Below are 72,089 nucleotides of genomic sequence, written 5' to 3' on the forward strand. Positions count from 1 at the left end.
ACCAAAGTGTGGACACTGTGCCCCTTATTAGAATTAGGAACAAAACACCCATGGAAGGAGTTACAGAGACAAAGTTTGGAGCTGTGACAAAAGAATGGACCATCTAGAGATTGCCATATCTGGGGATCCATCCCATAATCAGCTTCCAAACACTGACAACATTGCATACACTCGCAAGATTTTGCTGAAAGTTCCCAGATACAGCTATCTCTTGTGAGACTATGCCAGGGCCTAGCAAACACAGAAGTGGATGCTCACAGTCAGCTATTGGATGGATCACAGGGTTCCCAATGGAGGAGTTAGAGAAAGTATCCAAGGAGCTAAAGGGATCTGCAACACTATAGGTGGAACAACATTCTGAACTGACCAGTACTCCAGAGCTCTTGACTATAGCTTCATATGTATCAAAAGATGGCCTAGTCAGCCATCACTGGAAAGAGAGGCCCATTGGACACACAAACTTTATATGCCCCAGTACAGGGGAACACCAGGGCCAAAAATGGGAATGGGTGGGTAGGGAAGTGGGAGGGGTATGGGGGACATTTTGGAGAGCATTGGAAATGTAATTGAGGAAAATAAGTAATAAAAAAATATGAGGAATTACAAAAAAAAAAGACATATACTATGCATTCTCTCTCACTAACTGGACTGTAATGTCATTGAGTGTATCAAATTCAGAATAAGTATGTGCAAAGGCCAAGACAGCAGATAGAGGCATTGAGAAGCCAACCTGGTTTTTGAATATAATAAGCCAGAGGCCATTCTGATCTTATGTATCCTAACTTCCATATGCTTCTCTCCAGTACAAGAACCTTTATTTTATGTCAAAGTACTTTTGTCTGCAACATCAAATCTTTAACTTTGTCTACTTCTAGTGTTAGAGATTTTTTTTAAAAGCCCATGGCTGATAACCCCAGGCCAGCCCATGTCTTAGAAGAGCAGGTCTCTTTAAGCCATCCACAATTACTCCTTGCTCAGAAAGTGGATATGCTAACAATTCTCTCTGAAATATCTAATTTAAAATTGTTTATTTCATTCCATCCACAGTTTGGTGAGTGTCACAGAGCACCCAGAGGACAACATGATCATAGAAGAAGACAAGCTTCTTCAACTCACCATCATCATGATCATCTTCATCCTCAGCCCAATCCCAATCATGTACAACTTGGTGAACCAATCTGTTTAACCACTAGTTCAGGAACTCTGGAGCCAAGTTCTTATAACATTATTCTTCCTGGCATTCAAATAATAATACAACTTCCAGCTTCTGATATTCTACTTCCTTTATCTCTTCCAAAAGAATCTTCAGATCCTAGCCCTCAAAGAAATCCTCCCACCCAAACTCCTCCCACAGAAAAAGCAAATACAATACGAGGGCCAATAACTGCATAACTACCACTAAAGCTCCAAATTCCACTGATACTTTTTGATGATACTGGAAAATAATGAATTCCTTTTGGCAGTCAAGACAGCATAAACAAAAGCACTATGGAATTTTGAGTGATATGCTTCAAAGGTTTAAGAAACACCCTTTAGTAAGCATTATACAAAATGAAAATAAAAAGATGAGCAGCATCCTAAAGCATCTACTGTTTTCCTCATTGTGACTACCTTATTTATTAATGTCCTATTTGCATAAATTTTATCTTTCCAGAAACCTAACCTTATTCCACAAGACATAGAGTTCTTTAGTGGAAATATGACTGCAACTTACTATCATGAAAACAGATGAAAAGACAATAATAGTACAACCTCCAAGTTCTATAATTAAAATGTCCCCTTGAGTGTCATCCATCAAATAATTATGAATTACAAAACATGGTGTTATATATTAAAAGTATGCCTCCACACAACATGTTCCTAAAATTATTGTGTAGGAGTCATCATTATAACACAACAAGTATTCTACATGCATGGATTCGACAAAATTTGCTGAAAAAGACTTAAAAATATGTTGCATGTGTACAGAGCATATTCTATGTTACCATAATACCTTCAATAATTCACATCAGCTATATTACACAGCATTCAAATTAGTGTGAGAATTATCCACAAGCCAAAGACTGTTTAATGTGTTGAAGAATCTATAAAAGGTAAAAGAAAATTATACATCATTTTGGATAGAGCACTTGAATACAGACATTTATTGGCATGCACCTCTGTTCTAGTAACACACGTTCCCAGTTACCAAGGCACTATAGTGCTTATACCCAAACTTCCATATGAACCTTCAATTATAAGAAGAAACATATTCCAAGAAAATCAAAATGAGATGGGACACATCTTGCAATAGAATTGACTTTTGTTTTGTTCTGTTTCTATTCTCTCTCTAAAGATTATTCTCACTTCTGAAGAGAACATTAAACTATCTAAATCAACACCTCATGAAGATCTAGAAGCTATGGGGAAGCAAGTGACATGAAAGGGTCTGGGAACTCAGAACACTAACTACTACCTGCTTCCTGTTCTCTTGGAAACACAAAACATTGTCCTTCACTTTGAGGCTCATTTCGTAGAAACCCAACAGTTCTCCTTTTCTCTTTTGAATCCTCTTCTTCTAAGCACCCAAGGAAGCAGCACTGCAAGCCACCCACTCCCAATGTTGAATCCACTTTAGCTACAACAACTATGTTTGCCATCACAACTGCTTCTGCTGTTTCTGTTAGCAAATGTAGAGATACCAATGCCATCACTCCTCCTAGCAGCATCCAGCCTGATACTTCCACAAATGGGTTGGTCAGATCAGACTATCTCAACTACCAAAGATGACACTGCTCCAACTGAGGCAGGAGGCAATACCGAATATGCTTCAGATAACATCACTCCAACTTCTACAGACAATACTCCAAATGGTAGAAGTAACATTACTCCAACTGCTAAAAAAATTACCTTCCACAATGGAACCAGGAGAGATTTCATCCCACTTTCTGTGGGTGGCAACACTATAGGGTAGGTTTCTTTATAATCTCGGATGGTCAGTATGTCAATGTTCAAGAAGACAGAGCAAATTTTAGTTTAAAAAAACTTATACATCTATATTTGTCAGTATTTGGCAGAGCCTCTCAGACACAGTTGTATTAGGCTCTTGTCAGCAAGCACATCTTGGTTACAAATATATTGTCTGGCATTATGTCTGTACATGGGATGGATACCCAGGTGGGGCAACCTCTGGATGGCCTGTCCTTCAGTCTCTGCTCAACCCTTTGTTCCTTTATTTCCTTTACACAGGAGCAATATTTTGTTAAAAATTTGGAGATGAGTGGGTCACATCTTCCCTCAAACAGGCATGTTGCATAACTTCTCAATATGGTTTCTACAGGTTCTCTCTGCCCTTTGTTGGGCATTTCAGTTAATTTCATCCTTTTTGGGTCCTAAGAGCCACTTTCTTTCTTGGTATTGGAGACTATCTGGTTGCTACCTCCAGTTCCCCATTCCCCATTGCTACACAACTCTGCTCAAACTCCTGGTCTTATGTACATCTCCCCCATCTCCTCCCAAACTAGATTTTTCCCCTCTTTTCCCCCTCTCTCTCCTTTCTTCCTCCCAAGTCCCTCCTACACTGTACCTCCTGTCAGTATTTTGTTCCATTTGTCTAAGAATGACTGCAGCATCCACTCTTTGGTCTTCCTTATTCTTGAGCATCATATGTTTTGTGATGAATATCATGAGTATTCTAAGCTTTCTGGCTAATATCCACTTATCGGTGTATACATACCAAATACACATGTGGATGCTTGTAGACAAACATTGGACTGAGCACAGGGACCCCCCAATGAAGTAGTTAGGGAAAGGACTGAAGGAGCTGAAGGTATTTGCAACCCCATAAGAAGAAATACAATATCAACCAACCAGATACCCCAGATTTCCCAGGGACTAAACCACAAACTAAAGAGTACCCATAGAGAGACCCATGACTACAGCTGCATATGTAGAAGAGGATATTCTTATCTGGCATCAATGGGAGGAGAGGCTCTTTTTCTGTGAAGGCTGCATTCCCCAGTGTAGGTGAATACTAGGTGGTGATGTGGGAGTGGGTGGGTGGATGGTAGAGTACCCTCATGGAAGAAGAGGGAAAGGGGATGGAATAGGGGCTTTTGGAGGGGAAACCAGGGCAGAGGATAATATTTGAAATATATCTAAAATATCCAATAAAAAATTCCAAAATATTTTCTAACTAGATTTGTGCATCCATATACAGGGTATGATTGAGGTACGTGCGTTCATATGTGCTTTTGTGACAACAGATGCCTTGGCAATATTAATGAGAAGAAAATGACAGTTTTTGGCACATTACCTAAGTGAGGAGCATTTCTTAGCTTTTCTATTTGAAAATTTCCAGACTTTAAAATTCATAGCCACAATTTTATTAACCTTTTCTGTAAAGAATTATATGTGCACACAAAATTAAGGCTTTTCTAAACATATAAAGTATTCCTATTTATTTTTATATTTATAACATTTACAATATATAATATATATAATAATCATATATAATATATCATACAATAAAATATATTATATAATATATGGTTTATGATTTGTGATTTATTATTTATGATTGATATATTATATGTGATATTATATATTATATATAATATATATTAAATATATAATATATCATAAACATACATCATATGTTATATGTTGTATTATAATATATTATATATTATTATATTTATATTATATTACATTTATAGATGTCTATGTCTAATATATTATATAAAACATATATTATGTAAAACATATATATATATATATATATATATATATATATACATACATAATACAGCTATATAAGATACCTACAGATTTCACACTAACACAAAAGAATATACAATTTTTGCAGTACCTCAGAGAATTTTTTCAAAATTAAACAATATACTCAGTCACAAAGCAAGTCTCAACATATACAAAAAATGTTGTCATATTCTAAACTCACAGAAAATGAACAATTCTCTATTGAAAGACTACTTGGTCAAGGAATAAATAAGAAAGAAGATAAGGTTTCCTAAAATACAATGAAAATTAATATTAAGTATACCCAAAATATTGGAAGACAAAGAAAGCAGTGCTAAGAAATTTTACCCAATTCATTTCATAAGGTCACAATCATCACAATACCCAAACTACACAAAGACTCAACAACAAAAAAATGAAAGAAAATTCAAACCCATTTCTTTTGTGAGCATTGATACAAAAATCCCCCAAAATATTCACCGACTGAATATTTTATTTTGGCATAAAAACACAAGAAAAAGCATCCATCATCATAAGTAGGATGTATTCATACATGCAGGGATGCTTCAACCTATGAAGCTTGGGAAAACCTAAACTTCTTAAGGCAGACAATGGACCAGCCTATACTTCTCAAAAATATCAACAGTTCTGTCATCAGATGAATGTGACTCATATGACTGGTCTTCCATATAATCCTCAAGGACAAGGCATTGTAGAACGTGCCCATCGCACTCTCAAGTCCTATTTAATAAAACAAAAGGGGGGAGTCGAGGAGGCTCTACCCTCAGTACCAAGAGTAGCTGTTTCTATGGCACTCTTCACTCTTAATTTTTTAAATCTTGATGCTCAAGGCCATACTACTGCTGAACGTCACTGTTCAGAACCTGATAGGCCCAAGGAAATGGTAAAGTGGAAAGATGTCTTGACAGGAAAATGGAGAGGCCCGGATCCTATTCTAATAAGATCCAGGTGAGCTATATGTGTTTTTCCAAGGAGGAAGATAATCCCTTTTGGATTCCGGAGCGCCTCACTAGAAGAATCCAGCTCTCGAACGATGAGTCACAAGAACAAGATCTCAAGACATCGATGGATCATACTCCTCATGCTGGAGATTTTGGTTCCTAGTATATATGGTGAGTTTAGATGGGGAATTATGTCAACTTTCCCTCTTCCTATGCCAGTAATGCATAATGCACAAATATTACCATGCTTTTTTACTACAGATAAAGAACTAGGACTTGCCTATTTGCCTTTAGATGAACAGATTCAGGCCTTGCAAGAAAATAGAACTTTCTTCATACAGGGAAGCCTGTGCTTTGTACTAATTTCTTCATTGCAAGATAAGAGTCAATGCATATCCTTGTATAATCAATCAGCAGCCTGGTTAAAAAGAGCCTCTTTTGGCAGAGCAGCTTTTGACATGAAGGCTGATGCCATAGTTATAAGAGGATGGTGGCCCAGCCGAAAAGGTGGAAGTTCTGGAAATAAGCCACCTTCACAACCTAGAATGGCACCCTTTGGCAAGGAAGGGTCCATGGAAGATGTAACGCTACCTTGGACAGGCTGCCAAGCTAAAAAATATACTTGGGCAGTAGAGAAATATTTTTCCTTTTCCCCATATATTAGTAGAGAATATAATGATACTTTTGCTGGATGTTTTAGTCAGGGTTTCTATTCCTGCACAAACATTATGACCAAGAAGCAAGTTGGGGAGGAAAGGGTTTATTCGGCTTACACTTCCATGCTGCTGTTCATCACCAAAGGAAGTCAGGACTGGAACTCAAACAGGTCAGGGAGCAGGAGCTGATGCAGAGGCCATGGAGGGATGTTCTTTACTGGCTTGCCTCCCCTGGCTTGCTCAGCCTACTCTCTTATAGAACTCAAGACTACCAGCCCAGGGATGGTCCCACCCACAAGGGGCCTTTCCCCCTTGATCACTAATTGAGAAAATGCCTTACAGTTGGATCTCATGGAGGCATTTTCTCAAATGAAGCTCCTTTCTCTGTGATAACTCCAGCTGTGTCAAGTTGACACAAAAATAACCAGTACACTGGATATGATTTTAGTAATATGGACCCCCTCCGAACTAATACTAACCCTTTTGATCAGTGGTTGCTTTGTGGGGTTAATGGAAGCTGTACTGATCTCGCCCCCATGGCAATGATTGGAGGAGGTTCTAGTGAAAAAGGAGAAATGACCTTTGATTAGAGAAGTACCCCGTGCCAGAATGAAAAACAGGGTTCAAATTTTAAATGGACTACATCCAATGTTAAATATAAAAAACAAAATGAGGTAAATTTTACTGCCACCCCGGTATGTGTATGGCCCCCGTTTTTATGGGTGGTAAGTAAAACAAGCTTGAATCAGAATCAGGTAGAGATAGATTGCTCACAAGAAAAATGTTTTTATGCCCTATGCTGGGATGCCAATAAATATCCTTTTGCTTTGGTTACCCACATGCCTAGATTTGTCCCTGTTCCTGTAGATGCCCCTAATAGTTGAGTTTGGTTTGAGAGAAAAGAGATTTTGGTATTTCTGCTATTATAGTTGGATTGGTGGCCACAGTGGCGGTTGCAGCCTCTGTCATGGCCTTGGCACTCACTCTATCTACTAGTATTCAAATAACACAAACTATTAATGAGCTTTCTATGACGGTCACAACGGCTTTAGATAAACAAGCCACACCCAACTCACAAATACAAGGAGGGTTGATGCTGATAAATCAGTGCATCGACTTAGTCCAAGAGCAGGTAGATATTCTTTGGCAGTTGGCTCAATTGGGTTTTGAATACACTATGCCTGGTCTTTGTGTTACTTCTGTTCAGTTTGAAAATCTTACAAGAGCAGCAAATTTATCAAAAACTTTGTCTCGCTATATGTTACAGAATTGGACCATGGAATTTGAACAAATGCTTCGAGAATTGAGAGTTGCTATTCTACAAGTGAATTCTATGTGTCTTGACCTTTCGCTGACAAAGGGTTTCTCCACCTGGATTTCCTCTGCATTTTCCTACTTTGAGGAGTGGTTGGGTGTAGGCTTGTTTGTGGTGATCCTATGAGGTGGAGCGTTGCTTTTGCTCTGGATGGTCTGTAAACTTAAAGTCCAAACAAAAAGGGACAAGATGGCAATAACCCAAGCACTTGCAGCACTAGAACACGGTGCCTCCCCTGGTATATGGTTATCTATGCTTAAGCAGTAGGTCACTGGCCGCTCAGCTCTTGCACCCCACGAGGCTAGTCTCATTGCACGGGATAGAGTGAGTGTGCTTCAGCAGCCCAGGAAAGTTGCACGGCTAAGCACTGCAGTAGAAAGGCTCTGCAGCATAAAATGAGCCTAATCTAGGGAGTCATGTCATCTCATATGAAGGTTGAGTGTCCAAGTGTCCTTCCCCCAGGAAAAACGACATGGGAGCGGAACAAGACCCCTCTGGGTGATGAGCCTGGGAGGAGGTTTTGTGTAAAGCCCCTATTTTTGCACACTGGGAATTTGACCTCTATCTCCACTCTCATTATATGGGTGGCCTATTGCTCTTAAATAATAGAAAAGAAGGAGATGTGAGGAGGATCCGGTTGTCTGCTTGTGTTTTGCTGGCGAAACGTTGAAAGGACAGGACTTCATGACCAAGGACAACAACCTGCTTGGAAAGTTGAGGCACACAGACATACCTTCAGCACCCTGAGGGGTTCCTCAGTTGGAAGTTACTTTTGACATCGATGCTAATGGCATCCTCAATGTTTGTGTTGGAAATAAAAGCACAGGAAAGGAGATCAAGATCACAATCACTAAAGACAAGAGCCTCTTGAGCAAGGAGGATATTGAGTGCATAGACCAAGAAGCTGAGAAGTACAAATCTGAGGATGAGAAGCAGAGAGATGAGGTTTCCTCCAAGAATTCACTAGAGTCTTATGCATTCAACTGTTGAAGATGAGAAACTTCAAGGAAAGGTCAATGATGAGGACACACAGAAGATTCTTGGCAAGTGTAATGAAATCATCAGCTGGCTAGATAAGAACCAGACTGCAGAAAAGGAAGAATTTGAGCATCAGCAGAAAGAACTGGAGAAAGCCTACAATCTTATCATTATCAAGCTGTACCAGAGTGCTCATGGTATGCTTGGGGGAATACCTGGTGGCTTCTCAGGTGAAGGCATTCCTCTATCTGGTTGTGCTTCATAAGGACCAACCATTGAAGAAGTGGATTAAGTCAATCCAAATACTAGGGTACAACATTATTCCATAGGATAATGTTACATGACAGTTGTAATAGGGAATATATAGTAAAACTATTTAAATTATTACAAAGAAATCACTGAGTAGGAGTTGTGTGTGTGTGTTTATAACTAGAAAAAAATCATAAAATGATATACTGTTATACCAATATATATGTACCTCACTCAGTCCTCATTAAAACGACTTCCTCTTACAGTAGATTTGAACTAGAATATAGACCTACAACAGGAAAATGTAAAAATAATGAAAGACTTTGGAGCACTTAGTCCTAAGTGGCATATCTTCATCGAAGCCCCCCCAACCCCCCATTATACCCATGCAGAAAGATTGAAAAATCCAGAAGAGATTGATGATTCCAAGAAACAGGGTCTCTGTATGCATCAAGGCTGACACACACATGAACTCAAGACAACACCTGCAGTGTCTACACAGGTTCAAGTCCAGTTGGCTCCTACTGGGAGACAGGCAGAGTGCATGGGTTTCCATCACTACTAGGAAGGTATTTCAATTAATACATAATTGGTATTCCCTCCAAAAAAGTCTCACTGTGTGTATTAGCCACACTTCAGTGGAGGCTCCATCCCCAGAAGTAGTTTGACAACACAAAACTAGCTCAATGGCATTTTTAAAGTTTTTGGTTCAGTTTTGTTTTGTTTGGTTTGGTTTGGTATCCTTTGCTTAGGTTTTGGTTTTGTCAGCAATGTCTTTTGCATGTTGATTCTCCCAGTATTTAAGTAAAAATAATAAAACAGACACCTGGTTTTTTGTTTGTGTGTGTGTGGGTGTGTGTGTTGTGTGTATTTTGTAGGTGTATGTTTGTGTATGTGTATGTTTGTGTGTGTTTGGATTCTTTGAAATAATTAGCAAGGCATGGTTCAATGGCACAAAGCTACAGTCTTGTCCACTCAGAAGACATTGTTAATTCCAAGACCACCTAGACCAGTGATTGTCAACCTGTAGGTAATGATCCCTGGGGTCATGTATCAGATATCCCACATATTAGATATTTACATTATGATTTCAAACACCTATGAAGTATTAAAAGAAAAGAAACTTGTGTTTTGGGGTCACCAAAACATGAGGAAGTATAAGAAATGATCACAGCATTAGGAAAATTGAGAATCACTGACCCAGATTATAGAAGCTCACCCTGCACAATTAAAAACACAGTGCCCCAAATTTCAAAAAGAAAAGGAGATCACTAATAATCGAAAACATTAAGTCCACTGTAAATGCAATGCTCTGGGTTTACTCTCAGAACTAACACAAATGACGTTGCTAATCAACTTTGATATATGTGAGAATAATGCATGAGACCAGATGTGTAGAAACTTATAAGTTCAAACTTAAAAGACAGTTTCATTATTACAGTTTAAAACTTAAAAATGAAACCAAGATAATATAAGCAGTAGAGTCATTTATTTCAGAAATTAGAAATGTTATTAGCTTGGTACCCTGAGAGACAGAGAAAGAGAGAGAGACAGAGAGAGAGAGACAGAGACAGAGACAGAGACAGAGACAGAGGCAGAGAGAGACAGAGACAGAAAGATAGAGTGAAAGAGAAAGACAAGGACACAGAGAGAGAAGGAGAGAGAAAAAGAGAGAAATAGAAAGGGAGAGAAAGAGAGACAGAGACTGAGACAGAGTGACAGATATTATGTGACTAGCAATAGAGAAACAAGTACTCAATAGTGAGCTTAATGCTCTTTCTCATTATTCTTACTAAGTACTCTGTTATAATCACAAGAAAATTCAGCTTTTAAAATGTTGGAACTTCCCACATACCACTTCATTTTAAGATAACATGTCAAATAACATGAGATTAACACATAAATTGTCCTATAAGAACAATCAGAGCAGGGCGTGGTGGCGCATGCCTTTAATCCCAGCACTCGGGAGGCAGAGGCAGGCGGATTTCTGAGTTCGAGGCCAGCCTGGTCTACAAAGTGAGTTCCAGGACAGCCAAGGCTATACAGATAAACCCTGTCTCAAACAACAACAACAACAACAAAAAAAAAAAACAAAAAAAAAAGAACAATCAGAATAAACAACTCATCTCCTTTTTCTTTTTTTTATATTTATTTATTTATTTATTTATTTATTTATTTATTTATTTATTTAATACTTTGTTGCTTCCAGCTCAACCAGCAAGGAAAACGCAACCACCAGTTCTTCTTAAAGCAGTTTACTCAGGCAGCTTCTCTCTTCAAATTCCCCATGCCTCGGGGTACAAGCATATCCCCTCAAGATACAACCACGCCTCAAACAATCACCACAGGTCACATCACCTCACCAGGCAGGCTTGCTCAGCCAATCAGGGATTAAGGGCGAGGCATCCACCAAATATGGGCTTGTTTACTGCCTGGCATAGATTTCTGTCTGGCTGGCCAGGGAGTCCAGAATGGCTTCCCACAATTCCCCCTTTTATATTATTTTGAAGCAAGCTCCCTGGGTGAAGATAGTGGTCTGATCCCCAGTGTGCAGAAATAGGGGCCATGTACAGGATTGACTCTTAGGCTCACAGGTTTTTACCCAGAGCAACCCTGACCTGCTCCTGTGCAGTTTTTCCTGGGGGAAGGACACTAGGACACTCAACCCTCATGCAATCAGACATACCTCCCAAAGATTGTCAAACAGCTTCCAGACTAACCTCTGTGCAGTGCTTAGCCTTACAACCCTACGGAGTGATGGCTTCATTGTTCATTCTTCATGGCAGCAAGTCAAATCTGAGGTGACTGCCCTGCTTCCACTGTGGCAAAAGCTTTCACCACCATGGCTGCAGTGCAGACCTGGGCATTCCGCAACCAACACATACACCATACACACAACATGCATGCCAAAACAAGGGCCACAGTGAGAGCACCTATCCCAGTCCATTCTTTCCCAATGCCAATCCAGGATCCACTCGGGTAGAATTCACAGTGACAATCGCCAAGCGAAGCTCATTCATCTTGACATCAAAATTTGCAGTCCAATTTAAACACCTACAGTATCCCCCATCTGGGTTCTGCACCCATCAGGGGCAGACCCATGCTCATCACCAACAAGATCAGCTTCTTCATTTTGACAGCATCGTACTAGCTGCTCCGGAACCCACACTGGCTCTGCGCGATTCTGTGGAAACATGCAAACAGACCCTCTTGCCCAGGCCAACATGGGATCCGGATCATTCCATGATCCTATAAGCACATCCTTCCATTTAGCATACCCCAGTCTACTGGTGCTGGTATTAGCATGTTGTTCAGCAGCAGAACTACCTTCCTTATCCAATTGTAAAAAATTTAAGGTAAAAAGAGCTAAGGAGAGTCTTATCTTTGGGGTATGGCCATAGCCTATTCCCCCTTTTTGTTTTATTAATAATTATTTTAAGGTTCTATGTGCTCGTTCAATGATTCCTTGGCCTTGAGGATTATATGGCAGGCCGTGTTTAACTTGTACTTCCATCTGTTGACAAAAAGACACCAGGGTTTTGGCAGTATATGCAGGGCCATTATCTGTTTTAAGTTGTTGGGGTTTACCCCAAGCTGCCCAGGCCTCCAAACAATTCTGTATAACATGGGAGGCCTTTTCCCCTGCCATGGGAGATGCATAAACTATCCCTGTACATGTGTCAATGGATACATGAATGTATTTCAATTTGCCAAATTCTGAAAAATGTGTCACATCCATCTGCAACACCTGTAGAGGGAGCAATCCTCTAGGATTTACTGCATAAGAAGGTGGGTGTTGAAACTCAAGGCAACATCCACAGGTAGTGACTATATCCTGAGCTTGTGCTCTAGAGATTCCAAATTTTCTCTGCAGAGTTATAGCATTAACAAGAAATTTAGAATGAAATTGTGAGGCTAACTCCATAGGGGATGCTAAAAATATGAACTCCATACGAGTACAATTATCCACAATATCATTTCCCCTACTTAAGGGTCCTAGAAGCCCACTATAGGCACGGACATGTCCAATATATAATGGTTGGCGTCTTTCCCACAGCAACTTCTGTAATTGTAAGGCAAAGGCTTGGATGGTACTACGAGCTTTTATTTGACCAGCCACTTCTAGGATAAAACTAAATTAACTACATATTGTGAATCTGAAATTAGATAAAAGGAAAATCACAATCCTTAATGACCTCAATAACTATTTGTAATTCCACCATCTGTGGAGTACATTGATAATACTGCCTGACCACAGGATCTTTCCCCTCTACCATATATATTCCACATCCAGTTTTTGATCCATCAGTAAACACGTTAACTGCATCCTTAATGGGTGTTTTTCTCACCACTTGAGGGAAAATGACTGGATGTTCCTTAAAAAAGGTCATTAAGAGATGATTGGGATAATGATTATGAAATGTGCCCTCATTAATACAGGCTAAAATAGCCCACTCATCAATATTTGCTGTTAGGACCTTTTGCTGATACCCATCATAAGGGATTACAATAGAGCTGGGTTTTATACCAAAAAATTGTAAACAATGCTGAATTCCCAACAAGGCTAAAGAAGCCACTGTTGTAGGGTAATGGTATAATGTCCTCCCAGCAGATATTTTGGAATGGATCCATAACAATGGGCCTTCTTGCCACAATAATCCTGTGGGTTGCATCTCAGTAGGTAATATTATCAAAATGACGGGTAACCCTTTTCTACAACGCTGAAGCTGGACTTTAATCAATTCTTCTTCCACTAGGGTAAGGGCCTTTCTGACCTCAGGTGTTAATTCCCTTTTGGAAATTAACTCTGAGTCTCCTTCTAAAATGTGAAACAGAGGTTTTAATTTAACATTTGGGATCTTCAAATAGGGCCGAATCTAATTGATATTGCCTAACAATTTCTGAAAATCATTTAAAGTATGCAAGGAATCAACCCACAACTGTATCTTTTGAGGCCAAATGGCCGTAGGGGCGATCCTTGCTCCTAAATAGGACACTATTTTATCTTGTTGCAGTTTCTCTGGGGCAATATACAAACACCATTGCCTCAAACTCTCCACCATCTTTCCATAGGCTTCCTGCAAATACTTTTCATCCTTTGCTGCAAGCAGGATGTCATCCATGTAATGAACACAGCGAACTTTGGGATATTCTTTCCTAATTGGTTCCAATGCTTTTCCTACATAAAGCTGGCACATGGTAGGACTATTAGCCATTCTTTGAGGCAGCACCACCCACTCAAATCTTTGATCAGGCTCTTCATGATTACAGGAGGCAAAGTAAAAGCAAATCTAACACTATCTTTCAAATCCAAGGGAATGGAAAAGAAACAATCTTTAATATCAATTACTATTAGAGGCCACTTTTCTGGCAGGGCAGATAAGAATGGAGCCCATCACCTGCATCTGTGCATTAATAGCTCGCAGATCATGTAATAACCTCCATTTGCCAGATTTCTTTCTGATAACAAAAATTGGGTTATTCCATGGAGATACAGAAGGTTGAATATGACCCAAAAGATAATGTTCTTCAACTAGTTCCTTAGCAGCTTGTAATTTTTCTGAGGATAATGGCCACTGAGGCACCCACACTGTCCCCTCAGTTTTCCAAGTTATGGGAATGCATTCCCCAGCGGCCCCTAGGAAAAACCCATTCCTTCCCGAGGCTTTCTTTTAATTGAGAGAATAGGGGACTTCCTTCCTTGCAACCCTTTCCCAATCCGAAGGATGGGTGCCATCCCATGTCTTTCATCATCTTCTGGGAGGCATCAGAATACTCATTAGTAAGTCTTAATTGTAGATTCTTCAATAAATCCCTACCCCATAAGGTAATGAGCAGCTCAAGCACATATGGTTGAAACATCCCATCATGCCCTTCCTTATCTTTCCAAGGGAGCATCCTGGCACTTATGTCTGGGCTCTTTGCATAGCCCAGGCCTTGTAATATTTGTTCTGACTCCTGAATTGGCCATCTTTTTGGCCAGTCCTTAAACCAAAAGGCAGTAAGAAAAATTACCCAAATGGCTAGAAAAAGAAAGTAATTTATAGACTGTCACTATTACCCTCTTACAATCACTACCCTCTTACTTTTACTTTCTCGTCTCCAGAGCTAGAGAGCCTTATTGTCTCTTTACTGAGAGTTAAAGAGAGTTACTTAAGGTATTATCCTGCAGAAAGTTCTGAACCTCTTCGGTGGGGGAGTCGGTTCCCGGGTTTATTCGGCATCACTTGTTGTGTCCAACTCGACCAGCAAGGAAAACACAACCTCCAGTTCTTCTTAAAGCAGTTTACTCAGGCAGCTTCTCTCTTCAAATTCCCAGTGCCTCTGTGTAGAAGCGATTCCCCTCAAGCCACAACCATGCCTCAAACAATCACCACAGGTCACATCACCTCACCAGGCAGGCTTGCTCAGCCAATCAGGGATCAAGGGTGAGCCATCCACCAAATATGGGCTTGTTTACTGCCTGGCATAGATTTCTGTCGGGCTGGCCAGAGAGTCCAGAATGGCTTCCCACAATACTCTAGATTTTATTCTACTCCTAGGACACCCTCTGACTGTTCCACATCCCATACATACTCCACCCAACCGTCTCTCCAGAAGGATGTCACTACAACCCACCCCACCAGTCCGCTAAACTCCCTGGGTCCTCTAGTCTCATAAGGTTAGGTGCATCATCTCTGAATGAACACAGACTAGGCAGTCCTCTGCTGTATATGTGTTAGGGGCCTCATATCAGCTGGTGTATGCTGCATGGATGGTGGTCCATTGTTTGAGAGATCTCGGGTGTCTAGGTTAATTGAGACTGCTGATACTCCTATAGGGTCGCCCTACTCCTCAGCTTCTTCCAGTTTTTCCCTAATTCAACTATAAGGGTCACCAGCTTCTGTCCATTGGTTAGGTGCAAATATCTGCATCTGACTCTTTCAGCTGCTTGTTGGGGCTTTTGGAGGGCAGTCATGATAGGTCCTTTTCCTGAGCACTCCTTAGGCTGAGTAACATTGTCAGGCCTTGGGGCCTCCACTCAAGGTGAATCACCCATTGGGCTTGTCCCTGAAACTTCTTTTCCTCAGGCTCCTCTCCATTTTCATTGCTGCAGTTTTTTCAGACAGGAACAATGATAGGGCAGAGTTTTGACTGTGGGATGGCAACTCACTTGATGTCCTGTATTTCTGCTGGAAGTGGGCTCTACAAGTTCCTCTCCGAACTGTAAAGCATTTCATCTAAGATCCCTCCCTTTGAGTCACGAGAGTCTCCCAACTCCCAAGTCTCTGGTATGCTCTGGAGCGTCCCCCCAATCTCATAACTCCTAAGGTTGCCTGTTTTCATTCTTTCTGATAACCCTCAGAGCTTTAGTTCTCCCCCACCCCCATACAAGATTATATTGTCCTCTTTCCCCACACCTTGTCCACTTTCCCTCACAGATCCCTCCCTCCCTCCCACCTTGTGATTGCTTTCTACTCTCTCGCAAGTGGAACTGAAGCATCCTCACATGTGTCCTTCATCTTGTTTATCTTTTTCAGTTCTGTGGGCTCTATCTGTTATTCTGTATTTGTTTTGTTTGTTTGTTTGTTTTGTTTGTTTGTTTGTTTTGGTTTTTTTTGTTTTGTTTTGTTTTTTTTGCTAATATCCACTTACTAGTGATTATATACCATACATGTGTTTTGGGTCTGAGTTACTGCTCTCAGGATGATATTTTCTTTTTCTGTCCATTTGCCTAGAAAATTCAGGTTTTCCTCCATCTTAATGTCTGAGTAGTATTCCACTACGTAAATGAATCACATTTTCTGTATCCATTCTTCTGTTGTGGGACAACTGGTTATTTCCAACTTCTGTCTATCACAAACAAGGCTTCTATAAACATAGAGGATTATGTGCCCCTGTGGTATTATGGGGCATATTTGGGTATCTACCTAACAGTGTTATAGCTGTGTCCTAAGGTAGATCTATTTCTACTTTTCTGAAGAAGCTCCAGACTGATTTCCACAGTAGTTTTTACTAAGATTGCTTCAAGTATCTCTCTATTTAATTTTATATTGGCTATTGATTTGCAGCAAATTGCTTTTATTATTTTATGTATGGGCCTTGAATTCCTGATCTCTCCAATATTATTAATATGAAGAAGTATGGTGTTTTATCAAAGTTTTTTCTGCATCTAAGGAGTTGACCTGGAGATTCTTTTTCTTTGAGTTTGTTTATATAGTAGATTACATTGTTGGATTTTCTTATATTGAACCAACCTTGCATCCCTGGGCTGAGCTGACTTGATTGTGGTGAATGATGGTTTTGATGTGTACTTGGATTTAGTTTGCAAGAATATTATTGAGTATTTTTGCATGGATATGGCAATAATTTTATTGAGTGTTTTTCAGGGAGATTTGTCTGAAGTTCTTTTTTTGGGGGGGGGTGGGGTGACTCCTTGTGTGGTTACGTATCAGAGTGATTGTAGCTACATAGAATGAAGTAGAGTTAATTTTGTATCTGGAAACTTTGCTGAATTTTTTATCAGCTTCTATTTCCTTCTGTTTCTATTTTATGGAATAGTTTGAGAAATATGGTTATCAGGTCTTCATTGAATTATTACTGTCTTATAAAATTATGCACCAAATCTCTCAGGCTTTGGTTTTTATTGGTTGGAAGATTTTTAATATCTGCTTGTATTTCCTTAAAGGATATGGCTATATTTCGATAGTTTCCCTGATCTGAATGTAACTTTGGTATGTGTTATCTGACTAGAAAAACATCCATTTCATCTAGATTTTTCCAGTTTTTTTTGTGTAAAGGCTTTTGTAGTAGGAGCTGAGGATTTTTTTTTTTAATTTCCTCATTTCTGTTATTATGTCTCACTTTTCATTTCTGATTTTGTTAATTCATATAATATTCTTGGGCCCTTTAGTTATTTTCACTAGGGGAATATGTATATTCTTGATTCTTTCAAAGAACCAGCTTTTGGATTTTTTGATTCTTTATATTGTTCTCTTTGTTTCTATTAAGTTGATTTCAGCCCTGAGTTTGACTCTTTCCTGAGATCTACTCCTTTTGGGTGAGTTTGCTTCTTTTTGTTGTAGAGCTTTCAGGTGTGCTGCTAAGATGATAATGTAAGATCTCTCCAGTTTGTTTACCAGGGTATGCACCACAGGTCCCCATGTATTTATCTGAAACAAAAATCACATTTTGATTCAATATACAGCTTCCTAAGGAAGGCCAACACCTTAGTGACAGAGTATATTTGGAAATGAAAACAAAGCATAAACATACTGTGATGTTGGCAAGGGTTCTTCCTGTCTGTAAATCATCATCAGCTGAAGTTGCTTTATCTCCTGACTTTTGTTTCTTTATTGCCAATAAAATTATATTACAACAAATGTAAGTGCTGAGAGTTCTGGTCCTCCATACTCCACCGCTCAAAATTAAGTCACCAGAGTGTTTCTGACCAACACATTCACAGGCTAAGAAGTTTCTGCAAGCTAGGTACCTGGGAATAGGAAGCCCTTTAACTTCATGTTAAGTGTTGCCCATCCCTCAGATGTACTATTTTAATGGGCAGTCTAGAAGATATTCTTGTTTCATTACTGTGAGAATAATTACTGACACAAAAACAATGACTCATAAACTGTATTATATTTTGAAAACTTATGTAAATACCAGAAAAGTATTCATGTTGATCACCTAGAATAGTAAATGATTCCAACAAAGTAAGCCATTCCCTATTTTACCACCTGTAACTTATGGTTCTTTAAAATTCTTAATGCTGAAAGGACCCTGATATAGTTGTCTCTTGTGAGGCTATGCTGGTGCCTGGCAAACACAAAAGTGGATGCTCACAGTCAGCTATTGATGGAACATAGGGCCCCCAAATGTGGAGCTAGAGAAAGTACCCAAGGAGCTAAAGGGGTCTGCAACCCTCTAGGTGGAACAACAATATGAACTAACCAGTACACCCAGAGCTGGTGTCTCTAGCTGCATATGTAGCAGAAGATGACCTAGTTGGCCAACACTGGTAAGAGAGGCCCCTTGGTCTTGCAAAGTGTATATGCCTCAGTACAGGGGAACACAGGGCCAAGAAGTGGGAGTGGGCAGTAGGGGAGTGGAGGGGGAGTGTATGGGGGACTTTCGGGATAACTTTTGAAATGTAAATGAAGAAAAACCTAATTTAAAAAAAAAGGCTGGTAGAGTGAGAAGGAAAATGCAGTACTTGCGAGCAGAATTCAATAAAGAGAAACATTGAGGGGGACTCAAACTAAAATGAACATGAACCTGAAATCTCAATAATCTAATGGAAGAATTCAAAGGACAGCCTTACAAATAGAATGTGTCAAAGAGAAGGAAAACACTATCAGAAGGCAAAGATAAAACAGATGAACTTGTCCAAATATACAATATAAAAAATATTAATACACACACACACACGGAACATACAGGATATCTTGTATATTATGAAAATACTTAAGGTCATGCATAGGTTTAAGAGGTAGTTTATCATTGTTTATATATACAATCCTATCAAATACACATTGATTTCTAGAATATTTTGAAGTAAAATGATCTGCAGTAAAAAAGAGTACAAAATTTTACTTAAGTAATGCATGAAAATATTAAATTAGATGAAGAAATTGTATTTGTAACAGTCATAAGAATTTATGTAGATCTGTATGAAGTTCCCATTTTTTTCATTATTATAAGAACATATACCTTTTTTATATTATGATATCTTTGGTCAAGTATAATTTTTTTTTATTTCTGCATTGTAACCATTATCTTTATAATTTTTGATACAATCTAAACTTCTGCATGTGCAGAGTCTGTTTTCATGGGTTCTAAAGTTGTCAGTATTACAATATTCTGGGTATTTTAAGGATTTACACAAAGACTTTCTCCTTGTCAGTGCCCTCTGCATAACAGCATAGCTATTCTCACAGTACTTATTCTGTGTTAGGTTTTTAAAATGATGTGACCCAGGAACTTCCCCCCTTGTGACAAGCTTTCATAATATCACAGTAGCATGCAAGTTTCCAAGGGAGGAGAGCAACCAACATGCTTACCCAGCTATGATGCCTATGAACCACAATAGTGATTACCATGGCATTGTAAATCTATGGGTGCAATAATGCTACATGTACCTTGGTAACCAAAGGCTTAGTTGGATTTAAGGCCCACTCAACAAGAGAGCAATCGTTCCTGGGACTGGTTCTCTGTCACCAAGTAAGGAGGATTGTTTGGGGGTCCAGGGCATAGAGGAACTATTATATAAAGGTAAAGAAAATCAAAGGGAGAAATAGGAGGTAGTTGATGTAATCATGCACCAAAGGGTGGAGTGGGTAGTTGAACAAATTCTAGAACACAGGGAGGAAGACAAATAGGAGGAGGAAGAGCAAGAAGAAGAGGAAGAATTGAAGCAACTAGTGGTCATTGAGGATCATGTTGTCCTCTGGGGCCTCTGTGACAATCACCAGACAGTGGGAGAAAGAAAATAAACAATGCTAAATAAGATATTTTTTTTCTCAGAGAATTGTTAGCATGTATACTTTCTTAGCAAGGCATTATTTTAGATGGCTTCTTAAAGTTCAACTCTCTCAATACTTGTGTTGGCCTGAGTTTTTCAGTTAAGTTTTATTCTATAACAATGGAAGGAGAAGAATTTAGAGATTTCATGTTGGAGAAAAAATCTTTTGACTTATAGTAAGGGTTCTTTGTACTGGAGAGAAGCATGTAACAATTAGACTCTATGATATCAGAGTGTCCTCTGACTCATGACCTGAAAAAAGATGGTATGATTCACATGGCCTCTTTCTACTGTCTTTGTCTTTACCTATATTTGCACTGACCTTAATACACTGATTTTTATTACAGTATAGGAAATGAGAAGTATTACATTTTATTTGTCTTCTGAGCATGGGTTACTATGCTTATTGCATTTTCTAGCTCCATCTGTGTTTCAGAAATTATAATATTTTATTTCTTTTAAAATTTAAAGTGAACTTTAAAGGAAACTGGTGGGGATTCAATAGAAATAAAAAGGAATGATGCTGAGTAAACATAGTCCAGTATAGGCAATGGCATCATGGATCTTGTTTGTGGGAGACTATGGTGGGGTCAAGGAAAATCCACCCAACTGGAATATGAAAATCCTTCACAGAAGCTTGTGACCTCATGTTCATTAAATATTAATAAACCAAAATGGGGTGCCTCAGTGCTATGAGACAGGATATAATTTTATGAAGTGTGAAACTATGGACTTTTGATGAGGATGGAACTGCCTTCTAGTTTTCTCTTGTGCCTTTTGAGTTACTTGAGAAAAGAACATGTCTATGCCAACTGTAGACTGTAGGCAGCCGCACGCCTAAAAGATGGCGCCAACCTCCAGTACACTGGCGTTGTAAACAATGCCATTGTGCAGGTGCCAGCCCGAATCTGGTGCCAGCCCCTCCCGAGCGGGTGTTACATATCAAAGTGCCAACAATCTGATGAATCCCAGAAGGACACGTAGCTCTCCCCAGTGCTGGGGTAGATATAGGCAGTCCGCCTGGGGTTTCCAGAATTCCCCCGTAGCATGGAGGTGTTCCTGAAATAAAGAAAGGCTGTTGAGAAGAATCTCACTGTGTTGTGTTTTTTTCTTGCTTGACAAGGTGAGCACAACAAAGTGCTGACCCATGCGGGGAATGGAGGATTTCATGGATTCAGAACTGTTCAGCTGAGGAACTGCAGTACTGGTCAGTCTCCCAAAATTGATCCCTGGTTAAAAGGAGGGATATGTTGCTCTTGCCCATAGACCCAGTGTGGGTAGCTCTTAGTGTTTTTGTTTTGTTTTTTGTAATTTCTGGCCTCTGCTTTTGGGTGATAGGAACAGTTAAGGCAGGTCAAAAAATTTTTATGGAACAAGAAAATATGTCAGAGGAAGATAGGAAACATATAAATAAAAGAAAGAAAAGGGGCAAAAAAGTGAGAGAAAAGGAAAAGGGAGGAAAGGGAAATTCAAAAGGAAAAGGAAATAATGAAAAAGGAAAGGAAATAGCAAAAGATTATCCCTCATTAAAAGACTTAACAATAAGTTCAGCAAGTTCTGACTCCAGTGACTCAGAGCTTGATAAAGATGAGGAAGCTGACCTAAAAGAAGAGGCAGCTCGGTATGAGAGGGATAGGTACGAAAAAAAGGGGGTCAGGTGACAAAGGACTAAAGTGCTGACCGCTCCACCTCTTAACCCTGAGTATATAGGAAAAAAGGAATCGACAAAAGCTGGTAAACAAGGTACCTCATTGTGCCCAGAGGTTTGGAAAGAAACTAAACTTACTTTCCCTGTATTCTTAGATGGTCAGGGACAACGGTATCATGAGCCAATAGATTTTAAAACTATTAAGCAAATGGCTGTTCCGTCCGTACCTATGGGGTGAGTGCTGCTTTTGTAGTTACACAGGTCGAGGTGCTTGCTAGATATTGCCTCACCCCGGGGGAATAGAATAATATTGCTTGGGCTTTTTTGTCAGCTGGACAGTGTTTAGATTAGAAGTCCTTGTCCTATAAATGTACAAACAGTCAGACAGCAGCAAATTTAGCCACAGGACAAGATCCTCAGAGACATTGGGATGCAGACATGCTTCTAGGTTTAGGACGTTTTACTCTAGATCAAACAAATTATCCTGAAGCAGTCTATGCCCAAATAAATGAGGTAGCTACCAAAGCATGGAAGGCATTGCCGAACAAAGGCCCAGTCTCAGGCAATCTTATGAAAATCTTGCAGGGTCCCACAGAATCATTTTCAGACTTTGCAGCATGCCTCATTGAAGCAGCCACTAAAATTTTTGGAGACCCTGATATAGCTATGCCTTTGGTAAAACAGCTAGTGTATGAGCAATGCAATAAGGAGTGTAGAGCAGCTATTACACCCTATAAACATAAAGGTTTAAAAGTTTGAATAAAGTTTTGCAGAGAACTAGGGGGCCCATTAACCAATACAGGCCTGGTGGCAGCTCTAGTACATTTGGGTAGATCTAATAATGATACTTGTTATAAATGTGGCCAGAGAGGACATTTTAAAAGACAATGCCCCGAAAATGAGAAAAGGACTCCATTAGATAAACCTAGACAGCCAGAAATATGCCATAAATGTAGAAAAGGAAAACATTGGGCTAATGAGTGCAGATCAACAAAAGACATAGAAGGCTGACCATTACAAACAGGATATAATGGCACTAGGCCAAAAAAACGGACAGCAGGGCCCACGTTCCCAGGGCCCTCAAATATATGGGGCTCTTCAGAAAGACCAGACGAGACCTTGGCCTTCTCTCCATCATCTGAGAGACCACGGAGAGCCACTACTGGCTCCACAGAATTGGACATCCACTCCACCACCAGACTCGTATTAATCCCACAGATGGGGGTAGAGCCCATAGATACAGATTTTAAAGGGCCCCTTCCCAAAGATACTGTAGGACTATTGCTTGGCCGTTCATCTTCTGCTTTAAAAGGATTACAAATTACCCCTGGAGTGATTGATCCGGATTATACGGGGGTTTTAAAAATCTTAGTGGCCACCCCCAGTCGTATTTCAGCTATCTGCCAGGAGATAGAATTGCTCAATTATTACTATTGCCAAGTTTGCATAAACATTTTCCAACAAATAATAAAATAAGAGGAGAGAGTAGACTAGGTTCTACAGGTTCTCGGTTCACTTTCTTATCAATGGAATTAGGAGATCGCCCCATGTTAACTTTAGAAGTTAAAGGACAATCCTTTCTGGGGTTGCTAGACACAGGTGCAGATTGCAGGATTATCTCCGCTCATGATTGGCCGCCAAAATGGCCTTCACAAACATCATCTCAAAGCCTCCGCGGTCTAGGTTATAAGACTGCTCCCCTTATAAGTGCTAAGGAATTGACTTAAAACCATGAGGAAGGTAAGTCAGGAAAAATTTTTCCTTATATTGTGAATATTCCTGTAACCCTATGGGATAGGGATGTCTTAACCCAAATGGATCTTATACTAACTAATGAGTATTCCCCACAGGCCCGAGAAATTATGGCTAATATGGGCTACACCCCAAGAAAAGAGTTAAGAAAGTCATTACAAGACATGACTAGGTCAGTGCCTACAAAGTTTAAACAAGATAAAAAGGGATTGGGTTTTTCCTAGGGGCCGTTGAGGGTGGTATACCCATTACTTGGAAAACAGAGGAGCCTGTATGGGTTCCTCAATGGCCTCTTTCCTCTGAAAAATTAGTAGCTGCCAAAGAATTCATAGAAAAACAATTAAAATTAGGACATATTCAACCTTCCCAGTCACCTTGGAATACACCCATATTCGTGATTAAGAAAAAATCAGGCAAATGGAGGCTCCTGCATGATCTTCGAGCCATTAACAATCAAATACAGATTATGGGCCCCATACAGAGGGGTCTGCCCCTACTTTCTAATTTGCCCAAAGAGTGGCCTATTATAATCATTGATATTAAAGATTGTTTTTTCTCTATTCCCCTTGCATTGTGTGATAGTGAGCGCTTTGCCTTTACTCTTCCTTCTGTAAATAATGAAGAGCCTGATAAATGGTATCAATGGATAATTTTACCTCAAGGGATGACAAACCGTCCTACTATGTGTCAACTTTTTGTAGGAGAAGCCCTACAACCTGTCCGTGATACATTCTCAAAGTTAAGGATAGTACATTATGTAGATGATGTCCTTCTTGCCTCAAATAATAAAAAAAGTTTAGATAAAACCTATATTAAGCTAGTAAACGAATTAAAAATAAAACAATTATTTATAGCTCCTGATAAAGTTCAAATGGGAAATTTAGGAGAGTTCTTGGGTGCACAAATTACTCCACATTTTATTACACCTCAAAAGATAGAATTACATAAAGATCATTTAAAAACATTAAAAGATTTCCAAAAATTGCTAGGTGATAAAAATCGAATTCGTCCATATATGAGGCTATCAAATTTTGAATTAATCCCTCTTTTTGATATATTGAAGGGTGATCCACAGCTTTTGTCACCTCGTGCTCTCACCCCTAAGGCCCGAGTAGCATTAGAAAAGGTAGAAAGGTGTTTAGAAAAGGCCAAACTCTATAGATGGAAAGAGGGAGAGGACATCCTCTTATGCATTTTAAAGACATTCCGTCAACCAACAGGAGTGTTGTGACAGTCAGGTCCTCTATTGTGGATTTATCCTCATGTATATCCCAATAAAACCCTGAAATATTATCCCATTGCTGTAGCTCAATTAGCGATTTTGGGCATTAATTCATGTATTCAACATTTTGGAGCACCCCCTCAAAACTCATTACACCTTATAATGCTAATCAAATACAGATTCTCAGTTCTTTCATAGATGATTGGGCTCTATTGCGCTGTAGTTTTGATGAGGAATTAGGTAATCATTATCCAAAAGATCCTTTGCTACAATTTTTTAGTGAACATCCAGTGATTTTCCCCAGAGTCACAGCATCTAAACCCATATCGGGTGCATTGGATATTTATACAGATAGTTCTAACACAGGTGTTGTTGCCTATATAGTTAATTCTCAAAAGCCCGTTCTTTTTTAATACAATCCTGGCACCCCACAACTTACTGAATGTAAAATTGTGTTAGTAGTATTCAAAGCTTTTAAGGAATCTTTTAATCTAGTCTCTGATTCGACTTATGTAGTAAATGCAGTATATGCATTAAAAATTACAGGACCCATTAGACCTACCAGCCCTGTGTGCACCATCTTATTAGAGTTACAGAAATTGATTTGGAAAAAAACACAGAAATTCTTTATTCAACATATACGAGCTCACTCTACCTTACCAGGCCCTATGGCAAAAAGAAACGCCTTAGTGAATGCTATCACTCGCATGGAATTTATTTTTCATGCCACCCCACTGGAGCTTACAAAAGATTTTCATCGATTGTATCATGTTCCTGCTACTACACTTCAACAAAAATTTGATATCTCTTGAGCCTCAGCATGAGATGTGGTGTTACAATGCCCACAGTGTGTACAATTTCACCACCCATCTCATGTTGGTATTAACCCTTGCGGATTGCTTCCTCAAAAACTGTGGCAAATGGATGTTACTCATGTCTCAGCATTTAAAAGATTAAAATATGTTCATGTTTCAATTGACACCTGTTCAGGTGTCATTTTTGCCTCCCCCATGTCCGGTGAGAAATCCCCCAATGTGGTTAGCCACTGCCTAAAAGCCTGGGCAGCTTGGAGAAGGTCAGATAGTTTAAAAACTGATAATGGCCCCACATATACATCAAAATCATTCCAAACCTTTTACAAAATAATGCAGGTTAGTCACTCTACTGGCCTTCCCTACAATCCACAGGGCCAAGACATTGTAGAAAGAGCACACCGAACCTTAAAAGAACTCTTACAAAAACAAAAGGGGGAATTGCCGATGGCCAGCCACCCAAAGAACAATTATCTTTAGCCTTCTTTACTTTAAATTTTTTAATTCTGGACAAACATGGTCGTTCGACTGCAGATAGGCATGCCATGACCTCGCCTATCCTTAAACAGGATGTCAAATGGAAAGATGTCCTAACTGGAAAATGGTATGACCCAGATCCCATTATTTTGAGATCCAGGGCAGCTGTTTGTGTTTTTCTACAAAGTCAAGAACACCCGATTTGGGTACCAGAGAGGCTGACACAAAAATTGCTCCCCCCGAAAAAGATATAGATTGTAATAGTTCCGGAAGGACATGTTTTTTAGCAGAATGTTGGCAGGGTATACTGCTGTGGTTGTGAAATTTCTCACCTTTGTGCCTATAGTAGATGTTGAAATGTTTGTCACCTATGCCCATTAGGTGCCCCTTGTATAAAGTTGTATAAACTAATTTCTCTCAGTCTCTTAAACAGATTCACCTCTTATCTGAGTAGAAATTTGTTCGGCTAGAGCGGAGCAGTTGTCCAGAAAGCTGCTCCCCCAGATTGCCAAACTCAACAGCACTCGACTAGACCCCATCACCTTGGGGGGACTTCACCTCCTGGATCACCAATGCCTTCTCATATTTTAAGGAGTGGGCGGGAATATTGGCCTGGGGAGCAGTGGTCCTCCTGGGTTGTGTCTTTTGTGTCTGGCTGTTGTGTCGATTCAAACGAGAGCACGCTCAATATAAGGCAGTGGTGTACCAAGCATTGATGGCGATTAAAGAGGGTGTCTCCCCTGAAGTTTAGTTCCTCTTTTGTAGAGTTCGCCCTAGGTCATTTAGCAGTTACTGTCACACAACACTGCAGTATCCAGAGACAGGCAACTTTCCTTATGCACAGACCAACCTAACACACGGGACCCAGTGGCTATAGGGTAACCCTAGAACGGGTAAGGCTGTGATATGAAAAGATCGACCTAAGATAGGAGCCGTAGCTGATGGACAGACTTGCCCAGACCTAGTCCAGCATCATATTATTAAACAAAAAAGGGGGAGATGTAGGCAGCCAAATGCCTAAAAGATGGCACCAACCTCTGGTACACTGGAGCCTTAAACAACGCCATTGCACAGGTGTCAGCCCGAATCTGGTGCCAGCCCCTCCCGAGCGGGTGTTACATATCAAAGTGCCAACAGACTGATGAATCCCAGGAGGACATGTAGCTCTCCCCAGTGCTGGGATAGATATAGGCAGTCCGCCTGGGGTTTCCAGAGTTCCCCCATAGCATGGAGGTGTTCCTGAAATAAAGGCTGTTGAGAAGAATCCCACCGAGTTGCGTTTTTTTCTTGCTGGACAAGGTGAGCACAACAGTAGACTATCTTATGACAAACAAATTCCCTACAATCCTATTTTGTGGTAATTTATTTTGCAGTATCAGAAACCTGTTACATGTTTTTAAGTAAATGACATCAAAAACATTCTGATAAAATATTTGTTCTCAGAGAAAGCTTAGATGGCATTGAATGGAAAGAAAATGTTATGAACAAACAATTAGGCTGCCACTTAGTAGGTGTGCTCACTAAAATCCATCACAGATAATTGATTGCCATATATACTGGAAAATATCTGTGTTACTCAAGATCATAGGATTGCTCTATTTTTAAATTCCAATAAGTTTCAGAGTACTGTCCAGAGTATGTACTAAGAACTATGTTTAGCCTGGTATCTGGGAGGTCCAGATGCATTTCATGTTCCTAAAAAGACTGAGTAGTTACACCACAAGATGTTTCAATATAGGCCAAAGAGAGGCAGAATTGTTGTGTCTGTTGTTTAAATGCTGTTGTATCATGTACCACCTGTGTTACTAAAGAAAAATCTGGTTTTATATTTTTGCCTTAGGAAAATCACAGTAGTACAAGTTTCTACACCCTGGAATCATAAAATTAGTAGTGAGATATCCAGACATGCTATGCACACTCCCGTGAAGTTTGCTTGGCAGGCCAAGATGCCTGGGAGCACTTATGGGGCAAAGAGTTTCATGGAAATTCACCTCCTGGAGTGTTGGAGTTCTCATTAACCCGTATACTCATACCCTATCCCCACTTTAGTCTGGTGTATGGATCCACGTGCTCTCTTTTAGTATTATCTTATTATAAGTGTCTTTTAAGATTGAATTCTGACATATATAAGTGTCCACCAGTGTTTCAAAGTTTCAGGGCCAAGGAGCTTGGAATCTGATAGGAATGCAGACAGGAAGTTACCTATTCAGTAACGAATTAAGCTTTACAAAAGATGGAGCCAAAGCAGGTCAAGGCTAGTCTGCAGAGTGTTTACCATGAAAGAGCCAGGGAAAACCACTGAGATAGAAATCTTCAGTACAGGCTACATTGCATATTAGAAGCAAGTTCGTGTATTCTTCTGACAAATGGAGATTCTCCACAGATACTTAAAAGTTTCTAGAAATTATCAGGGCCCAGGAAATAGGAGGGTTGTGGTATTGCAGTATTCTTGAGAAGGTCGGCTAAAGTAGAACCCCTAGTGAAGGGCTTAACAATAGACTAGCTTTACACCTGGCTCCCTTCTTAGTGGCAGCAGCCTGGTCCCTGCCTTCTTTTGATGTATACATTCCTTTTGTATTGCATCACTGTAACTTGGTGGATTGTATCTCATCTGGTTTCTTACTATTCTGCAGTATAAAAAGTTTGATGCTCGACCTGATAAAATACATTCAGATTCTACACTATCTCGCCTGTTGGTCTGTCTGTCATTCCCGCCAACTCCTTGTCCATCTGCACCCAGAGACCTGTTCAATGCAGACAAGGGACCCAAAGGGTCTGTGGCACAGACACATACCCGATTGCTTTTCAAAAGTTCTTCTCCTGTGAGTTATTTAATATTGTCTAGATGTCTAGAAATTGCTTGCATTGATGTAGCACTTGGTGAGCACTCAGAGTCTCACTTGCTAGGCTAACCCCCACTTTAGTGATTTTTATCCCTAAGGTTCAACATTAAAAATAAACTCAGCTGAAAAGTGTTGACGGAAACCCATACATTCAGAAGTTGGAGTGCTTTGGATAGATGAAAGGTGAAAAATTGCTTCAGTTGCAGGGAAGTCTTTGAAATGAGGGAGGAAGTCTATGAATCACAAAGGACCATGTCAAGTAGAGGGACAGTGTGTGCTCTTGTTCCTGTGCTGCTGATCCTAAATCAAATTGGTCTGGAGCTGATGTTTTTGAGATAATACCCATTCATCCACTCATCTGTTGAGTCATTTCCCTAATTTGTCATCTGCCACATTGCTTTTAGCAGTTTTGCCTAGTGGGGAAGAAACAGTCTCTCCAGTTTGTCTTTGGATCAACATGTAGGACTCTCATTTCCTTCTGGATCATGTGTTCCTGTACACTTCCATGCTTCTTGTCATGATGATAGTGGACTGAATCACTGAATCTGGAACCCTGCCCCAATTAAATGTTACCCCTTATAATATTTGCCTTGATCATGGTGTATGTTCACAGCAATAAAACCCTAATTAAGACACTTACACTAAAAATCTTCCCCTCCAGGATATTTACACTGCTGGCTTTCAGTCTTAATTCTTTCTTTCCTTGCAACTCCATAGGAAACATTAGTCATATTTGCTAAATTCACCCCACATGTCCCCTCACAATTCTGTTTGACTCTTGTCCCACCTCACAGCATTCCTCTTTTATTAACATATTAGTGAAATATAATATTTCTAGACACATCTATGGGACTAGTTGTCTCTTCATTCTTAGTACTTCATTGAATCATGGCAGACATTTGCTAAGAGGATTTCCATTTCAGAGGCTGATCACCCAGGGTGCACCTTCAGGATTCCAATTTTAGTTGCCATGGAATAAATTCTCAGTGTGGAGAAGATTTTTGACATTATTTTTATTGTTGCTGCAACTAAGGGATTAGCTGAAAATTCCCATTTCCTAAAGGAGATCCTGATATTAATCTGAATCATATGTATTGATAATCTTTTTGGATACATGTTTATTGTTTGAACACTTTTATTTACTCATAGTAAAACTTGAGATTGTAGTTTTCTTAGTAACTAAAACGCAGTGTCCCTACTTAGAATAATCCAAGACCTATATTTGAACATGATTTATCATGAACCCACTAGTCACTATTATTTTATATCCAAGTTTTTAATTGGATATTTTATTATTTTACAATGCAAATATTATCCCCTTTTACAGTTCCTCCTCTGGAATCTTCCTATCCTATATCCTTGTCTTAGTTAGGGTTTTACTGCTGTGAACAGACACCATGACCAAGGTAAGTCTTATAAAAAACAACATTTAATTGGGGCTGGCTTACAGGTTCAGAGATTCTGTCCATTATCAGCAAGGTGGGAGCATGGCAGTATCCAGGCAGGCATGGCGCAGGAGGAGCCGAGAGTTCTATGTCTTCATCCAAAGGCTGCTAGTGGAAGACTGACTTCCAGGCAACTAGGGTGAGGATCTTATACCCACACCCACAGTGACACACCCATTCCAACCAGGTCACACCTATTCCAACAAGGCCACACCTTCAAATGGTGCCACTCCCTGGTCCAAGGATATACAAACCATCACAATCCTCTTACCCTTCTTTTTCGTAGGTGTTCCCCCTACCCACCCATTCCTGCCTCACTGCCCTAGCATTCCTCTACACTGGGCATTAAGCCTTCATAGGACCAGAGGCCTCCCCTCCCACTGATCCAGACAGGGTCCCTTCAACTCCTTCAGTGCTTCCACAACTTTTCCATTGGGGTCCCTGTGCTAAGTCCCATGTTTAGATAGGAGCATCTGCATCTGTATTGGTCAGGATCTGGCAGAGCCACTCATGAGACAACTCTATCAAGCTCCACCTGTTAGCAAGCACTTCTTGGCATCAGCAATAGTAACTGGCTTAGGTGTCTGCATGTGGAATGGATCCCCATATGGGGCAGTCTCTGGATGTCATATCCTAAAACAAAAGGATATACCTTCTTCTCAGCTCCTCATGGTAACTTCTCCAAAATTGACCACATAATTGGTCACCAAACAGGCCTCAACAGATACAAAAATATTGAAATTGTCCCATGCATCCTACCAGATCACCATGGACTAAGGCTGATCTTCAATAACAAAATAAATAGTAGAAAGCCAACATTCACGTGGAAACTGAACAACACTCTTCTCAATGATACCTTGGTCAAGGAAGGAATAAAGAAAGAAATTAAGGACTTTTTAGAGTTCAATGAAAATGAAGCCACAACATACCCAAACTTATGGGTCGCAATGAAAGCATTTCTAAAAGGAAAACTCATAGCTCTGAGTGCTTCCAAAACGAAACTAGAGAGAGCACACATTAGCTGCTTGACAACACACCTAAAAGCACTAGAACAAAAGGAAGCAAATTCACCCAAGAGGAGTAGGCGAAAGGAAATAATCAAACTCAGGGGCGAAATCAACCAAGTGGAAATAAGAAGAACTATTCAAAGAATCAACAAATCGAGGAGCTGGTTCTTTGAGAAAATCAACAAGATAGATAAACCCTTAGCCAGACTCACTAGAGGGCACAGGGAAAGCATTCTAATTAACAAAATCAGAACTGAAAAAGGAGACATAACAACAGATCCTGAAGAAATCCAAAACACCATCAGATACTTCTACAAAAGGCTATACTCAACAAAACTGGAGAACCTGGATGAAATGGACAAGTTTCTAGACAGATACCAGCTACTACAGTTGAATCAAGATCAGGTTAATGAACTAAACAGCCCTATATCCCCCAAAGAAATAGAAGCACTCATTAATAGTTTCCCAACCAAAAAAAGCCTAGGACCAGATTTGTTTAATGCAGAGTTCTATCAGACCTTCAAAGAAGATCTAATCCCAGTTCTTCGCAAACTATTCTACAAAATAGAAACAGAAGGTACTCTACCCAACTCATTCTATGAAGCCACAATTACTCTGATACCTAAACCACAAAAAGACCCAACAAACAGCTTCGGTGAAGTACCTGGATATAAACAAAGATAGAAAACATCAGACCAATATCCCTTATGAATATTGATGTAAAAATCCTCAATAAAGTTCTTGATAACAGAATCCAAGAACACATCAAAACAATCATCCATCCTGACCAAGTAGGTTTCATCCCAGGGATGCAGGGATGGTTCAATATACGGAAATCCATCAACGTAATCCAGTATATAAACAAACTCAAAGACAAAAACCACATGATCATCTCGTTAAATGGGGAAAAATCATTTGACAAGATCCAACACCCATTCATGATAAAAGTCTTGGAAAGATCAGGAATTCAAGGCCCATACCTAAACATGATAAAAGCAATCTACAGCAAACCAGTAGCCAACATCAAAGTAAATGGTGAGAAGCTGGAAGCAGTCCCTCTAATATCAGGGACTAGACAAGGCTGTCCACTTTCTTCATACCTATTCAACATTGTACTTGAAGTCCTAGCCAGAGCAATTTGACAATAAAAGAAGATGAAAGGGATACAAATTGGAAAAGATGAAGTCAAAATATCACTTTTTGCAGATGACATGTTAGTATATATAAGTGACCCTAAAAATTCCACCAGAGAACTCCTAAAACTGATAAACAGCTTCGGTGAAGTACCTGGATATAAAATTAACTCAAACAAGTCAGTGGCCTTTCTCTACACAAAGAATAAACAGGCTGAGAAAGAAATTAGGGAAACAACACCCTTCTCAATAGTCACAAATAATATAAAAATTCTTGGCGTGACTCTAATTAAGGAAGTGAAAGATCTGTATAATAAAACTTCAAGTCTCTGAATAAAGAAATTATAAGATCTCAGAAGATGGAAAGATCTCCCATGCTCATGGATTGGCAGGATCAACATTGTAAAAATGGCTATCTTGCCAAAAGCTATCTACAGATTCAATGCAATCCCCATCAAAATTCCAACTCAATTCTTCAATGAATTAGAAAGTGCAATCTGCAAATTCATCTGGAATAACAAGAAACCTAGGATAGCAAAAACTCTTATCAAGGATAAAAGAACTTCTGATGGAATCACGATGCCTGACCTAAAGCTTTACTACAGAGCAATTGTGATAAAAACTGCATGGTACAGGTATAGTGACAGACAAATAGACCAATGGAATAGAATTGAAGACCCAGAAATGAACCCACACACCTACGGTCACTTGATCTTCGACAAGGGAGCTAAAAACATCCAGTGGAAGAAAGACAGCATTTTCAACAAATGGTGCTGGCACAACTGGTTGTTAACATGTAGAAGAATGCGAATCGATCCATTCCTATCTCCTTGTACTAAGGTCAAGTCTAAGTGGATCAAGGAACTTCACATAAAACCAGAGACACTGAAACTTATAGAGGAGAAAGTGGGGAAAAGCCTTGAAGATATGGGCACAGGGGAAAAATTCCTGAATAGAACAGTAATGGCTTGTGCTGTAAGATCGAGAATTGACAAGTGGGACCTCATGAAACTACAAAGCTTCTGCAAGGCTAAAGACACCATCAATAAGACAAAAAAACCACCAACAGATTGGGAAAGGATCTTCACCTATCCTAAATCAGACAAGGGACTAATATCCAATATATATAAAGAACTCAAGAAGGTGGACTCCAGAAAGTCAAATAACCCCATTAAAAAATGGGGCTCAGAACTGAACAAAGAATTCTCACCTGAGGAATACCGAATGGCAGAGAAGCACCTGAAAAAATGTTCAACATCCTTAATCATCAGGGAAATGCAAATCAAAACAACCCTGAGATTCCACCTCACACCAGTCAGAATGGCTAAGATCAAAAATTCAGGTGACAGCAGATGCTGGCGAGGATGTGGAGAAAGAGGAACACTCCTCCATTGTTGGTGGGATTGCAAGCTTGTACAACCACTCTGGAAATCAGTCTGGCGGTTCCTCAGAAAATTGGACATAGTACTACCGGAGGATCCAGCAATACCTCTCCTGGGCATATATCCAGAAGATGTCCCAACCGGTAAAAAGGACACATGCTCCACTATGTTCATAGCAGCCCTATTTATAATAGCCAGAAGCTGGAAAGAACCCAGATGTCCCTCAACAGAGGAATGGATACAGAAATTATGGTACATTTACACAATGGAGTACTACTCAGCTATTAAAAAGAATGAATTTATGAAATTCCTAGCCAAATGGATGGACCTGGAGGGCATCATCTTGAGTGAAGTAACACAATCACAAAAGAACTCACACAATATGTATTCATTGATAAGTGGATATTAGCCCAAAACTTAGGATACCCAAGATATAAGATACAATTTGCTAAACGCATGAAACTCAAGAAGAATGAAGACCAAAGTGTGGACACTGTGCACCTTCTTAGAATTGGGAACAAAACACCCAGGGAAGGAGCTACAGAGACAAAGTTCGTAGCTGTGATGAAAGGATGGACCATTTAGAGACTGCTGTATCCAGGGATCCGTCCCATAATCAGCTTCTAAACGCTGACACCATTGCATACACTAGCAAGATCTTGCTGAAAGGACCCAAATATAGCTGTCTCTTGTGAGACGATGCCGGGGCCTAGCAAACACAGGAGTGGATGTTCACAGTCAGCTATTGGATGTATCACAGGGCTCCCAATGGAGAAGCTAGAGAAAGTACCCAAGGAGCTAAAGGGATCTGCAACCCTATTGTTGGAACAACATGATGTACTAACCGGAACCCTGGAGCTCTTGTCTCTAGCTGCATATGTATCGAAAGATGGCCTAGTCGGCCATCACTGGAAATAGAGGCCCATTGGACTTGCAAACTTTATATGCCCCAGTACAGGGGAATGCCAGTTCCAGGGGAATGGGAATGGGTGGGTAGGGAAGTCGGGGGGTATGGGGGACTTTTGGGATAGCATTGTAAATGTATTTTAGGAAAATACGTAATAAAAAAAAAAGAATTTTAAAGAACCATAAGTTACACTTGGGAGAATAGGGAATGGCTTACTTTGTTGGAATCACTTACTATTCTAGGTGATCAACATGAATAATTTTCTGGTGTTTGTGTAAGTTTTCAAAATGTAACACAGTTTATGACTCATTGTTTTTGTGTCAGTACTTATTCTTACAGTAATGAAACAAGAATATCTTCTAGGTAGCCCATTAAAATGGTACATCTGAGGGATGGGCAACACTTAATGTGAAGTTAAAGGACTTTCTATTCCCGGGTACCTACCTTGCAGAAACTTCTTAGCCTGTGAATGTGTTGGTCAGAAACACTCTGGTGAGTTAATTTTGAGTGGTGGAGGATGGAGGACCAAAACTCTCAGTACTTATATTTGTTGTAATATAATTTTATTGGCAATAAAGAAACAAAAATCAGGAGATAACTTCACAAATCAACTTCAGCTGATTATTTACAGACAGAAAGAATCATTGCCAATAATATAGTGTGTTTCTGAGTTCTTTTCATTTCTGAATATAGTCAGTCACTAAGGGGTTGAGCCTTCCTTAGGACGCTGTGTATTGATTGAAATGTGATTTTGTTTCAGATAAATACATGAGGACCTGTTGTGCATACCCTGGTAAACAAAATGGAGAGATCTTTCACTATCAACAGCACACCTGAAAGCTCTAGAACAAAAAGGAGCAAACTCACCCAAAAGGAGTAGATGTCAGGAAAGAGTCAAACTCACGGCTGAAATCACTTAACAGAAACAAAGAGAACAATATAAAGAATCAAAAAATCCAAAAGCTGGTTCTTTGAAAGAATCAAGAAGATACATATTCCCCTAGCAAAACTAACTAAAGGGCCCAAAAATGTTATACGAATTAACAAAATCAGAAATGAAAAGTGAGACATAATAACAGAAACAAGGAAATTAAAAAAAAAAAATCCTAAGCACCTACTACAAAAGCCTTTACACAAAAAATCTGGATAATCTAGATGAAATGGACATTTTTCTAGTCAGATAACACATACCAAAGTTACATTCTGAGCATGGAAACTATTGAAATGTATCCATATCCTATAAGGAAATACAAGCAGTTATTAAAAACCTCCCAACCAATAAAACCCAAGGCCTGATAGATTTGGTGTATTATTCTATAAGACAGTCAATGAAGACCTGATACCCATATTTCTCAAACTATTCCATAAAATAGAAACAGAAAGAAATAGAAGCTGATCAACAATTCAGCAGTTTCCAGATACAAAATTAACTCTACTTCATTCTATGTAGCCACAATCTCTTTGATACCTAAACCACACAAGGAGCCAAGCAAAAAAAAAAAAAAGGACTTCAGACTAATCTCCCTGCAAAAATACTCAATAAAATTATTGCAATATCCATGCAAAAATACTCAATAAAATTCTTGTAAACTAAATCCAAGTACACATCAAAACCATCATTCACCACAATCAAGTAGGCTCCAGCCCAGGGATGCAAGGTTGGTTCCATATAAGAAAATCCAACAATGTAATCTACTATATAAACAAACTCAAAGAAAAAGAATCTCAAGTTCAACTCCTTAGATGCAGAGAAAACATTTGACAAAACACCGTACTTCTTCATATTAATAATACTGGAGAGATCAGGAATTCTAGGCCCATTCATAAAATAATAAAAGCAATTTGCTGCAAACCAATATCCAATATAAAATTAAATGGAGAGATACTTGAAGTAATCTCAGTAAAAACTACTGTGGAAATCAGTCTGGAGCTTCTTCAGAAAAGTAGAAATAGATCTACCTTAAGACCCAGCTATAACATGGTTGGGTAGATACCCAAATATGCCCCATAATACCACAGGGGCACGTAATCCTCTATGTTTATAGAAGCCTTGTTTGTGATAGACAGAAGTGGAAACAACCAGTTGTCCCAAAACAGAAGAATGGATACAGAAAATGTGATTCATTTACACACTGGAATTCTACTCAGCCATTAAGATGGTGGATAACCTGAATTTTGCAGGCAAATGGACAGAAAAAGAAAATATCATCCTGAGTGCAGTAACTCAGACCCAAAACACATGCATGGTATATAATAACTAGTAAGTGGATGTGAGACAAAAAAAAAAAAATACAGAATACCCAAGATATAGTCCACAGAACTGAAAAAGATTAACAAGCTGAAGGACCCATGTGAGGATGCTTCAGTTCCACTTTCAAGGGAGAAGAAAGCAATCACAAGGAGGGAGGGAGAGGGAGGGAGGGAGAGATCAGTGAGGGAGAGTGGACAGGGTTTGGGGAAAGAGGAGAATGTAATATTGTATGGGGGTGGGGAGAACTAAAGCTCTGAGGGTTAGCAGAAAGAATCTAAACAGGCAACCTTAGGAGTTATGAGATTTGGGGGATGCTCCAGAGCATACCAGAGACTCAGGAGTTGAGAGATTCTCATGACTAAAAGGGAGGGACCTTAGATGAAATGCAGGAATGGAAATGGAGAGGAGCCTGAGGAAAAGAAGTTTCAGGGACAAGCCTAATATGGGATTCACCTTGAGTGGAGACCCCAAGGCCTGACAGTATTACTGAGGCTAAGGAGTGCTCATGAAAAGGACCTATCATGACTGCCCTCCAAAAGCCCCAACAAGCAGCTGAAAGTTTCAGATGCACATATTTGCAACCAACCAATGGACAGAAGCTGGTGACCCCTATGGTTGAATTACAGAAAAGCTGGAAGAAGCTGAGGAGGAGGGTGACCCTATAGGAGTATCAGCAGTCTCAATTAACCTAGACACCTGAGATCTCTCAAACACTGGACCACCATACAGGCAGCATACACCAGCTGACATGAGGTCCCTCACACATATACAGCAGAGGACTGCCTAGTCTGTGTTCATTCAGAGATGATGCACCTAACTCTTAAGAGACTGAAGGTCCCAGAGAATTTAGAGGTCTGGTGGGGTGGGTGGTAGTGACATCCTTCTGGAGAGAGGGTTGGGTGGAGGATGTATGGGATGTGGAAAAGTCAGGCGGTGTCTAGGAGTAGAATAAAATCTAGAGTATTAAAGAAAGAAAGAAAGAAAGAAAGAAAGAAAGAAAGAAAGAAAGAAAGAAAGAAAGAAAGAAAGAAAGAAAGAAAGAAGGAAGGAAGGAAGGAAGGAAGGAAGGAAGGAAGGAAGGAAGGAAGAAAGGAAGGAAGAAAGAAAAGAAAAGAAAAGAAAAGAAAAGAAAAGAAAAGAAAAGAAAAGAAAAGAAAAGAAAAGAAAAGAAAAGAAAAGAAAAGAAAAAGGAAATGAGTTATTGAGTTATTTATTCTGATTGTTCTTATAGGACAACTTATGTGTTAATCTCATGTTATTTGATATGTTATGTTAAAATTAAATGGTATTTGGGAAGTACAAATATTTAAAAAGCTGAATTTTCTTGTGATTATAACAGAGTACTTAGTAAGAATAGTGAGAAAGAGCATTAAGCTCACTATTGAGTACTTGTTTCTCTATTGCTAGTCGCATAATATCTGTCTGTCTTTCTGTCTCTCCATCTCTCTGTCTCTGTCTCTCTTTCTCTTTCTTCCCCTCTCTTTCTCTCTTTGCCTCTCTTTGTCTGTCTTTGTGTCCTTTTTTTTCTCTTTCTCTCTGTCTTTCTGTCTCTGTCTCTCTCTGTCTCTGTCTCTCTCTCTTTCTCTGTCTCTCAGGGTACCAAGATAATAACATTTCTAATTTCAGAAATAAATGACTCTACTGCTTATATTATCTCAGTTTCATTTGTAAGTTTTAAACTGTAATAGTGAAACTGTATTTTAAGTTTGAACTTAAAAGTTTCTACCCATCTGGTCTCATGCATTGTTCTCACATATCACAAAGTTGACTTATGAAAGTCATTTGTGTTTAGTTCTGAGAGTAAACCCAGAGCATTGCATTTTCAGTGGACTTAATGTTTTCGATTATTGGTGATCTCTTTTTCTTTTTGAAATTTGGGGCAGTGTGCCTTTAATGTGCAGGGTGAACCTCTATAATCTGGGTCAGTGATTCTCAATTTTCCTAATGCTGTGACCATTTCCTATACTTCCTCATGTTTTGGTGACCCCAAAACACAAGTTTCTTTTTTTAGTACTTCATAAGTGTTTGAAATCATAATGTTAATATTTAATATGTGGGATATCTGATACATGACCCCAGGGATCACTCAGGTTGACAATCACTGGTGTAGGTGGTTTTGGAATTAACAATGTCTTCTGAGTGGCCATGACTGTAGCTTTATGGCATCAAACCATGCCTTGCTAATTATTTTAAAGAATCCAAACACACACAAACATACACATACACAAACATACACATAAAAAATACACACACACACACAAAACCAGGCGTTTGTTTTAAGATTTTCACTTAAATACTAGGAAAATAAACATGCAAAAGACATTGCAGACAAAATCAAAACCTAAGCAAAGGACACCAAACCAAATGAAAACCAAACTGAGCCAAAAACTTTACAAAATGCCATTGAGCTAGTTTTTTGTTGTCAAACTACTTCTGGGGATGGAGCCTCCACTGAAGTGTGGCTAATACACACACTGAGACTCTTTTAGCAGGAATACCAATCATATATTAATTGCAACTATCTTCCCGGTAGTGATGGAAGCCCATGCACACTCCCTGTCTCCCAGTAGGAGCCAACTGGACTAGAACCTGTGTAGACATTGCAGGTGTTGTCTTGAGTTCATGTGTGTGTCAGCCTTGATGCATACAGAGACCCTGCTTCTTGGAATCATCAATCTCTTCTGGATTTTTCAATCTTTCTGCATAGGTATGATAGGAGGGCTTTGATGAAGATATGCCACTTAGGACTAAGTGCTCCAAAGTCTTTCATTCTTTTTACATTTTCCTGTTGTAGGTCTACGTTCTAGTTCAAATCTACTGTAAGAGGAAGCCTTTTTAATAAGGACTGAGTGAGGTACTTATATATTGGTATAGCAGTATGTCATTTTATGAGTTTTTTTCTAGCTATAAACCACACACACATCCTACTCAGTGATTTTCTTGTGCTAATTTAAATAGTTTCATTATACATTCCCTATTACAACTGTCATGTAACATTACCCTATGGAATAATGCTACACCCTGTATTTAGATAGACTTAATCCACTTCTTCAATGGTTGGGCCTTATGTGGCACAACCAGATGGAGGAGATCCTTCATCTGAGAGGCCACCAGGCATTCCTCCAAGCACACCACGAGCACTCTGGTACAGCTAGATAATGATAGGATTGTAGGATTTGAGCTGATGCTCAAATTCTTTCTTCTCTGCAGTCTGATTCTTATCCAGCCAGCTGATGATTTCATTACACTTGCCAAGAACCTTCTGTGTGTCCTCATCATTGAACTTTCCTTGAAGTTTCTCATTTTCTTTTTTTTTTTTGATTTTTAATATTTTTATTACATATTTTCCTCAATTACATTTCCAATGCTATCCCAAAAGTCCCCCATAGCGCCCCCCACTTCTCTACCCACCCATTCCCATTCTTTTGGCCCTGGCATTCCCCTATATTGGGGCATATAAAGTTTGCAAGCCCAATGGGCCTCTCTTTCCAATGATGGCCGACTAGGCCATCTTTCGATACATATGCAGCTAGAGACAAGAGCTCCGGGGTTCTGGTTAGTACATCATGTTGTTCCAACAATAGGGTTGCAGATCCCTTTAGCTCCTTGGGTACTTTCTCTAGCTTCTCCATTGGGAGCCCTGTGATACATCCAATAGCTGACTGTGAACATCCACTCCTGTGTTTGCTAGGCCCCGGAATCGTCTCACAAGAGACAGCTATATTTGGGTCCTTTCAGCAAAATCTTGCTAGTGTATGCAATGGTGTCAGCGTTTAGAAGCTGATTATGGGACGGATCCCTGGATACAGCAGTCTCTAAATGGTCCATCCTTTCATCACAGCTACGAACTTTGTCTCTGTAACTCCTTCCATGGGTGTTTTGTTCCCAATTCTAAGAAGGTGCACAGTGTCCACACTTTGGTCTTCATTCTTCTTGAGTTTCATGCGTTTATCAAATTGTATCTTATATCTTGGGTATCCTAAGTTTTGGGCTAATATCCACTTATCAATGAATACATATTGTGTGAGTTCTTTTGTGATTGTGTTACTTCACTCAAGATGATGCCCTCCAGGTCCATCCATTTGGCTAGGAATTTCATAAATTCATTCTTTTTAATAGCTGAGTAGTACTCCATTGTGTAAATGTACCATAATTTCTGTATCCATTCCTCTGTTGAGGGACATCTGGGTTCTTTCCAGCTTCTGGCTATTATAAATAGGGCTGCTATGAACATAGTGGAGCATGTGTCCTTCTTACCGGTTGAAACATCTTCTGGATATATGCCCAGGAGAGGTATTGCTGGATCCTCCAGTAGTACTATGTCCAATTTTCTGAGGAACCGCCAGACTGATTTCCAGAGTGGTTATACAAGCTTGCAATCCCACCAACAATGGAGGAATGTTCCTCTTTCTCCACATCCTCGCCAGCATCTGCTGTCACCTGAATTTTTGATCTTAGCCATTCTGACTGGTGTGAGGTGGAATCTCAGGGTTGTTTTGATTTGCATTTCCCTGATGATTAAGGATGTTGAACATTTTTTCAGGTGCTTCTCTGCCATTCGGTATTCCTCAGGTGAGAATTCTTTGTTCAGTTCTGAGCCCCGTTTTTTAATGGGATTATTTGACTTTCTGGAGTCCACCTTCTTGAGTTCTTTATATATATTGGATATTAGTCCCTTATCTGATTTAGGATAGGTGAAGATCCTTTCCCAATCTGTTGGTGGTTTTTTTGTCTTATTGATGGTGTCTTTAGCCTTGCAGAAGCTTTGTAGTTTCATGAGGTCCCACTTGTCAATTCTCGATCTTACAGCACAAGCCATTACTATTCTATTCAGGAATTTTTCCCCTGTGCCCATATCTTCAAGGCTTTTCCCCACTTTCTCCTCTATATGTTTCAGTGTCTCTGGTTTTATGTGAAGTTCCTTGATCCACTTAGACTTGACCTTAGTACAAGGAAATAGGAATGGATTGATTCGCATTCTTCTACATGTTAACAACCAGTTGTGCCAGCACCATTTGTTGAAAATGCTGTCTTTCTTCCACTGGATGTTTTTAGCTCCCTTGTCGAAGATCAAGTGACCATAGGTGTGTGGGTTCATTTCTGGGTCTTCAATTCTATTCCATTGGTCTATTTGTCTGTCACTATACCAGTACCATGCAGTTTTTATCACAATTGCTCTGTAGTAAAGCTTTAGGTCTGGCATGGTGATTCCACCAGAGGTTCTTTTATCCTTGAGAAGAGTTTTTGCTATCCTAGGTTTTTTGTTATTCCAGATGAATTTGCAGATTGCATTTTCTAATTCGTTGAAGAATTGATTTGGAATTTTGATGGGGATTGCATTGAATCTGTAGATTGCTTTTGGCAAGATAGCCATTTTTACAATGTTGATCCTGCCAATCCATGAGCATGGGAGATCTTTCCATCTTCTGAGATCTTCTATAATTTCTTTCTTCAGAGACTTGAAGTTTTTATTATACAGATCTTTCACTTCCTTAGTTAGAGTCAAGCCAAGATATTTTATATTATTTGTGACTATTGAGAAGGGTGTTGTTTCCCTAATTTCTTTCTCAGCCTGTTTATTCTTTGTGTAGAGAAAGGCCATTGATTTGTTTGGGTTAATTTTATATCCAGCTACTTCACCGAAGCTGTTTATCAGGCTTAGGAGTTCTCTGGTGGAATTTTTAGGGTCATTTATATATACTATCATATCGTCTGCAAAAAGTGATATTTTGACTTCATCTTTTCCAATTTGTATCCCTTTGAACGCCTTTTGTTGTCAAATTGCTCTGGCTAGGACTTCAAGTACAATGTTGAATAGGTGTGGAGAAAGTGGACAGCCTTGTCTAGTCCCTGATTTTAGAGGGATTGCTTCAAGCTTCTGACCATTTACTTTGATGTTGGCTACTGGTTTGCTGTAGATTGCTTTTATCATGTTTAGGTATGGGCCTTGAATTCCTGATCTTTCCAAGACTTTTATCATGAATGGGTGTTGGATCTTGTCAAATGCTTTTTCCGCATCTAACGAGATGACCATGTGGTTTTTGTCTTTGAGTTTGTTTATATACTGGATTAAGTTGATGGATTTCCGTATATTGAACCATCCCTGCATCACTGGGATGAAACCTACTTGGTCAGGATGGATGACTGTTTTGATGTTTTCTTGGATTCGGTTAGCAAGAACTTTATTGAGGATTTTTGCATCAATATTCATAAGGGATATTGGTCTGAAGTTTTCTATCTTTGTTGGGTCTTTTTGTGGTTTAGGTATCAGAGTAATTGTGGCTTCATAGAATGAGTTGGGTAGAGTCCCTTCTGTTTCTATTTTGTGGAATAGTTTGTGAAGAACTGGGATTAGATCTTCTTTGAAGGTCTGATAGAACTCTGCACTAAACCCATCTGGTCCTGGGCTTTTTTTAGTTGGGAGACTATTAATGACTGCTTCTATTTCTTTGGGGGATATAGGGCTGTTTAGATCATTAACCTGATCTTGATTCAACTTTGTTACCTGGTATCTGTCTAGGAACTTCTCCATTTCATCCAGGTTCTCCAGTTTTGTTGAGTATAGCCTTTGGTAGAAGGATCTGATGGTGTTTTTGATGTCTTCAGGATCTGTTGTTATGTCTCCTTTTTCATTTCTGATTTTGTTAATTAGGATGCTTTCCCTGTGCCCTCTAGTGAGACTGGCTAAGGGTTTATCTATCTTGTTGATTTTCTCAAAGAACCAGCTCCTTGATTGGTTGATTCTTTGAATAGTTTTTCTTGTTTCCACTTGGTTGATTTCACCCCTGAGTTTGATTATTTCCTGCTGTCTACTCCTCTTGGGTGAATTTGCTTCCTCTTGTTCTAGTGCTTTTAGGTGTGTTGTCAAGCTGCTAATGTGTGCTCTCTCTAGTTTCCTTTTGGAGGCACTCAGAGCTATGAGTTTTCCTCTTAGAAATGCTTTCATTGCGTCCCATAAGTTTGGGTATGTTGTGGCTTCATTTTCATTGAACTCTAAAAAGTCCTTAATTTCTTTCTTTATTCCTTCCTTGACCAAGGTATCATTGAGAAGAGTGTTGTTCAGTTTCCACGTGAAGGTTGGCTTTCTATTATTTATTTTGTTATGGAAGATCAGCCTTAGTCCATGGTGATCTGATAGGATGCATGGGACAATTTCAATATTTTTATATCTGTTGAGGCCTGCTTTGTGACCAATTATGTGGTCAATTTTGGAGAAGGTACCATGAGGTGCTGAGAAGAAGGTATATCCTTTTGTTTTAGGATAGAATGTTCTGTAGATATCTGCCAGATCCATTTGATTCATAATTTCTCTTAGTTTCACTGTGTCCCTGTTTAGCTTCTGTTTCCATGATCTGTCCATTGGTGAAAGTGGTGTGTTGAAGTCTCCCACTATTATTGTATGAGGTGCAATGTGTGCTTTGAGATTTACTAAAGTTTCTTTAATGAATGTGGCTGCCTTTGTATTTGGAGCATAGATATTCAGGATTGATAGTTCCTCTTGGAGGATTTTACCTTTGATGAGTATGAAGTGTCCTTCCCTGTCTTTTTTAATGACTGTGGGTTGGAAGTCAATCTTATCAGATATTATAATGGCTACTCCAGCTTGTTTCTTCATGCCATTTGCTTGGAAAATTGTTTTCCAGCCTTTCATTCTGAGGTAGTGTCTATCCTTTTCTCTGAGATGAGTTTCCTGTAAGCAGCAAAATGTTGGGTCTTGTTTGTGTAGCCAGTTTGTTAGTCTATGTCTTTTTATCGGGGAGTTGAGTCCATTGATATTAAGAGATATTAAGGAAAAGTAATTGTTGTTTCCTGTTATTTTTGTTGTTAAAGTTGGCATTTTGTTCTTGTGGCTGTCTTCTTTTAGGTTTGTTGAGGGATTACCTTCTTGTTGTTTCTAGGGCGTGGTTCCTGTCCTTCTATTGGTTTTTTCTGTTATTATCCTTTGAAGGGCTGGATTCGTGGAGAGATAATGTGTGAATTTGGTTTTGTCGTGGAATACTTTGGTTTCTCCATCTATGTTAATTGAGAGTTTGGCTGGGTATAGTAGCCTGGGCTGGAATTTGTGTTCTTTTAGTGTCTGTATAACATCCATCCAGGATCTTCTGGCTTTCATAGTCTCTGGTAAAAAATCTGGTGTAATTCTGATAGGCTTGCCTTTATATGTTACTTGGCCTTTTTCTCTTACTGCTTTTAGTATTCTATCTTTATTTAGAGCATTTGTTGTTCTGATTATAATGTGTCGGGAGGTATTTCTTTTCTGGTCCAGTCTATTTGGAGTTCTGTAGGCTTCTTGTATGTTCATGGGCATCTCTTTCTTTAGATTTGGGAAGTTTTCTTCTATAATTTTGTTGAAGATGTTTGCTGGTCCTTTGAGTTGAAAATCTTCATTCTCATCCACTCCTATTATCCGTAGGTTTGGTCTTCTCATTGTGTCCTGTATTTCTTGGATGTTTTGAGTTAGGATCTTTTTGCATTTTACATTTTCCTTGATTGTTGTGCCGATGTTCTCTATGGAATCTTCTGCACCTGAGATTCTCTCTTCCATCTCTTGTATTCTGTTGCTGATGCTCGTATCTATGGTTCCAGATTTCTTTCCTAGGGTTTCTATCTCCAGTGTTGCCTCATTTTGGGTTTTCTTTATTGTGTCTACTTCCCTTTTTAGGTCTAGTATGGTTTTGTTCATTTCCATCGTCTGTTTGGATGTGTTTTCCTGTTTTTCTGTAAGGACTTCTACCTGTTTGATTATGTTATCCTGTTTTTCTTTAAGGATTTGTAACTCTTTAGCATTGTTCTCCTGCAATTCTTTAAGGGATTTTTGTGCTTCCTCTTTATTGTCTTCTGCCTGTTTAGCAGTGTTCTCCTGTATTTCTTTAAGTGTGTTATTAAAGTCCTTCTTGAAGTCCTCTATCATCATCAGGAGATATGCTTTTAAATCCGTGTCTAGCTTTTCCGGTGTGTTGGGGTGCCCTGGACTGGGCCAAGTGGGGGTGCTGGTTTCTGATGATGGTGAGTGGTCTTGGTTTCTGTTAGTAAGATTATTACGTTTACCTTTCGCCATCTGGTAATCTCTGGGGTTAGTTGTTATTGTTGTCACTGTTTAAAGATTGGAGCAGAAGCTGTGTTCCACTCACCAGCAGTCTCTAAATCCTGCGGCGGGGGTCGTGGGTAGCTGACAGTACCCCGGTGCTGGTCCAGCCGGAAGAGGCCTGTGGTCCTACTCAGGCCGTTTTTCTGCTTCCCTAACTAATGCAGTCTCTGGTCCCACGTGCAATTGGATTGGAGCAGAAGCTGTGTTCCACTCTCCAGAAGTCTTAAGATCCTGTGGCGGGTGTTGTGGGTAGCTGGTGAGTGTCAGCCGACCCTGCGCCCCAGCTGCCCCGGTGCTTTTCTGACCGGAAGAGGGTTGTGGCCCTATGTAGGCCGGATTTCTCTCTCCCCAAACAGAGCAGTCTCAGGTCCCGCGTGATTGGACTGGAGCAGAAGCTGTGTTCCACTCACCAGCAGTCCCAAAATCCTGCGGCGGGGGTCATGGGTAGCTGGCAGGTGTCAGGCAACCCTGCGCTCCCGCTACCCCGGTGCTGATCCGGCCGGATGAGGCCTGTGGCCCTACTCAGGCCGGTTTCTGCTTCCCTAACTAATGCAGTCTCAGGTCCCGAGCAATTGGATTGGAGCAGAAGCTGTGCTCCACTCACCAGAAGTCTTAAGATCCTGTGGCGGGTGTTGTGGGTAGCTGGCGAGTGTCAGCTGACCCTGCGCCCCAGCTGCCCTGGTGCTTTTCTGACCGGAAGAGGGTTGTGGCCCTATGTAGGCCGGATTTCTCTCTCCCCAACCAGAGCAGTCTCAGGTCCCGCGTGATTGGACTGGAGCAGAAGCTGTGTTCCACTCACCAGCAGTCCCAAAATCCTGCGGCGGGGGGTCGTGGGTAGCTGGCGGGTGTCAGGCAACCCTGCGCTCCCGCTACCCCGGCGCTGATCTGGCTGGATGAGGCCTGTGGCCCTACTCGGGCCTATTTCTGCTTCCCTAACTAATGCAGTCTCAGGTCCCGCACAATTGGATTGGAGCAGAAGCTGTGTTCCACTCACCAGCAGTCCCAAAATCCTGCGGCGGGGGTCGTGGGTAGCTGGCGGGTGTCAGGCAACCCTGCGCTCCTGCTACCCCTGCGCTGATCCGGCCGGATGAGGCCTGTGGCCCTACTCAGGCTGGTTTCTGCTTCCCTAACTAATGCAGTCTCAGGTCCCGCACAATTGGATTGGAGCAGAAGCTGTGCTCCACTCACCAGAAGTCTTAAGATCCTGTGGCGGGTGTTGTGGGTAGCTGGCGAGTGTCAGCCGACCCTGCGCCCCAGCTGCCCCGGTGCTTTTCTGACGGGAAGAGGGTTGTCGGAAGTTTCTCATTTTCAACAGTTGAAGGCATAATTCTCTAGTGAATTCTTGGAGAAAACCTTATCTTTCTGCTTCTCATCCTCAGCTTTGTACTTTTCAGCTTCTTGGTCCATGCACTCAATATCCTCCTTGCTCAAGAGGCTCTTATCTTTAGTGATTGTGATCTTGTTCTCCTTCTCTGTGCTTTTATTTCCAACACAAACATTGAGGATGCCATTAGATCAATGTCAAAAGGAACTTCAAACTGAGGAACCCATCAGGGTGCTGAAGATATGTCTGTGTGCATCAACTTTCCAAGCAGGTTGTTGTTCTTGGTCATGAAGTCCCTTTCACCTTCATACATCTGAATGACTACACCTGGCTGGTTGTCAGAGTAGGTGGTAAAGTCTGTCTGCTTGGTGTGGATGGTCATATTGTGCTTGATTGTGACAGTCTTGACTCCACTAGCAGTTTCGATACCCTGGGAAAGAGGAGTGATATCTAAGAGTAGCAAATCCTGAACATTCTCAGACTCGTCTCCACATAGAATGGCTTCCTGGACAGCTGCACCATAAGCAACAGCTGCATTAGGGTTAATTCTCATGTTCAGTTAGTTTTCATTGAGGAAGTCTTGCAGAAGTTTCTGAATGTTGGGGATTCTGGTAGAAAAACTCACCAGGCCAATATCATGTATATGTGAATTGTCTAAATGGCATTTCGAAGACCTGTTTCTGCAGGGTCCAGCTCACCACAGATCAGTTCAACATTTAATCCCTCCAATTGAGTCTGGGTTATAGAAGTCAATTCCTTCATAGAGATGATCAATCTCAATACTGGCCTGGGTACTGGAGGAGAGGATACACTTGGCCTGCTCACAGGCAGTGCAGAGAAGCTCGACAGCTCTGCTGTTCTCACTGATATCTTCTTGTGCTTTCACTTAAACTTAGCAATGGGATGTTTGACTATTCAGTTGTCAAAGTCTTCTCCACCCAAGTAGGTGTCTCCAGCTGTTGAATTGACTTCAAAAGTTCTATGCTCAATAGTGACAATTGTCACAAAAAAGTGTCACCTCCAAATTAAAAAAATTAACACTTTTCTTCCAGGTGTGACCTTCTTATGCAAACCATAAGCAATATCAGCAGCAGTTGGTTCATTGAAAATTCAAAGTCTGTTGAGGCCTGCAGTAGTTCAAGCACCTTTTGTTGCCTTCCTCTGAGAGTCCTTGAAGTCATCTGCCACAGTGACCATAGCATTGATAACCATTTTCCAAGGTATACTTCTGTAATTTCTTTCATCTTTTTCAGAACCATTGAGTCCACTTCTGCTGGGGAGAATCTATCTCTCTTTTGTATTTGAATTAGATCTTGGACCTGCCTGCATCACTTACCATCATGAAGGGCCAGTGCTTCATATTATACAGAACAATAGCATCATCAAACCTATATCCAATCAGACATTTGGTATCAAAACTGTGTTGGTGGAGTTCATTGAAACCAGATACTTCACAGCATTCCCAGTTAATTCTGTGTCAGTGAAAGCAACACAGATAAGTGTGGTGTGCTTAATCTTGTCAATGGTAATTATTTACACATTTTCATGCTGGAAGACAGCCATACAGGAGTAGGTGGTGCCAAGATCTGTGCCAACAACTCCTTTGGATATGGTTGCTTGTATGTTGTGTCCAGTCAGCAGATCACAGCCTGGGTTCTAGCCTGGAAAGGCATTTTGGAAACCTGGAAGAGAAGAGGGCTAGGCGGGCAAGAAAAGCATGCAGTTAAGACAGGCATTGCGATCAAAGCTCAATTTTACTATTCCACATGCAGTTATGAAGCAGGGGAAGGGGACCTGATTCCCGCCAAATAATCTCGGGGTCCAGTAACAGGGTGACCACGTGATGGCTTCAGAACAGGAAAGCGGCAGGCTTCAGGTGTAAACAGTGGAACCATTAAGGCTGGGGGAAGGGAGGCTACACTTGTATATAGGCCTGGCTCTGCTGACTACAGGACCACACAAATCCCCTAATCCTGCCTGTGCATTCAGTGAACATACCTACTGAGTTTATTTACCCTTTTTCATATCTATTTCTGTCCAGACCTGAAAAATTGGGATTACATTCCCTATGTGAGTGCTTGTCCCTGAACTCGAGTGTTTCTCACCTTCTCAGTAGTCATTAATTACCTGTAGCTCCTCATCTGGTGGTGGAACTATTTAGTAGTTCTTCTGACCCCATGTGTGTGTAACATGCCACTGTCATTATACTGGCCAGCTCTACATCTTTGTATCTCTCCATTATAAATGTAGCTCTCCATTATAAAAACAATGATTTCTCTTTCCCTTGAAACCAATGTGGACTATTACAGATATATAGCTGGTGAAAATATGGTGAATTAGTTCATAGAGTGCCCAACATGAACAGATGCAATTGTCAGGGAAACCTAACTTACCTGAATATCCTCTCTTCTACTGCAAACTGCTCTGTCCATATCAGGCTTAGGACTATTCAAAGTATTCAACATGCTTAGATCTCATTGAAGAGGTACAAAGTATTTGAAAGGTCAAGCCAACATCTTTCTAAAACCTACCAGTCTTGTAGAAATTCTTGCCAGTGGTAATGAAATAGATGCTCTCCGGAGCACAGACTTTAAATGAACAATCATCAGCATCATCAAAGACTCAGAGTATTTAAAAGACACAAAGCATCAGCTTAGTGAAATCAAGGAGAAAGAGCTTAAGAGGAAGGAAACGAAGGTGATGCCCAGGAAACCACAAAGATAAGGCTGGGAAAGATGAGAAGGAAAGTGCAGTACTTGAGAACAGAATTCAATAAAGGGATTGAAACATTGAGGGGGACTCAAGCTAAAAATGAACATGAAGCAGAAAATCCCAATAATCTGATGGAAGAATTCAAAGGACAGCCTTACAAATAGAATGTGTGAAAGAGAAGGAAAACACTATCAGAAGGCAAAGATACAATAGATGAACTTGTCCAAATATACAATATAAAAAATATTAACACACACACCATACAGGATATGTTGTATAATATGAAAATACTTAAGACTACGCATAGGCTTAGGAGGTAGTTTTTCATTGTTTATATATACAACCCTATCAAATACACATTGATTTCTAGAATACTTTGAAATAAAATGGTCTGCAGAAAAAAGACTACAAAATTTTACTTAAGTAATGCATGAAAATATGAAATTAGATGAAGAAATTTTATTTGCAACAGTCATAAGAATTTATGTAGATCTGTAAGAAGTTCCCATTGTCTTTTCATTATTTTAAGAACATATAATTTTTTATATTATGATATCTTTGGTCAAGTATAAATTTTTATTTCTGCATTGTAACAATTTTCATCATAATTTTTTATACAGTTTCACCTTCTGCATGTGCATATTCATGGGTTTTAAGGTTGTCAGTATTACAATATTGCATAACAGCATAGCTATTCTCACAGTACTTATTCTGTGTTAGGTTTTTAAAATGATGTGACCCAGGAGTTTTCTCACTTGTGAGGAGCTTTCATAATTTCACAATAGGATGCAAGTTTCCAAGGGAGGAGATCAACTAACATGCTTACCCAACTATGATGCCTATGAACCACAATAGTGATTACCATGGCATTGTAACTCTATGGGTGCAATAATGCGACATGTACCTTGGTAACCGAAGTCTTGGTTGGATTTAAGGCCCACTCAACAACAATCATGCCTGGGACTACGTCTCTGTCATTAAGTAAGGAGAATTGTTTAGGGATCCAAGGCATAGTCCTCTATTGTTATATAAAGATAAAGAAAATCAAAGGGAGAAATAGGAGGTAGTTGATGTAATCATGCACCAAAGGGTGGAGTGGGTAGTTGAACAAGTTCTTGAACACAGGGAGGAAGACAAATAGGAGGAGGAAGAGCAAGAAGAAGAGGAAGAATTGAAGCAACTAGTGGTCATTGAGGATCATGTTGTCCTCTGGGGCCTCTGTGACAATCACCAGACAGTGGGAGAAAGAAAATAAACAACTTTAAATAAGATATTTTCACAGAGAATTGTTAGCATATACACTTTCTTAGCAATGCATACATTTTAGATGGCTTCTTAAAGTTTTACTCTCTCAATACTTGTGTTGGCCTGAGTTTTTCAGTTAAGTTTTTTTTTTTTTTTTAATATTCTATAACAATGGAAGGAGAAGAATTTAGAGATTTCATGTTGGAGAAAAAGTCTTTTGACTTATAGTAAGGGTTCTTTGTACTGGAGAGAAGCATGTAACAATTAGGCTCTATGAGATCAGAGTGTCCTCTGGCTCATGACCTGAAAAAAGATGGTATGATTCACATGGCCTCTTTCTACTGTCTTTGTCTTTATCCATATTTGCACTGACCTTAATACACTGATTTTTATTACAGTCTAGGAAATGAGAAGGAATACATGGTATTTGTCTTCTGAGCATGGATTACTGTGCTTATTGCATTTTCTAGCTCCACTTGTGTTTCTGAAATTATAATACTTTATTTCTTTTAAAATTTAAAGGAAACTTTAAAGGAAACTGGTGGGGATTCAATAGAAATAAAAAGGAATGATGCTGAGTAAACATAGTCCAGTATAGGCAATGGGATCATGGATCTTGTTTGTGGGAGACTAGGGTGAGGTCAAGGAAAATCCACCCAACTGGAATATGAAAACCCCACATAGAAGCTTGTTACCTTATGTTCATTAAATATTAATAAACCAAATTGGAATGCCTCAGCACTATGAAGCAGGATATAATTTTATGAAGTGTGAAACTATGTCCTTGCGATGAGGATGAATTGCCTTCTAATTTTCTCTTGTGCCTTTTGAGTTACTTGAGAAAAGAACATATCTATGCCAACTGTAGACTATCTTATGACAAACAAACTCCCTACAATCCTATTATATGGTAATTTATTTTGCAGTATCAAAAACCTGTTACATATTTTTAAGTAAAAGACCTCAAAGACATTCTGATAAAATATTTCCCCTTTTGTTCTGAGAATACATGTTCTCAGAGAAAGCTTAGATGGCATTGAATGGAAAGAAAATGTTATGAACAAACTATTAGGCTGGCACTTAGTAGGTTGCTCACTAAAATCCATCACAGATAATTGCTTGCCATACATACTGGAAAATATATTTGTTACTCAAGAGCATAGGATTGCTCTATTTTTAAATTCCAATAAGTTTCAGAGTATTGTCCAGAGTATGTACTAAGAACGATGTTTAGCCTGGTATCTTGGAGGTCCAGATGCATATCATGTTCCTATAGATGGAGTAGTTACACTACAAGATGTTTCAATATAGGCCAAAGAGAGGCAGAATTGTTGTCTCTGTTGTTTAAATGCTGTTGTATCATGTACCACCTGCATTACTAAAGAAAAATCTGGTTTTATATTTTTGTCCTTAGGAAAATCACAGTAATACAAGTTTCTACACCCTAAAATCATAAAATTAGTTGTGAGATATCCAGACATACTACACACACTTCAGTGAAGTTTGCTTGGCAGGCCAAGAGGCCTGGGGGCACTCATGAGGCAACAAGTTTCATGGAAACTCACCTCCTGGAGCATTGGAGTTCTCATTAACCCATATACTCATACCCTATCCCCACTTTAGTCTGGTGTATGGATCCACGTGCTCTCTTTTAGTATTATCTTATTATAAGTGTCTTTTAAGATTGAATTCTGACATAAGTAATTGCCCACCAGTGTTCCAGGTTCCAGAACCAAGGAGCTTGGAATCTGATAGGAATGCAGTAAGGAAGTTACCTATTCAGTAACTAATTAAGCATTAAAAAAGATGGAGCCAAAGCAGCTCAAGGCTGGTCTGCAGAGTGTTTACCATGAAAGAGCCAGGGAAACCCACTGAGATAGAAATCTTCAGTACAGGCTACATTGCATATTAGAAGCAAGTTGGTGTATTCTTCTGACAAATGGAGATTCTCCACAGATACTTAAAAATTACTAGAAATTATCAGGGCCCAGGAAATAGGGGGGTTGTGGTATTGCAGTATTCTTGAGAAAGTCAGCTAAAGTAGAACCCCTGGTGATGGGCTTAACAATAGACTACCTTTACACCTGGCTCCCTTAGTCCCCGCCTTTTTTGATGTATACATTCCTTTTGTATTGCATCACTGTAACTTGGTGGATTGTATATCATCTGGTTTCTTGCGGTTCTGCTGTATAAAATGTTTAATGTTGGACCTGACAAAATACATTCAGATTCTACACTATCTCGCCTGTTGGTCGGTCTGTCATTCCTGCAAACTCCTTGTCCATATGCACCCAGAGACCTGTTCCATGCAGACAAGGGACCCAGAGGGTCTGTGGCATAGACACATACCTGATTCCTTTTCAAAACCTCTTCTCCTGTGAGTTATTTTATATTGTCTAGATGTCTAGACAGTGCTTTCATTGATGTAGCACTTGGTGAGCACTCAAGAGTCTCACTTGCTAGGCTAACCCACAGATTAGTTTTTCCTAAGGTTCAACATTAAAAATAAACTCAGCGGAAAAGTGTTGACAGAAACCGATACATTCAGAAGTTGGAGTGCTTTGGATAGATGAAAGGTGAAAAATTGCTTCAGTTGCAGGGAAGTCTTTGAAATGAGGGAGGAAATCTATGGATCTCAAAGAACCATGTCAAGTAAAGGTACAGCATGTGCTCTTGTTCCTATGCTGCTTATCCGAAGTCAAGTTGGTCTGGAGCTGATATTTTTGAGACAATACCCATTTATCCACTCATCTGTTGAGTCATTTCCCTAATTTGTCATGTGCCACATTGCTTTTCGCAGTTTTGCCTGGTGGGGAAGATACAGTCTCTCCAGTTTGTCTTGGGATCAACATGTAGGACCTCATTTTCTTCTGGATCATGTGTCCCTGGACACTTCCATGCTTCTTGTCATGATGATAATGGACTGAATCACTGAGTCTGGAACCCTGCCCCAATTAAATGTTATCCCTTATAATATTTGCCTTGATCATGGTGTCTGTTCACAGCAATAAAACCCTAATTAAGACACACTAAAAATCTTCCCCTCCAGGATATTTACACTGCTGGCTTTCAGTCTTAATTCTTTCTTTCTTTGCAACTCCCTAGGAAACATAAGTCATATTTGCCAAATTCACTCCACAAGTCCCCTCACAATTCTATTTGTCTCTTGCCCCACCTCACAGCATTCCTCTTTTATTAACATGTTAATGAAATATAATATTTCTAGACATATCTATGGGACTAGTTGTCTCTTCATTTTTAGTACTTCATTGAATCATGGCAGACATTAGCTAAGAGGATTTCCATTTCAGAGGCTGATCACCCAGGGTATACCTTCAGGATTTCAATTTTCGTTGCCATGGAATAAATTCTCAGTGTGGAGATTTTTGACATTATTTTTATTGTTGCTGCAACTAAGGGTTTAGCTGAAAATTCCCATTTCCTAAAGGAGATCTTGATATTAATCTGAATCATATGTATTGATAATCTTTTTGGATACATGTTTATTGTTTGAACACTTTCATTTACTCATAGTAAAACTTGAGATTGTAGCTTTCTTAGTAAGTAAAACACAGTCTCTACTTAGAGTAATCCAAGACCTATATTTGAACTTGAGATTTATCATGAACCCATTAGTCACTATTATTTTATATCCAAGTTTTTAATTGGATATTTTATTATTTTACAATGCAAATATTATCCCCTTTTACAGTTCCTCCTCTGGAAACTTCCTATCCCATCTCCTCTTACCCTTCTTCTTTGTAGGTGTTCCCCCTAACCCCCGCTTCTGCCTCACTGCCCTAGCATTCCTCTACACTGGGCATTAAGCCTTCATAGGACCAAAGGCCTCTCCTCCCACTGATCCAGACAGGGCCCTGTCAACTCCTTCAGTGCTTCCACAACTTTTCCATTGGGGTCCCTGTGCTAAGTCCCATGTTTGGCTAGGGGCTTCTGCATCTGTATTGGTCAGGATCTGGCAGAGCCACTCATGAGACAACTCTATCAAGCTCCACCTGTTAGCAAGCACTTCTTGGCATCAGCAATAGTAACTGGCTTAGGTGTCTGCATGTGGAATGGATCCCCATATGGGGCAGTCTCTGGATGTCATATCCTTCAGTCTCTGTTCCACTCTTTGTCCATGTATTTCCTTTAGACAGGAGCATTCTGGGTTTAAATTTTGGAGATTGGTGTGTAGCCACATCCCTCAAATGGGACTGGAGGGTACCTAACCTCTGGATATGGTTTTGATAGGTTCTCCCTCCCCTTTGTAGGGTATTTCAGCTAATGTCATCCCTGTGGGATCCTGAGAGGCTCTTGCTTTCCTGGTATCTGGGACTTTGTTGTTGGTATCACCATGTCCCATCCCATTGCTACAGACCTCTATTCAATTTTCTAACCCCCTGTACATCTCCTCTATTTCTTCTTATACCCAATTCTACCGCTGTTTTGTCCTCCAGTTCCTGTGTTCCTTAATAGTCTCTCCAACCCTCTTCTTCCTTTTATTAAGTTTTTCCCCTTCTAAGTATGACTGAAGCATCCACTCACTGGTTTTCATTCCTCTTGAGCTTCATATGGTCCTTTAGTTGTATCGTGGGTATACCATACTTTCTGCCTAATATCTACTTAGAAGTGAGCACATACCATGTGAGTTCTTTTTGACTGAATTACCTCAATCAGGTTGACTTTTCTAGATCCATCCATTAGCCTGCGAATTTTGTGAAGTCATTGTTTTTAATAGCTGATTAGGACTCCATTGTGTAAATGACCCACAATTTCTGTATCCATTCATCTGTTGAGGGACATATGGGTTCCTTCCAGCTTCAAGCTGTTATAAATTTGACTGCTGTGAACATAGTGAAGCATGTGTTCTAATTATATGTTAGAGCATCTTTTGGGTATATGCCTAGGAGTGGCATAGTGAGCCCGCAGGTAATATTATGTCCAAATTTCTGACTGCCAGACTGATTTATATAATATATATATAAATATATTTGTATATATTTATATATTCAGTCTGGTAGTCTATGTGTTTTTATTGGGGAAATTGAGTCCATTAATGTTATGAGATGTTAAGGAATAGTGATTGTTCCTTCTTGTTATTTTTGTTGTGAGAGGTGTAATTATGTTTGTATGGCTATCTTCTTTTGGATTTGTTGAAATAAGATTACTTTCTTGCTCTTTCTAGGTTATAGTTTCCCTTCCAGTGTTGGAGTTTTCTGTCTATTATCCTTTGTAGGTCGGAATTTGTGGAGAGATATTATGTAAATTTCTTTTTGTCATAGAATCTCTGGGTTTATCTATTGAAATTGAGAGTATAGTAGCCTGGGCTAGCTTTTGTGTTCTCTTATGTTCTTTATGACATCTACCCAGGATCTTTTAGCTTTCATAGACTCTGTTGAAAAGTCTAGTGTAATTCTGATAGGTCTGCCTTTATAAGTTTCTTGACCTTTTCCCATTAATGCTTTTAATATTCTTGTGTGTGTGTGTGTGTGTGTGTGTGTGTGTGTTGTCTGTGTGTCTGTGTGTATTTTGTGATTTGACTATGATATGATGGAAGGAAGGTGTTTTGTGGTCCAATCTATTTGGCGTTATATAGGCTTCTTATATGTTCATGGACATCTCTTTATTTAGGTTAGAGAAGTTTTCTTGTATATTTTTGTTGAAGATATTTACTGGCACTTTAAGTTGAGAATCTTGAACCTGTTTGATACCTATTATTGTTCAGTTTGATCTTTTCATTGTATCCTTGATTTCCTGGATGTTTTGGGCTAGAAGCTTTTTGCTTTTTTGTACTTTTTGACTGTTGTGTTAATATTTTCTATGGTGTCTTCTGCAACTGAGCTTCTCTCTTCTATCTCTTGTATTCTGTTTGGAATATTCACATCTATGACTCCTGGTCTCTTTCCTAGGCTTTCCAACTCCAGGGTTGTTTCCCTTTGTGATTTCTTTATTGCTTCTATTTCTATTATCACTTTACATTCCTCTCACTGCCCCCCTACCAGTCACCCACACCACCAGTCCTTCCCTCATCCCTCCTTCAATTCTTCTAGGAGTGCATGGGTTCACCCTGCCTATTCCCCAGCCCTGGCCTTCCAGCCTCTGTGAGACTAGATACTTTCACTCTCACTGAGGTGAGACTGGCAGCCCAGCTAGAAAAGCATAACCAATGGAGAATCAACAGCTTTGTACCCTTCTGTTGTTCAGAACCCACATTAAAACCAAGTTGTACATCTGCTATTTATGTGCAGGAGGCCTAGGTCCAGCCAATGTTCATTTGTGGTGCTTCCATCTCAGAGATCCCCAAGAATCAAGCATAGATAATTCTATTGGACTTCCTGTGGAGGCACTATCCACTTTGGGTTACAATCCTTCCGCCTATTGTTCCCTAAGGGCCTCCAAGCTCCATCCACTGTTTGGCAGTGGGTGTCTGCACCCAGTAGAGTCAGTTTTGTGGGTAGAGCGTCTTAGAGGTCAGCCATGCTACACTTATGTCTGCAAACATAACAGAGTATCACTAGTAGTGTCCTGTATTGGTGTTTGCCCATGGGATGGGTCTCAAGTTGGGCCATTTATTAGTTTGCCATTCCCCCAGTCTATGCTCGATTCTCAATATCTGAAAATCTTGTAGACATGATAAGTTTTGGGTCAGAATTTTGTGGGTGGGTTTGTTCATTTTTTGATCAACTAGGGTTTCTTCCTAGATACAGGAGGCAAACTCACTGTGCTGCATTTCTCCAATGCAATGAGTCAGAGCTAAGGACAAGCCCATAGATTCTTGGTCACCTCCTCTATTCCATGTCTCTGTCTTCCTTGAGATACTCTCTATCTCCCCATCTTCAGAGTTTCATTCATTATGTCAATTGTTCCCTACTCCTCTTATGGCATCTCCTTCCCTCTTCACCTAACTCTGAATATTGCTCTCCTCTTGAGGCCTCCTGCCCATTCTGATCTTTGTGTTTGTGAACTGTAGTATAATTTTTTTTTTTTTTACTTTAAAGTTAATGTCTACTCATAAGTGATTACATACCATGTTTGTTTTCAGGTCTGAGTTACCTTTCTCTGGATGACTTTTTTCTAGTTCCATCCATTTACCTGCAAATTTTATGATGTAATTATTTTTTATTAGGTATTTTCCTCATTTACATTTCCAATGCTATCCAAAAAGTCCCCTATACCAACCCCCTACTCCCCTACCCACCCACTCCCCCTTTTTGGCCCTAGCATTCCCCTGAACTGGGGCATATAAAGTTTGCAAGTCCAATGGGCCTCTCTTTCCAGTGAGGGCCAACTAGGCCATCTTTTGATACATACACAACTAGAGACAAGAGCTCCGGGGTACTGGTTAGTTCATATTGTTGTTCCACCTATAGGGTTGCAGTTCACTTTATTTCCTTGGGTGCTTTCTCTAGCTCCTCCAATGGGGTCCCTGTGATCCATTCAATAGCTGACTGTGAGCAACCACTTCTGTGTTTGCTAGGCCCTGGCATAGTCTCACAAGAGACAGCTATATCTGGGTCCTTTCAGCAAAATCTTGCTAGTGTTTGCAATGGTGTCAGCATTTGGAAGCTGATTATGGGATGGATCCCTGGATATGGCAATCACTAGATGGTCATCCTTTCGTCACAGCTCCAAATTTTGTCTCTGTAACTCCTTGCATGAGTGTTTTGCTCCCAATTCTAAGAAGGGGCAAAGTGTCTACACTTTGGTCTTCGTTCTTCTTGAGTTTCATGCGTTTAGCAAATTGTATCTTATATCTTGGGTATTCTAAATTTCTGTGCTAATATCCACTTATCAGTGAGTACATATTGTGTGAGTTCCTTTGTGATTGGGTTACCTCACTCAGGATGATGCTCTCCAGGTCCATCCATTTGCCTAGGAATTTCATAAATTCATTCTTTTTAATAGCTGAGTAGTACTCCATTGTGTAAATGTACCACATTTTCTGTATCCATTCCTCTGTTGAGGGGCATCTGGGTTCTTTCCAGCTTCTGGCTATTATAAATAAGGCTGCTATGAACATAGTGGAGCATGTGTCCTTCTTACCAGTTGGGATATCTGGATATATGCCCAGGAGAGCTGTTGCTGGATCCTCTGGTAGTACTATGTCCAATGTTCTGAGGAACCACCAAATTGATTTCCAGAGTGGTTGTACAAGCTTGCAATCCCACCAACAATGAAGGAGTGTTCCTCTTTCTCCACATGCTCGCCAACATCTGTTGTCACCTGAATTTTTGATCTTAGCCATTCTGACTGGTGCGAGGTGGAATCTCAGGGTTGTTTTGATTTGCATTTCCCTAACAATTAAGGATGTTGAAAATTTTTTCAGGTGCTTCTCTGCCATTCGGTATTCCTCAGGTGAGAATTCTTTGTTCAGATATGAGCCCCATTTTTTGGGGGGGGGGTTATTTGATTTTCTGGAGTCCACCTTCTTGAGTTCCTTATATATATTGGATATTAGTCCCCTATCTGATTTAGGATAGGTAAAGATCCTTTCCCAATCTGTTGGTGGCCTTTTTGTCTTATTGACGGTGTCTTTTGCCTTGCAGAAACTTTGCAATTTTATGAGGTCCCATTTATCAATTCTCGATCTTACAGCACAATCCATTCCTGTTCTATTCAGGAATTTTTCCCCTGTACCCATATCTCTGAGGCTTTTCCCTACTTTCTCCTCTATAGGTTTCAGTGTCTCTGGTTTTATGTGAAGTTCCTTAATCTACTCAGATTTGACCTTAGTACAAGGAGACAGAAATAGATCAATTCGCAATCTTCTATATGATAACAGCCAGTTGTGCCAGCACCATGTGTTGAAAATGCTGTCTTTTTTCCACTGGATGGTTTTAGCTCCCTTGTCAAAGAAGTTGTGTGGGTTAATCTCTGGGTCTTCAATTCTGTTCCATTTGTCTACTTGTCTGTCACTATACCAGTACCATGCAATTTAATATTCCCTTGTGTAAATATACTTCATTACTTTATTCATTCTTCATTTGAAGAACAACAATTTTCTTTCAACTCTATGGCTATTACATATTAAGCTTTTATTAGCTTAGCTGAGCAAGTGTCCTTGTATCAGGACAGACTATCCTTGGCACATATGACCAGGAATACTATAGCTGAATCTTGAGTTAGATGTTTCCCTATTTTCTGAGATATCAGCATATTGGTAAGTAAAGTGATTGTACAAGTTTGCACTGCCATTAGCATTTGAAGAGTATTCCCCTTGCTCTACATGTTGGCCAGCATGAGCTGACGTTTGAGGGTTTTTACTTTTTTTTTTTGTTTGTTTTTGTTTTAATGTTTTTTTTGTTTTGTTTTGTTTTGTTTTTTCTCTTCTGGCAGGTGATTGATAGAATTTGCGAGTCGTTTTGATTTGCAATCTATGATAGCTAATAGTGTTAAGCATTTCCTGAAACGTTCATGTCTATTTGAAATTCCTCTGTTGAGAACTCTGTTAAGCAGTTTGTGGTTTCTTGATGTCTAGGTTCTTGAGTTCTTTTTATAATTTTAAAATTAGATTTCTGTAGGATGGCTGCCATTTGGTCCCATTGGTGGTGTCTTTAAACTTACAGAATCTTTCAGTTTCATGTGGTCCCGTTTATAAAAGATTGATCTTCCTGCCTGCTCTATTGGTATTCTCTTTTGCAGGGTGTCTCCTATGTCAACGTGTTCAATGCTATTTACTACTTTCTCTTCTGTTAGATTCAGTGCATCTTGTTTTATGTTAAGGTCTTTGATCCATTTGCAGTTGAGTTTTGTGCAAGGTGTTAGATATAGATCTATCTGCATTCTTTTTCATGCAGACATCTACTTAGAGCAACACCGTTTATTGAAAATGCTATCTTTATTTTCATTGCAAAAATCTGTCACCTTTATCAAATTCTATTCTTACATATCCTTAGGTCTATGGAATTATGTCTGGGCTTCTCCTCTATTCCACTGATCTACCTCTCTGTTTTAATGCTAATGTCATTCATTTTTATTAACTGCAGCTTGAAATCTCCAAAAGTTCTTTTATTGTACAGAATTTTTTACATATCCTGGAATTTTGTTTCGCCATATGAAATGAAATATTGTTCTTTCAAGGTCTGTAAAGAATTGTATGGATTTACATGGGGATTGTGTTGAACCTCTACACTGCTTTTGAACGAATGGCTACTTTTAGTGTATTAATTCTTCAGATCTGATCTATGAACATGGGTGATCTTTCCATTTCTGCTATAGTCTTTTATTTCTTTCTTAAAAGACTTGAAATTCTGCTTACATAGGCGTTTCACTCCAAGATGTTGTATTTTGTTTGTATCTATTGTGAAAGGATTTGTTTTCTGATTTCTGTCTTAATCCAATTTTCACTTGTATTTAGGAGGGCAATTGATTTTATTTTTTAGTTAATCTTGTATCCAGTAACTTTGCTGAAGATGTTTTCAGCTGTAGGAGTTCTGTGGTAGAATTTTTGGGTCACTCATGAATGTCATTATATCAGCTGCAGATAGTACTTTGATTTCTTTCTTAATAGTTTTCATCTACTTGATCTTCTTTAGCCTTCTTACTACTGTAGCCAAAATTTCAAGTATGATATTAAATAGATATGGAAAGAATAGACAGCCTCATGTTGTTCTGGATTTTAGTGGATTAGCTTAAAATTTGTCCACATTTAATTTGAAATTTGCCATTTTATTTCTGTAAATTGCCTTCCTTATATTTTGTTATGTTTCTTGTATCTCCAACATTTCCAAGACTGTTCTCTGGGGTGTTGGATTTTGTCAAAGGCTTTATCAGCCTCTAATGAGCTAATCATGCGGTTTTTCTCTCTTAAGTTTCTTTATATTACATTGACAAACTTTCATAGGTTGAAGCATCCCTGCATGTATGAATACATTCTACTTATCATAACGGATGCTTTTTCTTGTGTTTTTATGCCAAAATAAAATATTCAGTCGGTGAGTATTTTGAGGGATTTTTGTATCAATGCTCACAAGGGAAATGGGTTTGTAATTTTCTTTCATTTTTTTGTTGTTGAGTCTTTGTGTAGTTTGGGTATTGTGATGATTGTGACCTTATGAAATGAATTGGGTAAAATTTCTTAGCACTGCTTTCTTTGTCTTCCAATATTTTGGGTATACTTAATATTAATTTTCATTGTATTTTAGGAAACCTTATCTTCTTTCTTATTTATTCCTTGACCAAGTAGTCTTTCAATAGAGAATTGTTCATTTTCAGTGAGTTTAGAATATGACAACATTTTTTGTGTATGTTGAGACTTGCTTTGTGACTGAGTATATTGTTAAATTTTGAAAAAATTCTCTGAGGTACTGCAAAAATTGTATATTCTTTTGTGTTAGTGTGAAATCTGTAGGTATCTTATATAGCTGTATTATGTATGTATATATATATATATATATGTTTTACATAATATATGTTTTACATAATATATTAGACAAAGACATCTATAAATATAATATAATATAAATATAATAATATATAATATATTATAATACAACATATAACATATGATATATGTTTATGATATATTATATATTTAATATATTTTATATATAATATATAATATCACATATAATATATCAATCATAAATAATAAATCACAAATCATAAGCCATATATCATATATCATATAATATATTTTATTGTATGATACATTAAATATGATTATTATATATATTATATATTGTAAATGTTATAAATATAAAAATAAATAGGAATACTTTATATGTTTAGAAAAGCCTTAATTTTGTGTGCACATACAATTCTTTACACAAAAGTTTAATAAAATTGTGGCTATGAATTTTAAAGTCTGGAAATTTTCAAATAGAAAAGTTAAGAAGTGCTCTTCACTTAGGTAATGTGCCAAAAACTGACATTTTCTTCTCATTAATATTGCCAAGGCATCTGTTGTCACAAAACCACATATTAACGCACATTCCTCAATCATACCCTATATATGGATGCTCAAATCTAGTTAGAAAATATGTTGGAATTTTTTATTGGATATTTTAGATATATTTCAAATATTATCCTCTGCCCTGGTTTCCCCTCCAAAAGCCCCTATTCCATCCCCTCTCCCTCTTCTTCCATGAGGGTGCTCAACCATCCACCCACCCACTCCCACATCACCACCTAGTATTCACCTACACTGGGGAATGCAGCCTTCACAGAAAAAGAGCCTCTCCTCCCATTGATGCCAGATAAGAACATCCTCTTCTACATATGTAGCTGTAGTCATGGGTCTCTCTATGGGTACTCTTTAGTTTGTGGTTTAGTCCCTGGGAACTCTGGGGGGTCTGGTTGGTTGATATTGTATTTCTTCTTATGGGTTTGCAAAGACCTTCAGCTCCTTCAGTCCTTTCCCTAACTACTTCATTGGGGGGTCCCTGTGCTCAGTCCAATGTTTGTCTACAAGCATCCACATGTGTATTTGGTATGTATACACCAATAAGTGGATATTAGCCAGAAAGCTTAGAATACTCATGATATTCATCACAAAACATATGATGCTCAAGAATAAGGAAGACCAAAGAGTGGATGATGCAGTCATTCTTAGACAAATGGAACAAAATACTGACAGGAGGTAGAGTGTAGGAGGGACTTGGGAGGAAGAAAGGAGAGAGAGGGGGAAAAGAGGGGAAAAATCTGGTTTGGGAGGAGATGGGGGAGATGTATATAAGACCAGGAGTTTGAGCAGAATTGTGTAGCAATGGGGAATGGGGAACTGGAGCAACCAGATAGTCTCCAATACCAAGAAAGAAAGTGGCTCTTAGGACCCAAAAAGGATGAAATTAACTGAAATGCCCAACAAAGGGCAGGGAGAACCTGTAGAAACCATATTGAGAAGTTATGCAACATGCCTGTTTGAGAGAAGATGTGACCCACTCATCTCCAAATTTTTAACAAAATATTGCTCCTGTGTAAAGGAAATAAAGGAACAAAGGGTTGAGCAGAGACTGAAGGACAGGCCATCCAGAGGTTGCCCCACCTGGGTATCCATCCCATGTACAGACATAATGCCAGAAAATATATTTGTAACCAAGTTGTGCTTGCTGACAAGAGCCTAATACAACTGAGTCTGGAGAGGCTCTGCCAAATCCTGAAAAATATAGATGTATAAGTTTTTTTAAACTAAAATTTGCTCTGTCTTCTTGAACATTGACATACTGACCATCTGAGATTGTAAAGAAACCTACCCATTAGTGTTGCCACCCACAGAAAGTGTGATGAAATCTCTCCCAGTTGCATTGTGGAAGGTAATTTGTTTAGCAGTTGGAGTAATGTTACTTCTACCATTTGGAGTATTGTCTGTAGAAGTTGGAGTGATGTTATCTGAAGCATATTCGGTATTGCCTCCTGCCTCAGTTGGAGCAGTGTCATCTTTGGTATTTGAGATAGTCTGATCTGACCAACCAATTTATGGAAGTATCAGGCTGTATGCTGCTAGGAGGAGTGATGGCATTGGTATCTCTACATTTGCTAACAGAAACAGCAGAAGCAGTTTTGATGGCAAACATAATTGTTGTAGCTACAGTGGATTCAACATTGGGAGTGGGTGGCTTGTAGTGATGGTTCCTTGGGTGCTTAGGAGAAGAGGAGGCAAAAGAGAAAAGGAGAACTGTAGGGTTTCTACGAAATGAGCCTAAAAGTGAAGGAGAATATTTTGTGTTTCCAAGAGAACAGGAAGCAGGTAGTAGTTAGTGTTCTGAGTTCCCACACCCTTTCATGTCACTTGCTTCCCCATAGCTTTTAGATCTTCATTAGGTGTTGATTTAGATAGTTTAATTTTCTCTTCAGAAGTGAGAATAATCTTTAGAGAGAGAATAGAAACAGAACAAAACAAAAGCAATTCTATTGCAATATGTGCCCCATCTCATTTTGATTTTCTTGGAATATGCTTCTTCTTATAATTGAAGGTTCATATGGAAGTTTGGGTATAAGCACTATAGTGCCTTGGTAACTGGGAACGTGTGTTACTAGAACAGAGGTGCATGCCAAGAAATGTCTGTATTCAAGTGCTCTATCCAAAATGATGTATAATTTTCTTTTACATTTTATAGATTCTTCAACACATTAAACAGTCTTTGGCTTGTGGATAATTCTCACACTAATTTGAATGCTGTGTAATATAGCTGATGTGAATTATTGAAGGTATTATGGTAACATAGAATATGCTCTGTACACATGCAACATATTTTTAAGTCTTTTTCAGCAAATTTTGTCGAATCCATGCATGTAGAATACTTGTTGTGTTATAATGATGACTCCTACACAATAATTTTAGGAACATGTTGTGTGGAGGCATACTTTTAATATATACCACCATGTTTTGTAATTCATAATTATTTCATGGATGACACTCAAGGGGACATTTTAATTATAGAGCTTGGAGGTTGTACTATTATTGTCTTTTCATCTGTTTTCATGATAGTAAGTTGCAGTCATATTTCCACTAAAGAACACTATGCCTTGTGGAATAAGGTTAGGTTTCTGGAAAGATTAAATTTATGCAAATAGCACATTAATAAATAAGGTAGTCACAATGAGGAAAACAGTAGATGCTTTATGATGCTGCTCATCTTTTTATTTTCATTTTGTATAATGCTTGGTAAAGGGTGTTTCTTAAACCTTTGAAGCATATCACTCAAAATTCCACAGTGCTTTTGTTTATGCTGTCTTGACTGCCAAAAGGAATTCATTATTTTCCAGTATCATCAAAAAGTATCAGTGGAATTTGGAGCTTTAGCAGTAGTTATGCAGTTATTGGCCCTCATATTGTATTTGCTTTTACTGCGGGAGGAGTTTGGGTGGGAGGATTTCTTTGAGAGCTAGGATCTGAAGATTCTTTTGGAAGAGATAAAGGAAGTGGAATATCAGAAGCTGGAAGTTGTATTATTATTTGAATGCCAGGAAGAATAATGTTATAAGAACTTGGCTCCAGAGTTCCTGAACTAGTGGTTAAACAGATTGGTTCACCAAGTTGTACATGATTGGGATTGGGCTGAGGATGAAGATGATCATGATGATGGTGAGTTGAAGAAGCTTGTCTTCTTCTACGATCATGTTGTCCTCTGGGTGCTCTGTGACACTCACCAAACTGTGGATGGAATGAAATAAACAATTTTAAATTAGATATTTCAGAGAGAATTGTTAGCATATTCACTTTCTGAGTAAGGTGTAATTGTGGATGGCTTAAAGAGACCTGCTCTTCTAAGACATGGGCTGGCCTGGGGTTATCAGCCATGGGCTTTTAAAAAAATTCTCTAATACGAGAAGTAGACAAAGTTAAAGATTTGATGTTGCAGACAAAAGTACTTTGACATAAAATAAAGGTTCTTATAGTGGAGAGAAGCATATGGAAGTTAGGATACAAAAGATCAGAATGGCTTCTGGCTTATGATCTTCAAAAACCAGGTTGGCTTCTCAATGCCTCTATCTGCTGTCTTGGCTTTTGCACATACTTATTCTGAATTTGATATACTCAATGACATTACAGTCCAGTGAGTGAGAGAGAATACATAGTATATGTCTTTTTTTTTGGTAATTCCTAATATTTTTTTATTACTTATTTTCCTCAATTACATTTCCAATGCTTTCCCAAAAGTCCCCCATACCACCCCCCCACTTCCCTACCCACCCATTCCCATTTTTGGCCCTGGTGTTCCCCTGTACTGGGGCATATAAAGTTTGTGTGTCCAGTGGGCCTCTCATTCCAGTGATGGCCGATTAGGCCATCTTTTGATACATATGCAGCTAGAGACAAGAGCTCCGGGGTAATGGTCAGTTCAGAATGTTGTTCCACCTATAGTGTTGCAGATCCCTTTAGCTCCTTGGATACTTTCTCTAGCTCCTCCATTGGGAGCCCTGTGATCCATCCAATAGCTGACTGTTAGCATCTACTTCTATGTTTGCTAGGCCCTGGCATAGTCTCACAAGAGACAGCTGTATCTGGGAACTTTCAGCAAAATCTAGCGAGTGTATGCAATGGTGTCAGCGTTTGGAAGCTGATTATGGGATGGATCTCCAGATATGGCAGTCTCTAGATGGTCCATTCTTTCGTCACAGCTCCAAACTTTGTCTCTGTAACTCCTTCCATGGGTGTTTGGTTTCCAATTCTAAGAAGGGGCACAGTGTCCACACTTTTGTCTTCATTATTCATGAGTTTCATGCATTTAGCAAATTGTATCTTATATCTTGGGTATTCTAAGTTTTGGACTAATATCCACTTATAAGTGAGTACTTATTGTGTGATTTCCTTTGTGATTGTGTTACCTCACTCAGGATGATGCCCTCCAGGTCCATCCATTTGCCTAGAAATTTAATAAATTCATTCTTTTTAATAGCTGAGTAGTACTCCATTGTGTAAATGTACCACATTTTCTGTATCCATTCCTCTGTTGAGGGGCATCTGGTTTCTTTCCAGCTTCTGGCTATTATAAATAAGGCTGCTATGAACATAGTGGAGCATGTGTCCTTCATACCAGTTGGGACATTTTCTGGATATATGCCCAGGAGCATTATTGCTGGATCCTCCAGTAGTACTATGTCCAATTTTCTAAGGAACCTCCAGACTGATTTCCAGAGTGTTTGTACAAGCTTGCAATCCCACCAACAATGGAGGAGTGTTCCTATTTCTCCACATCCTCGCCAGCATCTGCTGTCACCTGAATTTTTGATCTTAGCCATTCTGACTGGTGTGAGGTGGAATCTCAGGGTTGTTTTGATTTGCATTTGCCTGATGATTAAGGATGTTGAACATTTTTTCAGGTGCTTCTCTGCCATTCGGTATTCCTCAGGTGAGAATTCTTTGCTGAGTTGTGAGCCCCATTTTTTAATGGGGTTATTTGATTTTCTGGAGTCCACCTTCTTGAGTTCTTTATATATATTGGATATTAGTTCCCTATCTCATTTAGGATAGGTAAAGATCCTTTCCCAATCTGTTGGTTGTTTTTTTGTCTTATTGACTGTGTCTTTTGCCTTGCAGAAGCTTTGCAGTTTCATGAGGTCCCATTTTTCAATTCTCGATCTTACTGTGCAAGCCATTGATGTTCTATTCAGGAATTTTCCCCCTGTTCCCATATCTTCAAGGCTTTTCCCCACTTTCTCCTCTATAAGTTTCAGTGTCTCTGGTTTTATGTGAAGTTCCTTGATCCACTTAGATTTGACCTTAGTACAAGGAGATAGGAATGGATCAATGCACAATCTTCTACATGATAACAAACCAGTTGTGCCAGCACCATTTGTTGAAAATGCTGTCTTTCTTCCACTGGATGGTTTTAGCTCCCTTGTCAAAGATCAAGTGACCATAGGTGTGTGGGTTCATTTCTGGGTCTTCAATTCTATTCCAATTGTCTACTTGTTTTTCACTATACCAGTACCATGCAGTTTTTATCACAATTGCTCTGTTGTAAATCTTTAGGTCAGGCATGGTGATTCCACCAGAAGTTCTTTTATTCTTGAGAAGAGTTTTTGCTATCCTAGGTTTTTTGTTATTCCAGATGAATTTGTAAATTGCTCTTTCTAATTCGTTGAAGAATTGAGTTGGAATGTTGATGGGGATTGCATTGAATCTGTAGATTGCTTTTGGCAAGATAGCCATTTTTACAATGTGAATCCTGCCAATCCATGATCATGGGAGATCTTTCCATCTTCTGAGATCTTCTTTAATTTCTTTCTTCAGAGACTTGAAGTTTTTATCATACAGATCTTTCACTTCCTTAGTTAGAGTTACGCCAAGATATTTCATATTATTTGTGACAATTGAGAAGGGTGTTGTTTCCCTAATTTCTTTCTCATCCTGTTTATTCTTTGTGTAGAGAAAGGCCATTGACTTGTTTTAGTTAATTTTATATCCAGCTACTTCACTGAAGCTGTTTATCAGGTTTAGGAGTTCTCTGGTGGGATTTTTAGGGTCCCTTATATATACTATCATATCATCTGCAAAATGTCATATTTTGACTTCATCTTTTCCAATTTTTATCTCCTTGATCTCCTTTTGTTGTCGAATTGCTCTGGCTAGGACTTCAAGTACAATGTTGAATAGGTATGGAGAGAGTGGACAGCCTTGTTTAGTCCCTGATTTTAGTGGGATTGCTTCAAGCTTCTCACCATTTACTTTGATGTTGGCTACTGGTTTGCTGTAGATTGCTTTTATCATGTTTAAGTATGGGCCTTGAATTCCTGATCTTTCCAACACTTTTATCATGAATGAGTGTTGGATCTTGTCGAATGCTTTTTCCGCATCTTATGAGATGATCATGTGGTTTTTGTCTTTGAGTTTGTTTATATACTGGATTATGTTGATGGATTTCCGTATATTAAACCATCCCTGCATCCCTGGAATGAAACCTACTTGGTCAGGATGGATGATTGCTTTAATGTGTTCTTGGATTCGGTTAGCGAGAATTTTAGTGAGGATTTTTGCATCTATATTCATAAGGGAAATTGGTCTGAAGTTCTCTATCTTTGTTGGATCTTCCTGTGGTTTAGGTATCAGAGTAACTGTGGCTTCATAGAATGAGTTGGGTAGAGTTCCTTCTACTTCTATTTTGTGGAATAATTTGTAAAGATCTGGAATTAGTTCTTCTTTGAAGGTCTGGTAGAACTCTGCACTAAACCCATCTGTTCCTGGGCTTTTTTTTTTTTTTTTTTTTTTGGCTGGGAGATTATAAATGACTGCTTCGATTTATTTAGGGGATATGGGACTGTTTAGCTCATTAACTTGATCCTGGTTTAATTTTGGTACCTGGTATCTGTCCAGAAATTTGTCCATTTCATCCAGGTTTTCAAGTTTTGTTGAGTATAGCCTTTTGTAGAAGGATCTGATGGTGTTTTGGATTTCTTCAGGATCTGTTGTTATGTCTCCCTTTTCATTTCTGATTTTGTTAATTAGGATGTTGTCCAAGATATAAGATACAGTTTGCTAAACACATGAAACTCAGGAAGAATGAAGAGTGAAGTGTGGACACTATGCCCCTCCTTAGAATTGTGAACAGAACACCCATGGAAGGAGTTACAGAGACAAAGTTTGGAGCTGTGACGAAAGGATGGACCATCTAGAGACTGCCATGTCCAGAGATCCATAACATGATCAGAATCCAAACGCTGACACCATTGCATTCACTAGCAAGATTTTGCTGAAAGGGCCCAGATATAGCTGTCTCTTGTGAGACTATGCCGGGGCCTGGAGAACACAGAAGTGGATGCTCACAGTTAGCTAGTGAATGGATCACAGGACCCCCAATGGAGGAGCTGGAGAAAGTACCCACGGAGCTAAAGGGATCCGCAACCCTATGGGTGGAACAACATTATGAACTAACCAGTACCCTGGAGCTCTTGACTCTAGCTGCATATGTATTAAAAGATGGCCTAGTCGGCCATCAATGGAAAGAGAGGTCCATTGGACATGCAAACCTTATATGCCCCAGTACAGGGGAACGCCAGGGCCAAAAAAATGGGAATGGGTGGGTAGGGAAATACGGGGAAGGGTATGGGGGACTTTTGGGATAGCATTGGAAATGTAATTGAGGAAAAGATGTAATAAAAAAATATGAAAAAAAAAGAAAGTTGGAGTGCTTTGGATAGATGAAAGGTGTAGAATTGATTCACTTGCACGGAAGTCTCTGAAATGATTTCGGAAGACTATAGAACACAAAGGGCCATGTTAACCAGAGAAACAGTATGTGCTCTTATGCCTGTGCTGCTGATCCTAAGTCAAGCTTGTCTAGAGCTGATATTTTTGAGAATATACTCATCTATTCATTCACCTATTTGCTGAGTTATATCCCTAATTTGTCATCTGACTCATTGCCTTCAGCCATTCCAAAGTTTAGGTTAACCCTGAAAACATGTCCCTTTTTGATCACTTTTATGATGATGTACAATTTTCTTTTAACAACTGTAGGTCCACACATACATTAAACAATCTTTCCCATGGTAATATGAATGCTGTGTAATATAGGTGCTATGGATTATTGAAGGAATAAAGGTAGAATAAAACATGCTCAGTATACAGTCTAACCCTAAAACTTGCCCTTTCATGGTTAATTTTGTGAGCTTTGGTAGAAGATGTCATGGACCTTTCATGCCCAGACTTTTGAAACCTAAGACACTGCCTTGTAACCCTTTCAAGTTTCCATGGTCTGCCCTCTCCAGTTTTGTAGAGGCTTTTAACATTCCATGTTGACACCAACTTAATTTCTCTCAGTTTTCTACCTCAGTCTGAGCTCTCATATTTACTTGCAGATCCTCCTTTAGTTCACCAACAGGCTGTGCCATGCAGAGTGTAATGTAAGAGAATGACTTGTACATGTTGACTAGGGGACTTGCCTGCTTTTTGTTCTGTTTTGTTTTTTGCTTTGTATTTATTTTTGTTTTAACTCTGTAACTGTATGTTACTTCATTTAAGTAGCACTCTTCATTTAGTACATAACCAAACCTGTGTATAA

General features: G+C 39.4%; 2 pseudogenes; one reads left to right on the plus strand and one right to left on the minus strand.

Moving 5' to 3' along the window:
* Nucleotides 1-5,791: 5,791 nt before the first annotated feature.
* On the plus strand, nt 5,792-8,940 carry LOC147005174 (heat shock cognate 71 kDa protein pseudogene; annotated as a pseudogene).
* Nucleotides 8,941-47,672: 38,732 nt separating this feature from the next.
* Nucleotides 47,673-48,450, minus strand: LOC147005175 (heat shock cognate 71 kDa protein pseudogene; annotated as a pseudogene).
* Between the last annotated feature and the right edge of the window lie 23,639 nt (nt 48,451-72,089).

Source organism: Mus caroli, unplaced genomic scaffold, assembly GCF_978045245.1.
Source record: "Mus caroli unplaced genomic scaffold, Mus_caroli_1 scaffold_4, whole genome shotgun sequence".
Lineage (NCBI taxonomy): Eukaryota > Metazoa > Chordata > Mammalia > Rodentia > Muridae > Mus > Mus caroli.